Source organism: Botryllus schlosseri, chromosome 10, assembly GCF_051294905.1.
Source record: "Botryllus schlosseri isolate E-star chromosome 10, Bs_hap1, whole genome shotgun sequence".
NCBI lineage: Eukaryota > Metazoa > Chordata > Ascidiacea > Stolidobranchia > Styelidae > Botryllus > Botryllus schlosseri.
The window spans coordinates 13,464,747-13,536,835 of record NC_137245.1 but is presented as its reverse complement, the minus strand read 5'-3'; the positions used below and the strand labels follow the sequence as shown (position 1 = coordinate 13,536,835).

Below are 72,089 nucleotides of genomic sequence, written 5' to 3'. Positions count from 1 at the left end.
ACCGTTCGGTAGCTTGCTCGTAACGCCGTTATAATGTAGGCGAGTAGCGCAACCGGGGCCCGAGTGCAACGTTATATTACCGCCGTGGCATTTGAGAACTGAGTGATAAAGTTAACCAAATGACATGGTCCGCGCCGATGAAGTTTTTCCATTGCTTGAATCAAATGATTGAACAGCGCGTCACTGTCAGTAGAGACATTGAGGTATGGCTATCCTCGCGCGTGATGCATAGATGTCTTGGGGAGCCGTATTACTGAATAATATACTCTTAATTCGCACGTTTACTGCTGTCTATGATTGATTGATTTGCTTTAAAATTCACATCTTAATTGCCTTAACTTTCACAAAATATCATAATGATGGCTCTAACGCAGTGGTTCTGAAACTGGGGGCAGGGGTGCCCTTTGGATCTGAGAAATGAGGATTTAAATCGAAGTGGCTTAAAACGGGACCGCGCCGTTGGTTTTTGATTTCGCTTATGGTCAGGTATACGCTTGAGCCAAGCCCAGGTGAGAAAATAAAAGGTATTAAACGCCAATCGCTAAAATATGTATATGCTAGGTGCTACCATTGAACATGAATATTTTTCACAAATTATTCCACTGAAATTTTTTTTGCTCCGCTCGATGTACCTCCTGCTGATAATCATTGCTATATGTATAGTCCGAATTTCATATTTGAGAGGTGTCTCAACAGGCATCACCTTAAAAATGCCATCAGACTATGCGTTGGCATTGCAAACAATCTTGTTGCTCTTCCTGATAGTTTTTTTTTTCATATGGCGATAAGGGGGCGCTAAATTTTCCACCACCATCAAAGGGGGCTTCTCCACATAAGTTTGAGAACCACTGCTCTAACGGACAGAAAATTAAAAATATGTAGCTCACAAAAGGTTTCCGAACCCTGTGGATAGGCTACAGGGTCACATGCTCAAATGTCCTGTTTCACTGTGTCGGTTGCTGAAATGTTACGCAACCTGCTTGATTAGTGGGGGCCCTATCGTAACATCTCTTCATCGTTTACGCAGACAATATGGCGCACACGACGAATCCCATGTATAATTAACTTTGATTTCGTGCCTCAGTGACGGCACCGATCTTATATTGTGATGGAATAGTTGTCATCGATGTGTGGCTCTTTGGGAATTACAATTCGAAATTTAGGGTCAATATGGCTCTATAATATTAATTAGAAGCTGAGTTGATGTTGATTATCCCCGTAATATGTGCGAATTCACTTGATAAGTGAAGGAAGCGCATTTCTGACAGATGTAAACAAAACATTACTGGGTGCATTCTCGAAATGATTATCACTTTCAACAAAATGAACGAATTATAGTCATGTGATGATATTGTCGTTTTCTGTTACTCAATCTATTATACCAATCAATATTGTGAGATAAGAATATTAAAAAAGAAAATGAAAACATTACTGGGCGCACCCTCTCGATTCTCGATTCTCGATTTCAGCAAAATTATTATTTTATTATATTATTATTATATTATTATATTATTATTTTGCCGATTCCATTCCATCTTCAATATTTCTATTCTCCATGAAATTGAATCCAAACTTATAGAGATGATGGCTACCATAAAATATCAGACTATGTATTATAGAGGCACATATTCATTGTTCAATTTATTGTCGGTACTTCCGACTCGAAAAGTAGCACTAGTAGAGGTATAGATATACAATACATGCATTGGCCGGGAATCGAGCCCTATAGCTCCCGTGTGGCAGGCGAACATTGTACCACTGAACCACAAATGCGACATGAACAAAAGCATAGAGTTTGGTTTCACTAACTGTGATGGTAGGCCTACACCACGGATTCGATTCTCGTACAGTGCATTTTTATTTGAGTACCTCGACATAATAAAGTCACTTGGGCAGGAAGTTTTTCTTTCATCAGGACAATTCTCTTCTAGAAGATCTGTAATTAACATCGATACAACTCAAGCAACGTGAGAATATAGTGTCGCACGATTTGCATATTCGTACGAATTATAATCCTACGGATTTTGTTAGCATCGCCGATTTTCCAATCGTCAATTGATTGCCAATACCCAGGATCATATCAAATAGAAGCCAGATACCTGGCATGAACATGCTCCACCCGCCACCAAACAGTCGAGACTCAATCGGTACTTGATTGCTCTCAAACTACGCCAAAAGCGTATTAGTTAAGCAATTACGCACTCAGAATACCCTCTCAATATTTATTTCAAGCCGTTCATTCTTATGATACTGTAGACCGAGGTATAGTATATTATATAATTCACATATTGGATAGTATATAGTTGTCATGATTTGCACTGCCTCACGATATCCATTGTCATTTCTACACCGGGCGCATAATAATGTTGATGAAACCTCATCACCCTAATTTTATCACTTCGTACTATGACAGTGGTTCTCAACCTTTTATTTTTGCGGACCCCCTTTTGACCTTCAAGTACCCTCTTTGCCCCCCCCCCACCTTTTAATTTAAAATGTTGCTCAATTATGGTGCCAACAGTCATCTGTCTTGTGCAAACATTAATTATAAAACGTCCCAGTCATTTCTATCAAGCAGCTCATCTTGAAGGTGTCATGGAATAAAAGTTATTGATTATCACAGGAGAATATGGATTTTGCAAACAAATCTTTTCCGAAATCCGATCAAGACATCTCTAGACAGCATTATGTTTTAGCAGTTATGACGCGAAACTGCTTTGTAATTTCTCTAATTAAAAAAATACAAATTAAGTTATCAACCGTTTTGAAATTTTGAAGGTTTCGCGGACTCCCAGTTGAGAACCGCTGTACTATGAGTTCCTAGGTTAGCAGCTCTGATGGGAACGAGACTTGAGTAAGACGAATATTCGCGGGTAGTGGCAGGCTACATTAATTTGGTTGTATCTATACTTGGTGCACGCAACTGCAAAATACATGAATGAATGAGGACCGACTGACTATGGGATAAAAAGGCGATGAAACGTCATCTGAAATTGTTGAAAATCTATCTGACAAATTAAACGGAATCTGGTTAGAGACAAAAATGCTCCCCGTCGGGGAATCGAACCCCGGTCTCCCGCGTGACAGGCGGGGATACTCACCACTATACTAACGAGGATGACGTCGGTTTCGTAACCACTAATTATACCAATCATATGTTACAATATCAATATAGTCGCCATTATTTATGTTAGGAAAGGACGTAATTTATTTTTGTCCTTGATGTTTTGGGGCTTATGCGCCGATAAACCATTGAATAAAGTAATTACCCGTGGTGCCAGTCCATCGAATGAGCTTGTTTATATATTCCGATCTCGCAGTTCAAGATATTTGTCTCATGTCAGTGTCAGCCGAATAGAATAACTTGTTCATATATTTACATCTCGCAGTACAAACTGAAAGAATTAAACGAATGAAAATATGAAAGGAGAATATAATTTTATCCTTTAGAGGGCCAGATTTCGTTAAAATAAAGTTTTTTCTAGTAAAAATTTGTCATTTTTGAAGTCAAAAACGTTTTTTCGGGCCACACTTCTTCGTTCCAACCAGAAATGGAGATAAGTAGTACAATTTTAACAATATGTTCAAAAACACCTAATTTGCATACGTGAGGTCAAAATTAAGTTTCTAATGTAAAAAATGTAAAAATTTTGATATTTTTTAGGTCAAAATCTTCCATTTTAGGTAAAAAAAAATCGCCCTAGTCATAAGACTTTAAACGACATGAAAAGTTCAAATATGTATGTATCCCTTTATGCGACCACAAACAATGTAATGCCAGTTCTACATCGCAGTAAAGATTATTCGGTATTATTTTGGATACGCATATTTCATTGCATCTTGTGACAATGCTGTGAGTTGAACACGACTTCACAGATATATCATTTTCATGTACTACATGTTTCGCATTCAGCGATACGACTTATCGGGGATTCGAAGCTGAAACTATAATTAACTCTAGTGGCAAAGAGCGTGTCGTTCTATTGTTCGAAAATATCATCTCCCACTACTTGAATCGAATCATTAGAATTAATACTCGATTCAGATTCGAGTACTCGCCACAGTATACCGACCTCTAGTGACCGGGTGTCGCTGTTGCCAGACGTTTTCGTGCGAGGCATTGTATTCGTAGTATACGTCTGGTGGCAGTGGGATATGCCCAAGGAAGCACGACAAACTGTTTGGTCCGACTATGACGCACTTCTTCTCTCGATATTGCCGAAGAGAAGAACATTATTTGAGTTGGCATTGTCGTTTTATCCACGTCCACGGCCCTCGGCGTGGAATACTGTGATCGAGTATCGAAGGTAGCACGCTTATCTGTGCAAGGTAATGTTACTTTCACTCTGCAGTCACACTCACTACTAGGGATGGTGTGAACCTCTGAAAAGTTCAGGTTCGTGAGAACGCAAACCTCATGACGTCACGTTACGTCATATTGCTAATTCCGACCCTAAATTTCAGTGAAGTGATAGCCTATATTAATGTACCCGATACCTACCGACGACTCGGGCCACATAATGCCACAATGCTGAAGTACATATTGACGTTTTTAAACGTCGCCAAATGTATCAACTGGGACAATCCAATGATATCATAATCCCAAAAAATCAATATCTTTCGTCACTTTGCCAACAATTTCGACGAGGAATTACAAGGGATTATAAGCTTACGTCTCAACGGTCTACGCTAGACCGGACAACGTATTCGGCGTATGAGTATTGCTACGTTGATTTTGAGCAGAGTGCAGTGGCGGCTCGTGACAATATCGGGTGGTGGGGCAAGGGCAAGCCCCGAACTACTGCCATCTCCAGCTAAGCAAATTTGCGTGGTCACCATCTTACAGATGCATTGTGGGTAGTAGGCTGGACGACTTAGTACAGGCGCTTATGGAAAAACGTCCAGTGTTAAAATATATTTGATTCGTAATGAGTTTGTAGTATTTTATACGAATGGAGCTTTGAATGAATAATCATCGTAACATTCAGGATTTGTTTCAGCCCAATATCTCGTGTTTATATCTGTGTTATCTGTGTATTTCGACATGTCGAAGACATCTCGTTTTGGTGGTAGTGTTTGTTGCGCCTATGGGTGCAGTAAAAGGCGGAAAAAGATATCCACGGAGTCATATATGAGAAGTAATAGCGATGGTAGTAGCGATGAAGAGTCTTTGGTAAAGCGTCGGCATCCAAGAACATTTCACCGGTGAGTGAATGGCAGAGTAAGCCGGGCAGCAAGACTATCTTTGAAGAATCAGTTTCTATTTTTAATATCTCCTGACCATCACAGTCAATCAATGTCCAGATAAGCCACAGCATTAATGAACAGGCCATGTTAAAGTGTCATTATACCAGAACATTTTGTCACAAGTATATGGGTGTTGGTATGATCAGAGCAGACTATATCAGCAGTCCCAGCACCATGTCAGTTCATCAGTATACCTGTAATAGCATGACCAGCCAGGTCACTGTTTGTATTCTGTATGGGCAGTTCAGCCAATAACTAGTTTAGTACTCAATCCTTGCTTAAAATTGTCGTGAAGGTTGGAGGTAGGACTAGAAGGAAAGGTATAATTAACGGCCACACGGTTTTGCCCAGCATAGTTGAGTAATAATTCTATATTTCTGGTGCCAGATGCCCACACTACAGTTCAAATTGCTAATTCCCTGGTCGAGTTCATTATAGCTTCGTGCGTGCGAGACGTTCGATTTGTCTCGTGAGATGTTTTTTTTTTGGGTTTACCTTTGGCTTAAGATTTAAAAGGTTACCTAATAGTCTATCCTTCTGGGGTAGAAAGTAACAGATATATTTAAATCAAACAAGATAATTTCTATATGTTCCTGCTACTTTTATCATCGTTCATAACAAAGAATGGTCAATTTGGTGTGCTTTGTATCATAGAATTACTTGTGAACTGATACAATGTTCTGTACAACGCAGCTTTCCTACCAATGATTCCCTGAAAGAAAGATGGATAGAATGTATTAGAAGAAAAGACTGGGTGCCAGCAAGATCGTCGGTCATCTGCTCTGATCATTTTTCACAAAGTGATATTTACCGTGTTGGCGGGAGAATTCGTTTAAGGACGAATGCGGTGCCGACAAGATTACTGAATTTTCCAAAATATATGAGGCCAAAGGTACGGTAGACACTAGACAGTGACTATATATTTATAAAGTTTGAGTTCCAATTACTATACCTTTATTTTAGACCTAGTTAACGTAAAATTCACAAATTTCAGGCTTCGAACAACCGACGAGTGAGACCTTATGCAGTTCTAGATAACAAACGGCATTATGAAGCACAAACCGCTGAACCTGAAGTAGTTCTTCACGACCACAGCTACTGTGCGCATACGTCTCCTCGAAAAGTCGTTCAACAGCAACGCCGTAGGGTGGCAGAAATTAAAAAGAGGTTGCATGCAGCCAGAATGAGAACATACTGTCTGCAAAAAAAAGTGAAAACTCTGGATGAGGTCATTGCATCTCTTAAGAAGAACAATTTGATAAGCGATTCGTGTGTAGAGGTAATGTCACAAAAATTCAGTGGTCTACCAAGTGAGCTCTTGCAATGTATGAAGCTACAAGCCGGTGGAAGAGGAGTCAAATACTCTAAGGAACTGCAATCATTTGTAATGACGCTTCAGTATTATTCCGCTAAGGCATACAATTTTCAACTTGCTCTTCCCCATCCAAGTGTGATAAGACGCTGGTATGGAAAACTTCCCGCTGAGCCTGACTTTACTAGTATTGCCTTTTCCTGCTATCAGAAGAAAAGTAGAGGCATCAGCAAATCCTGTTCTAATTCTGTCTTTATTTTTTCATGTTCTTTTAATATCATCCAAAACCGTGCGTTTCTTATAACTAAAGCTGTTGTTTCTGAAAAGGAAAGTTCAGTATTTTGGTACGAGGCAGTACAGCGCGTTATTGCGTGTGATCACAGAAATGGTTGATCTAAAGCCAGGTTGGAGTGCTTCATCTAGTAGGGTAGGCAAGTATCGTATGCGTGTGAAATGTTCACATGTCCAGTTGGTTTTGAATCTAATCTAATTTCTGGTTTCATGAAAGTGCAAAACGAGCCAAGCTTCATGTACACACGTATATGGGTAGCTATAGGTGTAATTATGATCAAATACATGTGCGCCATCAAGATTGTATCTTGTGCCGTATTGATCCGATAAAATTAATATTTATTATAAACTCCCACAGTGCACAGATTGCTGTAACCAACATATCCTCAATTTCAGTGTGAATTAGGCAATTCTAGCTACATCTGAATAAGGACCCATGCATTTCTTGTTTCTCTCATTCAATGAGCTCATTCAGTCACTTCTGCAGAAATCACTACCCCATCGCTACACATAGCAGACATATCTTTACTTTCTCTTTTTTGGATTTATTTAAATACGCAGAAACAATGGATACGTAGAATAACCACAATGGCATTCAATTGATTTCAGCAGTGCCTTTTGATATGTCCCATGATGCTGAATTTTCTCCATCAGCAATATTCACAGCCACCACGTAGCTGGCAGTTACAGCATTCACATCAGCTCCATTGCAGTATGAAGATTTTGAATCCAGGATAGGTAATTCCGAGGCACGCTCCGATAATAACTTCGAGCTGGCAATCGTAGATGCTCTTACTTCCTATAGATACATATATCTGAAAGATAACTGAACTTGCATTATAGGCTACATCTTTTGACAGCTTGGTTATTTCTGTACACGTAAAATATGCCAGTTTGTTCCTATCCAACATTAGTAATAAAAGCGAACTGCAATGTTTATTTGTATCATTGCATATACGGTGACCTGAAACTGAAGGTAAGGAGTAAGAAGACAGCATCAGAAAACTCCCTCAGGATAAACGGTATCATACCCAAGTCAAATTGTTAATGCCATGGCAATCGCCCTATCCAAGTAATTGTGATAAAGGCACTCAGCGACCATAGAAATTTCTGAACATAAATACGTTTATTTAGCTGGATACAACGAGTAAAGCAATCTACATCAGGAATATAACCACAAATAAATACATACGATGACACTTAGACAACCTTATTTAACCACGAACAATCGAAACCACTTATATCTTCGACATGTCGAACTACACAGATAACACCGATATAAACACGAGATGTTGGGCTGAAACAAATCCTGAATGTTACGATGATTATTCATTCAAAGCTCCATTCGTATAAAATACTACAGACCCATTATGAATCAAATATATTTAAACACTGGATGCTTTTCCATAAGCTCCTGTACTAAATCGTCCAGCCTACTACCCACAATGCAACTGTTTCTAGTGACAACGTAAATATCGCGAGTAGCGCACTCCAGTGTTTATATAGCTCAGTGGGCAAGGGCTGCAAGCGACTTTTTATCAAGATGACGTCACAATGGCGTTTTCCAACGTAAACAAGTAACTTAATGATGTTACGGTAACATGAATTTCCCGACAACAGTGGTTTTAACGTATGTGCCACGAGAGGTCTGCCGGTGAGCTGTGATTTGAAGTGTGGTAACTGCGTAAACGGCGTACGGAACAAAGATTCAACGCGGTTCATGTTCGCACTAGACCTGACTAATTATCTGCAGAAATGGAAATGACTATAACTCGAGAGATTGCGTAAGCCTAATTGGAAAGGTCAACGAGTTCGGACACATACCCATACCCAATTGTTATCTCATGCATTGGGCCTGTCATATTGAATCCAAAACATCATTCTGAAGACAATAGCAGTCTCGGAAACTCGGTCTCGGTACAGCATAGGAGATTTTGGCCTTGAAACTGGAGACTGTAACACGACACATATGGTTTTATTACTGTCTATAGGTCTGCTGCGAAATCGCCTTTGGAAAATATATTACCGAATATATACGACGTGGATGAAAGCCGTAAACAAACTTAGTACACTGTTACACGACATGATCAAGAAGTAGCCTCATGGCCCTTTTCGGTATGGCACACTGTCGAAATTAATGCGAACAGACCGAATTTTGCGTAAAATTTACTGAGGAATAGGCTGATCAAGTGATCAGCTGTTAGCCGACATCGAAAACGAAATAGCTATCGCGCTTGACAGGGGGTTATAAGCAAATGGCTTGAAGGCCACAATTTCACGGTGAAATTGACATTGTAGAATATAATATCAAAGTAAATATTTGAATGCAAATGAGAATGATATCATCATCTCGTCACCTATCTCAGTATGGAACACAGTTAACGTTACCACAGATACACCGGCTTTTGCGTGAAATCCGCAATGCGTTGTAGGCTAAAGTGTCAGATCTGAGCACATATCTACCATATTCGACCTTGATAATGAAATTACTGCCCTAATCATTGAGTGTCAACCTTGAGACTTGGCACAGCGTTCGATACTAAAATCAAAACACACCGTGCAAAAGCTCATGACAGATCTAGGCAAGGAGCATCGTTAAAATCAATAGAGACCAATACCGGCTTTGCGTAAAATCTGATAGCGATAAATGACGAGTCAGCTCTCACTCGACTTAGTAAACGAAATTACCACTAACATAGTTCAGTGACAAACTTAAAACATGGTACAGCGTTCGATACTAACATTAAGACTTACCGTGCCAAATATCATAACCGATCTCAGTATTGAACATCGTCAAAATCAATGGATACCAATACCGGCTTTCGAGTAAAATCTGTTTGCGATGCATGACGGATCAGCACACACTCAACTTCGGAAACGGAATTACTACCCTAAACTTTAAGTAGAAACCCTGAAACTTGGAGCAATGTTAAATACCACCATCACGACATGACATACCAAGTTTCAAGAGTTTTCATGGTGTGAAACACCATCAAAATCGACCTATACCAGCAAAAGTCGACTAAACGCATATGACGGTAACCGAGTTCAGCTATAGATACGATTGTTACATCACACCTTAGGGGCACAGACCTATTGAGCCCCGGTTGCTCGGTAATTTTATGAATAGGAGAGAGTAAATCACCGTTTCTTTATTGTGCGCGGCTTTGAGAGAATAGACAGTGAAAGCTTGTTATGAGCGCTACCGGGGCATGCCCCGGCTAGGCATTCGCAAAGCGAAAACACAGAAGAGAATTCGATTTTCGCAGAGACTTCGCTATATATGGGCATTTACAAGCGAAAGGACAAGAAGAATACGATTTTCGCTGTGATTTCGGTATATATAGATTGTTGTGCGTCTATAAATGGTAAAGAATTGTTATTGAACAGAATTTTAGGTGGGGCAATGCCCCAGTTGCCCTATAGGACGAGCCGCCACTGGCAGAGTGTAAAACGGTTTTCTATACTTACTAACGTTATTACCCATTTACAAGTTATACAGCAGTAGCCAACACCCCAATCGCACGGATTTGGTTTTGATGATCCAATAAACATATAAAATCAAGATTGACCCCGTACGCCTGCTAGATTTTTACATCAAACAACGATATCAATTTCATTGATTGGTTGAATAAGCGTCATTCGCTGACTAACCTATACAAGTACACATGCAGTGTATTTCGCTCTTGAGGTTGTGTGATTACGGGTCAAGCTCACAGCAGAGAGTCACTAAATATTCACAAACGGAAAGCAGGATATTTCGAGCAAACTTTTGTAACAAAGCAAGTAAAAATTTTGAGATTGTCAAAGCGCATGCCCGTTTAGTGTTGATTTCTATGCTGCCAGCGACATGCATAGAGTGGCCCGCAGTTGAAATGCAATAAATTCTAACCAATGATGTTATAATGAAGTGAAAATTGTAATGTATGAAAAAGGTTCACAATGCAGAACCTACCAAGGTTCGTTTATGAACGTGAACCTCTAAATTTCTGAGGTTCACACACAGAACGCGAACGTGAACCTCACGTTCACACCATCCTTGATCACTACCGTAAAATTACGTCAGGGGTGACCATTGACCAACCTTTTCTGCCAAAGGGCCACATGCAATTGACGAACCATTGCGAGGGCCACGTGCCGCGCGAAGCGCGAATACTTTTCATAGTTTGTAAACGAGCTAGGTCTATGATATTGTTGCTAGAGTATATTGCGGGTATGCTGTATATCGCTTGGCTCAGTTTGCAAGGACATGACGAATCGGCGCCTGGACATATCGATATCAAAAGCTTTGGCCAACACGCGTCATTGATTTTGTGCCTAGGTTTCATCATCGACGGTATTTCTGCGAGCGCAAACGCAATGTCGCATGTTGGTCGCACTTTTCTCTTTTAATTGCAAATATAGTTAGACTCAATCTGGTAAATTAGGCGTTTTGTTCATTTCCAGGAGGGGTACCAATATTAAAAGCAAGAAATCGAGTGACAACATATTGCGCGAAGCGTGACGAAAACTTCTACTTTGGATAAATCTACCGCAAAATATTCAACGTTATTGTAATGCACGAATATCTACCAAAAATGTGACTGCCCCATTGATCTTCCAATCCGCCGGAACAGATATTTTAGTCATTAACATCCCAAGTGTTGCGGCCAGACTAATCAAATTTTTGGTTGGCCTTGCAAGTTCACAATCTGGGCAATCCATTTTTGATAATATAACCAATTTCGAAAATTACCTCGCGAGCTACTCAAAGCCTTCTCGCAGGTCACGGGTTGGCCGCCACTGAATTACGTGAACACCATCATGCATGAACATATTCAATTACGATGAAAACCTTTAAAATTTCGCTCTCTGGTGCCATATACTTGAACACGGATGGTTGCATGCTTTACATTTCGACTTCATTTCGATTTTTGAAGATCCACCGGTTCGCAACATATTTTTCGAAATTTTACCGGTCCGTGAGCGGGTTGGTTCATTTGAAATATTTATTTCCAAGATTGCCGCTAAGGTAGGTAATTTCAGGTCAGTAAGGAGATCATTCAGTTTATCATGATGAGATCGAGATTGATAGCCGCGGATATTTGTATGGGGCCGACTAATATGTTTGCCTTTCGGAGAGTGGAGAAGTTTCTTTGGTAGAGATTAGAGATACACCTTTTAATAAGCGGGAAGCCATTGTTGTTTTTATTCCGAGTTGGCCCAGATGAGCATGTGAGCGAGTTATCAGCTAATTATGCAGTTGCGTTATGCTTTCCGATTCACGCAAATCTGAGTTGTTAGGGAGCGCTTACAATAGCTAGCGATTAGAAGCATCATGGGTCGAAGAATTAGCATCAACCTTCAGATGCAAATATCAGATAGACGTCAGATCCAAATTGCTTATCCAATTCGCTAGTTGTCTTTTAAAGATTTTCGGCTTCAACGCTGGTGTATCAATTCAGTTGGCGAAATTCTATCTATCTATCTATCCATCCATCCATCCATCCATCCATCGATCCATCCATCCATCCATCCATCCATCCATCCATCCATCCATCCATCCATCCATCCATCCATCCATCCATCCATCCATCCATCCATCCATCCATCCATCCATCCATCCATCCATCCATCCATCCATCCATCCATCCATCCATCCATCCATCCATCCATCCATCCATCCATCCATCCATCCATCCATCCATCCATCCATCCATCCATCCATCCATCCATCCATCCATCCATCCATCCATCCATCCATCCATCCATCCATCCATCCATCCATCCATCCATCCATCCATCCATCCATCCATCCATCCATCCATCCATCCATCCATCCATCCATCCATCCATCCATCCATCCATCCATCCATCCATCCATCCATCCATCCATCCATCCATCCATCCATCCATCCATCCATCCATCCATCCATCCATCCATCCATCCATCCATCCATCCATCCATCCATCCATCCATCCATCCATCCATCCATCCATCCATCCATCCATCCATCCATCCATCCATCCATCCATCCATCCATCCATCCATCCATCCATCCATCCATCCATCCATCCATCCATCCATCCATCCATCCATCCATCCATCCATCCATCCATCCATCCATCCATCCATCCATCCATCCATCCATCCATCCATCCATCCATCCATCCATCCATCCATCCATCCATCCATCCATCCATCCATCCATCCATCCATCCATCCATCCATCCATCCATCCATCCATCCATCCATCCATCCATCCATCCATCCATCCATCCATCCATCCATCCATCCATCCATCCATCCATCCATCCATCCATCCATCCATCCATCCATCCATCCATCCATCCATCCATCCATCCATCCATCCATCCATCCATCCATCCATCCATCCATCCATCCATCCATCCATCCATCCATCCATCCATCCATCCATCCATCCATCCATCCATCCATCCATCCATCCATCCATCCATCCATCCATCCATCCATCCATCCATCCATCCATCCAAATATTTATTTTTGTACTGGATTGATCAATATTGTAGCGACGTGTTGGTAAATTTTTATCACGGCCAGAATATTTATTCTCGTGGCAGTATAAACAATAAACATGTCTTTGAGAGGTAAAGACAATGCCGTCTTCAGGTTTAGGGGCTCGGACCCCCTCTTTTCAAAATCTTAAAATTTAACTTACTATCACGCCGGCGGCCAATATCACTCGCCAATTCTATGTACCTGCCTCGAAATCTTGAATTGTGCGATACGTTGATTAATCAAAGAGCAGCAGACATGGCGACGCCCATTTCAAAACGCAGTTTTCAAATACGCATTCTCTTTCTATCTACGGCGCAAAATGAACTGTTGTAGATGTGACATTCACAATTACAAACTCGAATAACAAACAACGTCATAGCTATCCACGTTCTTGATTGGTAAGCATAGCTCTGTGTAGTACCGGTGATAAAATGTAGGCGTGTATAGCGCAACCTTATGTTACCGCCGAATACTTTGAGGATTGAGAAGTCGATAAGTATTTAGATTTTCGGAATTAGTGTGACTATCGCATGTGGCAGTTACATTCGATAGTGTGACAGTCACAATCGATTAATATCAGTTATCAGAAATTCTAAGCTACTTACGATGAATTGCGTTATCAATGGTGAGGCTAGGCCGGGTCTGTGACTTACCTCTCGTTTCGAGCTTTATTTTCGAACAATAAATAACAGTTTTTACACAGAAAATATCGCGCATACGAGAAATCCCATGTAGTGAGTTCGGATTAGTGCTACCATGACGTCACGAATTTTCAATTGTGACGTAGCAGTTGATTGACATGTATGGCTCTTTGGGAGTTGAGATGGAAAAAATAGGGCCAATATGGCTCTTCGGACAAAAATGGTTCCCGACCACTGATCTATTTAATGAATCAACCTCTTGTCTTCGGAATTTGGTAACCTAGTGCTGGTCAGCTAAGAGACGTGAGGGGCTAAATGGCGGAGCAATGAGGTCCTAATATATTGGGAAAATATATTGTTTCCCCACGAGGAAATATGTTAATTGCCGTCGGTGAATTCATATTTCGGAAAACGAAAGTGTCGAAAGGCATTTCGTACTGGATTCGCACTCATTACGACAAAAGTAAATGTCGGTGTTCCTTGAAAGTCATTGATGGGTCGGATCCACCAGTTATTCAGCAGCAATCCCAAGAACATAATCACTGTGCTAGTTTTGGCACAGTTTAGAGGCCAAAGAAATGGTTCAAAGGCATGCTTTTTTATAGTTTTGTAGTGTTTAGTGTGCTTTAACAGATATCGTTCTCTATCGTGATGAACTTTCATATTCAGACTTGGATTGGTCGGGATTTGTAATCCGAATCGATTACGTCACTATCAAGTAATCGTAATCACAATCTATTACATTCGAAAAAAATCAAATGTAACCATGATCGATTATTTCACGTATCTAATCGATTTCTTTACAATATGCCTCTACGACTAACGGCAGCTCGCAATATCTGTAAGTGAAAGCTACACGTATTGTTAAATCAACCTATAAATTAGTGTTATCCAGCAATGACATTTTCTTTGGGATCAACCAGCAGTCTGTATTGCTCCAGAATAAAAATTCGAAGCTGTCAAAGCAACGAACCACCATCGCAAATATATGCGTCCGCTATGGCATCAGCCCAATTAAGTCCCTTAGGGGCGATTGCGATGGGGAGGAAAGAGACAGTAATGCGGACGATCAGTCGTACTCGAATCAAATATAATCACGTGGTACTGCATCGATATAGTTTGGGCTCTTTGTGAAAATGAAATATTTTACACTTTTATTTGTTTCAGCCCTCATTACCAAGGTCCTTACAATACTTGGAAATTCGTCCTTTGATAACGGATGGAGGGGTAAATTTGATGCCCTTTCAAAGTGGACGATCAGTCACTAATAGGAGAGTTGTCGTCTTTCCAAACGATGAATCCCTGGACAACATGGAAAAGTAAGGATTTAAATCGCCTTTTATATATGCGAGAATAAAAAACTTTGTAGCAGACGTGTCTAAGTAGCGGTATTAGGCTAAATATATCGTGAGAGGATATTTTTGGCGTATCCGGGAGACTTCTAATCGTCTGATTGTAGGGCCGGGCACAATGATTCGAGTACTCGAATCTGAATCGAGCATTAATTTTAATGATTCCAGTCGAGCAGTGAAAGACGACTTTTTCGATTAGTGAAATTATGCGCTCCTCGCCACCGAAAGTTAATTTATCAACGAGAAGTATAGTTGTGATACTATTTTCCACTGAGGAAGCCTTGAAACCTTGATTGGCGTATCGCAGCATTCGAAATATATAGTACAAAGCTACGAACGTTACTGGAAATAACAAATTTCCGAAGTCCTGATCATCTCATAACATTGTTACGAAGTGCAACGAAATCATTACGCTCGAAAAAATACCAAAGTATATTTAATATAATGCATAACAGGCATTATATTCTTTTGGGGGGCACAAAAGATACATATTTGAGCTTGGACATATTATATCCGCTATGACGTCATATTGAGTGATACTCGAATACTCGACTCGAAGGATAATACCTTATAAGTGATTCAGAGTCGAATCAGTCAGGTACTCGATTTTGCCCAGCCCCGATCATAACTGCTAATCGTGGCGCATAAAGTAGGGTATTATTTCGCCCACGAATTATCCCGAGTCGTCTGGTGAAACTTTTAATCCACCGGGATAGGGTTGCCTGTTTTTAATCAGAGGATTTTCGTTCTCCAGTATGGCGAGGAGGAGCCTAGATAAACCTCCAACACTTATGTAGGACTTACGGAATCGACCTCGGTCGGAATCGAACTCGTAATCCATCAATGTTGCAGCTGTGGAAAGTACCACTACGCTATCTAGCCACTACCCATCCAAGTGTTATTTTCGTGTTTCCGTGTATATCATAATAGAATAGAATAATACAGATGCTCGCAAAGCACCACAATGAAGTCTGCGACGAGGTTTAACGCAGCCCTCGACACCGTCTCCGCTGAGTCTGTCATGAGTGATTCGCAATGTGATCGGCATTCGAGCTCTACAACAAGTAAGAGTGTAGCCTACATCTGACATGGCACGATTAGTACATGAATTTCATCAATTACTATTGCGATTAGCCCACTCCTGAAACGCGCAATTACAATTACAAAAGGGTGCCTTTATTTTGTACATGCAAGCTAATGAAAAGCTAATGGAGCTAATTAAGCTAATGAAAAGCTAATTAAGCTGATGTAAAGCTAATGAAGCTAATGAAAAGCTAATGAAAAGCTAATTAAGCTAATGAAAAGCTAATGAAACGCTAATGAAGCTAATGAAAAGCTAATGAAGCTAATGAAAAGCTAATTAGGCTAATGAAAAAGTAAGCTAATGAAAAGTAAGCTAATGAAAAGCTAATGAAGTTAATAACTATACTGTAGCACGGGAGCCTTTCAACCCGCCTGGCGGGAGCAGACATTTTAACGTGGTCCATTCATTTCAAAGGGGAGTTTGGACTTTGAAAAATTTCGAGCTCGTCTATATTTTAACGTGAGCGACATAACTGCCGCAACTTTATCGCGCGTCGCCTACCCCCAAACACGCGGCCCTATGGCAAATCACCTATACTTGCTCGGATCGGTCCCAGATTTCGCGTGAGCCTAGTCGTGGGGGTGTTTGGCTGCGAAATTTTTTAGAAATTTTCCCAAAATTTTTTCGGACTTCAACTTTTTTTCAATTTCGTCCCCTGGTTAAAGGATAGAGAAGTTGGACTTGGTCGATTTTTCAGACATTTTATGATTTTACAATTTTTTCGAATCCCGATTTTCTGCTATCGGTCGAAGTGGCGCACGCAGTAAAACGCGACGATACCTCTTTTGTCTCGATCGGACCACGGGGAGGGAAGTTATGGCCCGAAAACCAAAGTTAGGACTTAAATTTTTTTTCGATTTCGTCCCCATGTTGAAGGATAGGAAAGTTGGGCTTGGTCGTTTTTTCGAAAAAATAATTTTTAATTTTTTTTTCGATTCCTTCTTTTCGGGTATCGTTCGACGCAGCTCACGGCGTAGAACGCGACGACACCCTCGGCGTGGCTCTAGGAGGTCGCAGAAAGATTTTAGATTTTTATCCTCGTTCTGTTATCAGGAGCTTGAATCGACTATCCGCTTAGCTCTACGACGGAAAGGAGCCGAGATACGACAATTCGTGTTATAGCTCGGCTCCTGTGAGGCGTAGCCCCAAGCCCGACTCCTCGTTGGAAGCGCCGTCGCGAGACGAATACGGAGAAAAAAAATTATCCGGATCGGGTTATCCGTAGCCGAGATATGTCCGGTCAAAGGGCGGAAAAAAGCGACCTTCGATCGCCTCTGGAGACCACACCGTTTGTCAGATCCGGATAATTTCTTCACAGGGCGTCTAGTTATCTAGAAAGGAACGCGACTAGGGGTGTTTGGACGAAAAATTTTTTAAACTTTCACTTTCTTTCGATTTTTACCCTATTTTAAAAGTATAGGGAAGTTGGACTTGATCGTTATTACGAGATTTTTCAAAACTTTCAACTAAGTTATCGTAGGCCCCGCTTTCGATCGGCTCTGGAGACCCCGCCGTGTGCCCGATCGGTGCGATTTCTTCACAGGACTCAATTAATTTTGTTGTGAGTCCATCATCTGGATATTCGATCCAAATAGGGATTTCTGAATCTTGATTACAATAGTCCCTATTCAGATTCAGACCGGCCAGTGGTTGTCAAAATTTTCAACCTCGCGGCACCCTCTGAAATTGAAGACAAGTTGATGTCTGAAAATATTTTCGGATAAATTTCTAAAAAAATTTCTCGGCCAAACAACCCTCACGACTAAGCTCACACGAAATCTGGGACCGATCCTAGCAGGTATAGGCGGTTTGTTATAGGGTCGCGCGTTTTGGGGTAGGCGACGTGCGGCAAAGTTGCGGCAGTTATGTCACCCACGTTAAAGTATAGGCGAGCTCGAAAATTTTCAAAGTCCAATCTCCCTTTAAAAATGCATGTGCCACGTTAAAAGATCTGCTCCCGCCAGGCGGGTCGAAAGGCCTCCGTGCTACATCATAGTTATTAGCTTCATTAGCTTTTCATTAGCTTTTCATTGGCTTTTCATTAGCATACGCGTACGTTTCATTAGCTTACTTTTTCATTAGCTTAATTAGCTTTTCATTAGCTTCATTAGCTTCTCATTAGCTTGCTTTTCATTAGCTTACTTTTTCATTAGCTTAATTAGCTTTTCATTAGCTTAATTAGCTTTTCATTAGCTTTTCATTAGCTTCATTAGCTTTTCATTAGCTTGCATGTACAAAATAAACGCACCCTATTTATTTTGCTTTCTTGAGCGCGAACCTTGATCTGTGATCGCCAGGCTTGTTTATTTTTGGATAATGGGTTTTATTTTTGGAGATTCTCCAAAAATAAGATTTGAAAACATCCAAAAATAAGATTTTTTTGGATGATGTTTTCTCAAGTTTTTCAGTAAAATAAACAATTCAGAGCGATGTAAACGACCAGAAAATTCATGAAACACACAAAAACACCATGTATGTGAGGGAGGGGTCACCGAAACGCTAAAACTACTTCCACTCAATCCACTTCACGTTTCTGCTGACCTTGCCCTCCCGCCCCTCCACCTTTGTACTCCTAGTTTCACAGTGCGACACGTATAGAAGACGGGAAGGCAGCTTGAGTGAGGCAAAGGGGACGGCGAAATCATAACCACCACCTCTGTCACGATCACTTCGTCCACACGATGACGGGACTGATCTGCTGATGCTTCAAACGGCAGCACAACTTGATCCAGTAGATGGAAAGTGCGCGCCCCAAGTTTGTTGTCGCTCGTTTATTGTCAATGAAGTGGGTGGCCTCTTGGTTGACTGGAAGCCGTACCAAACTCCTTTAGGTTATGGACGAGAACAGTCCGGAGTGTGCACCTTCGCTGCAGTGGTGAATCCAGCTGATTGCTCTCGATCGCATGGTCACGGTCTCACAGAGCTGAGCACCACCGTCGCGAAGCTTCATGGTCTTGACGTTCTGATCATGGAGCAGCAGGAGCTCATGCATCTTATCGAACGCCTTTGGGCTCTGTGTCCAGGCGAGTACTGGGACAAAGAGGACCGCCACAAGGAAGGTTTTCTGGTCAGATGGTGTTGGGCTGTCAAGTTCAATGAGGCACGCAACTTCGTGGGGGATCAGAGGTTTCAAGCGCATTACTGACGAGCGCTTGTCAGGAGCAAAGGCTTGGAAGATTGGAGAATTTGAAAAATTATACATTCCTTCATTTGTGGGCCCCTTAACCTCGATGTTTCCCACAATTGCGACGTTCGAGGCCGATATCTCGAAAATCAAGTGGGATGAGGGTCTCGGCGGGGCGTCTCGCAATGATTGATATTCTTTAGAAGGCATTCTTCAGGTCAAAGACTAAATTTGTGAAGAATGTATTGGAAAGTTAGATCAAGATCACTGATGATATCTATGTGTTGGAGGACTTGAATACATGATAATAACATACTTTTGGTGGAGTTTTTTAGTAGTAATAGGGCTCAAAACACCTTCATTTCTTATTTTTGGAGATTCTCCAAAAATAAAATTTGAAAACATCCAAAACTAAGCTATTTTTGTTATTTTTGGAGAAATCCAAAAATAAACAGGCCTGGTGATCGCATATTCGAAGACTATTTCCATAACAATCGAGATGAGACTGAATCATGAGAAACATATTTATGGCTATTATGTGACGTCGTTTGTCTGTTACGGCAAGATTGCACGACTGGTACGTTTGCAGGTGTGGATAATTTGTTACGAAGCCATTGATTAGCATTGAGCCTAACTGATACTATAGATTGTAATAATGACCAGTGCGATTCACAAATTGGAAGCTGCTACTTGATATTTGGCGCCATTGCTTCTCAAATATTCAGTTCCTGTTTATGGTATACATGTCTTGCAAAACAAAAAACTTCAGTAATCGTCCATTTACAAAGAAATATATTATATAGGCCAAATATTCGAGTACGATTACTTCGAATTTTGTGCAATGTTATCGAAAACGACCAGTCAAAGATGCTGTAATCGTTGTAATCGATTGCGATTACTAATTGCGATCACACTATGTTGTTGTCATTGTTTTGACTCGTTGTGTTTCGATTACTATGGCCACTTACACCCTATTATGATTCCTGAACTGCCGACTTATAGTAAGGTTCACATTTGTTAGAGAACGCTTACGCGGATCAACCTCGTCGGCAGACTTGTACAAACTACTCATTAAATTGGTCGATGGTCAACTAACTAACGGTTTTTTGAGTAGTTCTAGATCTGGTTCTAGTTGCTGATTTTGAAAATTGAGTAGTTATAGTTTAGGGTTACCATATTTTTTTAATTCAAATTCCGGACGCTCTTGAGCGCCCATTAGCGGATTTCAAAATGAGGTGGATCAATATGACGTCACACCAGCAAAGCTTTGTCTATCGACTAGAGGTGGTCACGATCCGGTTCAGAAATATGTGGTTGTGTGTTGTAAGTTGTAATCAGGGTTGAAGCCTCCTCGCCACATCATCCGCGTCAGCGGTGTCTTACAAAAGCCTAGAGGTGGGCCGTGCTATAAGTCGGCAGTTACGGAAAATAAAAAGAATATCGGCCTGGTGTAAATGACCATAGTAGTCGACAAACACCATGAATACCACAAACCAACCAACCAGGGCTGAAGCCACATTTTTTCAGCCCTCTACCGCCCAAATAAACACTGATCTTGAGCCCACCGTAGGGTAATCGATGCACTTCTGGGGGCTTAGTATATGCATCTGGTTTCTATATGCATCTGGTCGCTAAATTATTTCAATGAATTATGTCGATAATATTAATTCTTCCATATATTATTATATAATTTGATCCTCTCTCCGCCCCCGTGATCAGAGTCAGCGGTAGATCTGGTGGAGGATGATGATTTCGGAAATACAAGGAGCGTAATTGTACATCGTTAGGTCATGACCAAACGGCCTAAACCGACTCTATGAATATACGGTTATTTTGTAATTGCGATAACAACGAGACTTATTTCTGTAACTGAATGTTGTTTTTATTTATTTTTGATCGCAGTTTGCGAGGGAAGTAGTCCCCATATTAAAACCAATAAAACCTACTAAATCGATAATACGAATTAGTGAATTGGCATTTCAAAAGGACGGGATTTCTAGATATAATTGACGCGACCTTATCAATAGAAATACATATCCAAAAGGTTTGAAATTCGATCCGCAATAAGGTTGCGCTCGATAGAGTCCGCCCAGCAATAAAATTCATTGGGACATAGAAGGTTCCCGTTCAAACTAATCGAATAAATTCAGAATTTGCGCCACCGAGAATCTCGTGTTGCCTCAATTTTGACAACGTAATTCAACGCCGTGCACTGCACAATGCGCAGTATACATATCAAATCAAACACGGACAAATGACACCGAGGGAATACGAGGGTATAAAGCAGACAAGAATTAGTAGCCTACAGATCATGGCAAACGAGAAAGCGCGCATCTAATCGGTAATTCCTCAACTAGCGTACAGCACAATCGGGTTCCAATTCTGACATCGCGACAATTGTTTGCTCATTATAACGACGTATGAGCTGCGTTGTTGCATTCCCCGATAAAAGTTGGCATAGCCCTGTTAGAGTAATGAATATTCGCACTTTGCGCAGGAATGACTTTCAATTCGCCATCATATACAAACACACTGTCCTATTTCGCGATCCAAGCCTCCAATTAAAGAAACTATCACGTAATTACCTCAAGAATTACTTTGCGAACGATTATGGGCGCAAATACAATTTAATTAAGAGTAAGGGGAACGTGAATTCGCTCGTCTGTTCGAGAGAGAAAATGGTGTTTCTCAGCCCAATCGTGTCGAAATCGACGTTGTAAACGAGGTTGCTTCGCTTGTCTGATTACTAATCGCGGATTACAATTTATTGGGGCGTTTTAAGCACTAGTTCGTCGTCGCCAACGAAGCTGCGTATTCAATTATTCGCGCCCGTATCGTTAATGGTAAATAATTGGCCTTTATGCGCTATCATGGACTCGCTAATTGACAGCGCTGATGATTTGAAATCGCAGACGGCGGGCGTTTGATCTTATTGTATAGGGTGGCCGCCGCCGCCCCGCCGTCCTGTAACTCGGCGCCTATGAATGTGATACTAAATCGCGCGCAGCGCGAAGAAAAATTTCATGTGGCATAACTGTGCCCAAAAAGAATATTATTTCTGTTGATTTAGGTAAAAATTATGAGCTTACTCAAAATTCCGGACATTTAGGCATATTTTAGAAATTCCTCCCGGACGCAGTTTTAACAGTGAAATTCCGGACATGTCCGGGAAATTCCGGACGTATGGCAACCCTATTGTAGTTGTAGTTCTAGCTGCGCATTTTGAAAATTGAGTAGTTCTAGTTGTATTTACACATTAAAAAAATATTGGTTGCCGAACAACTAGAAACACGTCTCGTCGTTTTGAGCGAATTGAGATGCCGGTGTTCTGTTGAATGATGTTTGTGCACTACAGCCATTGCTCGCTCAGACAAATCGCTGCTAACAGTGGCGTAGCCAGTGTTGACTAGGAGAATGAACGCTAGTTCTGTACGGTTTTTAACCTTTAATGACTTGGGAACCCGTACGTCACAGATTAGAACTCCTACGTCACAGATGGGAAACTATTTTTCTGAGAATGACAGGCAGGATATGCGTTGGCGAGCTCAGTCAAAAGTTTGCACTATATTCTGCGGTGTATTAGTTTCTAATAATTTATAAATTAAGAGCAATGAATTACGTGGTTAACACGAGCTTCTGGCTTAGGCAATTAAGAATTTAGATTTAAAGTACAAAAATAAATTTATCCCACGTAATTATTCAAAACAATGGTAAACAAGAAATTTTGTTAACTCTTTTTAATCCCTTCAATCCCTAGACAGTAGACACGTCCTTCTATTAAGACACCAAAATGTATAGGATGATACAGCTTGGTCACTATCCCGAGCGGTGTGTAGCTTGGTAAAATCGTCCTGTTGTTTTGGTAATCACGCTGGCAGGTTTTCCGAATCCGTCTTCTCGCAGCCTCATCCGAATGATTGCGCGCTTATGTCATAACCCCGACTTGAATTAATCCATGTTATATAGACTTTATTTTAAAAATAGATTACGCCAGGCATCGGCTACCCTTGGCACGCGTGCGTGCCAAAAGTGGCTCGCAAGATGATTTTTCATGGCACGTTAAATGATTTGATGTGCATTATTATAACCATGTTAATATAACAAAAGTTTTCAAAATGGAAATATCATCTTGCGTGCCACTTTTGGCACGCGTGCCAAGGGTAGCCGATCCCTGGCGTAATCTATATTTAAAATAAAGTCGATATAACATGGATTAATTCTAGTCGTGATTATGACATAAGCGCGCAGTCATTCGGCTGAGGCTGCAAGATGACGGATTCGGGAAACCTGCCAGTGAAATTACCAAAACAGCAGGACGATTTTACCAAGCTACACACCGCTCGGGATAGTGACCAAGCTGTAACACCCTATACATTTTGGTGTCTTAATAGAAGGACGTGTTTGGTGTAGGCCTACAGCACTCTGTACAGTACAATTTTCCGTCTGTACAGGCAATAATACGTCCAAAAAACCTACAGTTTTCGATCGAATGGAAGAGAATGAGGACCAGCTGACCAACTCTTCAGCCAAACGTTCTGATGGCGGGGGACATGTCGAGGCTACAAGGCCGACGAGGGCAACGACGCGACAGGACATGCGATTAAAGAGACGTAGCACTAGCAAGCGTAAGACCATATTTTAGGTGCTTGCGAGAACTTTGTATCCATGTCAGATTTTTGGATAATTTATACAGATGATCGCCGGGACAATATTTGAACTATTCCCTTTCGGACGAAAAAACATTCGTAATGTAATAAATTCGTAGACGCAGGTCATAATGACACCGTGAATTACGGTTATAATACATAATTTATTTTCATTGGTGTTGTGGTTGTTGTTGTTTGTGGTATTCATGGTTTTTATCGACTACCATGGTCATTTACACCAGGCCGATAGTCCTTATTTTTGATTCCGTATCTGCCGACTTGTAGCACGGCCCACTTCTAGGCTTTTTACAAGACACCGCTTACGCAGATGGGATGGCGAGGAGGAGCCTAGATAAACCTCCAACACTTGGTAGGAATTCTGGAGTCGACTTCGGTCTGACTCGAACCCACAACCCATAGGTGTTGTAGCTGTGGATTATACCACTACGCTATCTCGCCACTTTTTCATTAGTGTCGTCGACATCCATTTATAGTTTGGTCAATGGGCGAGGAAAATATCTTGCATCAGTAAGCAGTATAGTTATCTGTGATATAATTTTATACTTACATAGTCATTAGTAGCTACAGTCATTAGTCAGATAGTCATAGGCACCAATACGTAATTTTGTGTGGGCACTGGGTATTCGTCGTGTTATTACATCAGTACCACCCATGTTGGGTCAGTGGTGGAGTGAACAGGAGTGAATGTAAGATTGTATAATATACAGGTAAATTCTAAGAAAACAGGTATTCTTTACGGGAGATCTGCCTGTAGCCTAACCAATTAGCCATGAGAGCATATGAAATCATTCCAGTCTGAAAGGCAAGGCAACGCAGACTACATTATAGCAGTCAGTAGCGAACTACCACCTGTAAGAGTTAATCGCCTATAATAGCAGCAGTGCCACATCTGTTTGTACATCGAAAACGTATATTGTTTATTTCAATTTCGTAGCTGTATTTCAAAGAGCATTTGAACATACTTCCAGAAAAAAAAACAGCCATAAGGAGCATACGTTCGGAAATAACTGGTTGCCTACATGATAGTTCGGATATGAACAATTTGGGAAATCCGTTACAATTCAAAAGTGGAATTCCTCCCAAATATTGAAAAATTCTCCTAAGCGGGGAATTCCTCCCCGGTTGGGAACCACTGCATGAAGACAAAAGAAAACCATACCGGATGCACCACTCTAATTTAATTGATTGTGGATTTCAGCAAAATGGACTTAGCCTATTATTATTATTGCCATCAGCTGCGTTGCTGTTGTTATCTGGCACTTTGTAATCTGGCAATCTAATTTGTGAGGCATGAATAGCATGTTGGTATCCAATCGCAACCATAATAGAAAAGTCGGGAAATTTCAACGAAATAAAAATCCATTAAAAAGAGATAACTCGGGCTGAATTTAAAATCATCAAAATCGATTAGCAATATTGTCATAATGCAATACAACATGTTGTTGCTGTTGTTGTTAAACAGAAACTTTGGTGCTTGTCACTTGCTGTTATTTTGCACCACCATCAAAAAGTACTATACAAAGAAATGCACCTGGCACAGTAAATACCATTGGGGGCCGTGCTATTTGTCGGCAGATAAGGAAATATCGGCCTGGTGCAAATGACCATTGACCATAGCAGTCGAAACACCATGCAAACCGAAACAGAAACAGCAACAATCACAGTTATTGTTGTGGTGGCATGTCATGTGCAGCCCCTACGCAGGGGGTGAATCGGGTTGATTCCAGGCATTTTTAGGGTCTATTATTTTTTAAACTTCCATATATAGATTCTCCATGGAGAACAATCCAATATTTTAGTGATTATGTCCATCATACCATACCAGACAAAAATACACAGTGATCAATATATTTTTGATACATCTGTACATAGTCGTTGGTAATAGGTATACATGCATTGGCCGGGAATCGAACCCGGGCATCCCGCGTGGCAGGCGAAAATTCTACCACTGACCACCAATGCGACAGGGGCATAAGCGATACCTTGACGCTAGACCCCAAAGCTTCAGAATTCACTTCCCGCACAAATTGATTTTCATTTGCGTACCTTGACACCACAAAGTAACAAGGGCAAGAAGTTTTTTTCCATTACGCCAATCACTTCTTGCAGATCAGTAATCGATACATATCAGGCACATTTCGGATATCGTCTCATGAACTCAATGATCCGGATTTGCGTATTTGTACGAATTGTCATGTTCTACTGGTGAGAGGGATAAATTAGAACTATAAGCGAAAGTGATGACATTTTAAAACGCTCTTTAAATATGCTTCGGAAAAATGGAATATAATGTGATGAGAAACGTTCCCTTAAATTTTTGACGAGCATGCGCGCGCTCACCAGCTCACTGCGCGGTCGCTTGGACAACAGTGCGTAACGACTAAAGAAAAGGTCATCACTTCTGATTTTTTGTGTCAGCACTGCGCAACTGCAACTTGAAGGGGACATTGGTTATGAGGGACAAAACTCCTCCCCGTCGGGGAATCGAACCCCGGTCTCCCGCGTGACAGGCGGGGATACTCACCACTATACTAACGAGGAGTCGTGATGTGCTCAAGACACTTGACCAATAATTATAGCAATGATGATACCACTTCAACATACTCACCATTATTTTGATACCGATTTATACAGTACAAACAATTGTTCCTATATCGGTCCCATCGATTGGGCTTGTTTAAATATTTTCATCACTCAGTATTCTCAGTAATTGAAAACCATAGCGTTGAACGAAACAATATAAGAATGAAGAATGTAGATATTTTTCCCTATACTTTCGGTATTATCTCCAATCGACATACAATGTCTGTGTCGTCATATATTACCTAGTGGTATTTTTTTGCTGTCGTGACATACGGAAATGGAAATAAAATGCAGTGGGATAGCAATATATGCGAATGTGCAAAGAGAGCTCTTTATTGCTACTTCAAACCGAAAAGCTAATCGCACTAGCCTACGAAAATAATAGAAATGAAACTAAACCATGTAGTAGGCTACCGTGATTCTCAAACTGTGTTCCGCCAAAGATTCTCACGTGTGTTATATGCGAGTCTTTTTGTAAATCTTTTTTCAAAAAGTTTCAAAATGAGGAATGTAGGCTAGCACATGTAGCGAGCTCTTCATTGGTTCTTCAAACCGAAAGTAAATCTCATATTGAAAATGAATCTTAACCATGTGGTTGGATAAAGTGGGATGGATATGACTTTATAGGTAATGGCAGCTGGTGCATTATGCGCTGCATTAAAAACTTACGAATATAATTTAGAAACGAGGTGGTGTTCGGTTGGGGTGAGGGTAATTTAACTCAGCGTAATACAAGCTGTGTAAATTTGGGATGGAAGATTGGCAAAGCGTAATGGGTCTGCAAGATATCGTATGGGTGTTTGCATAGAGTTCCTAATTATAGGAGCAATTCGGAATCAATCAGTTTACGATACTATATGCTAAAATTGTAATCGGATAATGTTTACCGACCGGTATGGTTGTTGAGGTCTGAGAAAACTGCATTGGCCGGGAATCGAACCCGGGCCTCCCGCGTGGCAGGCGAGAATTCTACCACTGAACCACCAATGCGCTGATATCTTTCCGCAATACATTTTAAAGTAACCCAAACACTTAAACTGGCTTTGTTTGATATTCTCGTGTTCAGGTTTATTTTCCAGACACATCACAACTGAGAAAGTTCAAAATATATTCCAATTGTAGTATAGGCTGCTGTACATTGCAAAATTGCATCACTTGGTTAATAAGTCAATGACTTTTTGTAACGGAACCGGCTTAATAGAAAATTGACTTTAGTCATTGAATTCGCTTACAAAAATTTGAATCCCACCCCCATGGATGTATCCCTCTCTCTTTCATCAGCCTCTTTCACACAGCCATTTTGTGAGCAATCATTCAAGTAGCTCTTACTCTAACTAATTGGTTCACATACTTTTCCAAGAAAAATCGCTAAACATCCCTTGGCAATTTCTGAAATGACTCACGGTCCTTAACAAAATGAACACAAAAATAAACGTTTGATTTTATGGTGTCAATGATACAGCTGGTGTTGCCGATATTTTGTGACTTTTTAATTGTGACTTTGTGACTTTCTGTGACTCGGCTTTGTTTAATTGCGTTTTTGTGAACGCAACTCTGATATCGTCGAAAATAGGAAGGGGTAATGGGGTCTAATGACTGCAAGTTATAATTCTGAAGTAACCAAATATTTTTGCAGAATCATACGTCGTATGCCGTTTAAACGGGACTGAACTCGAACTGAAGTACATTTGATGTAGACTGATGGTACTTCGGCAGGTCGTATTAATGTAAAACAAAAATATTCATAATCGCAATTTAATATCAATTAATAATAATTACACTCAATACATTGATGCATCCAAGAGATAATGCATCTCAGATTTGGGTTTAGAATTCTTCCATTATCTTCAACCGAGAATTTTCCAACAGGAGTGAATGTATAATTGTGTAATATGTAAGTACATTCTATAAAAACAGTTGTTCTTCACGGGAGATCTGCCTAGTCTAACCAATTAGCCATAAGAGCATATACAATCGTTTTAGTCTGAAAAGGTAACGCAACGCAGGCTACATTATAGCAGTCAGTAGCGAACTACCAACGCGTTAGTCGCCTATATAATAGCAGCAGTGCCACCTCTGTTTGTACATCGAAAACGTATATTGTATATTTCAATCTCGTAGCAATTAAACAGGCGAAAGAATCATACGAAACAAGATGTGAAAGTACATATTAAGTAGGGCTGGGCATAATGATTCGAGTACTCGAATCTGAATCGAGTATTAATTTTAATGATTCGAGTCGAGTATAGTAAAAGACGATTTTTTCGAGTACTGAAATTATACGCTTCTCTCCACTGAAAGTTAATTTATCAACGAGAATTATAGTTGCGATACTATTTTTCACTGTTGAGGCCTTTAAACCTTGGTTGACGGTATTGTAGCATACGAAACATATAGTACAAAGCTACGAAGGTTACTGGACGTCGCACATTTCCAAAGTCATGATTATCCCGCAACATTGTCACTAAGTGGAATGAAATCGGTATGGTCCAAAAATACCATAGTATCATTTATGAGATTGATAACAGGCATTATATTCTTTGTGGTGGCATAAACAGTACATATTTGAAGTTTGACGTATTACATTGTGTTATGACATCATAATGGGTGATACTCGATACTCGACTCGACTCGAAGCATATTACGTGATTCAGAATCGAATCACCCAGGTACTCGATTTTGCCCAGCCCTAATATTAAGTCTCCGATTGCCATCATAGCCATGCACTTATATAAAATGAAACAGAACCATTTATAGTCCTGTCATAGGGCCCGATGCGAAGTCTGAATGTTGTGATACTATTTCGCAACAGAAGAAATAGGAGCACCAACGGCGCCAATTATGATGGGTTTGTGCAGCCTGTATGCAGGGGGTGGGTCGGGTTGATTCAAAGGCGGAACCCCGGCATTTTTAGTGTCGAATATATCTTCCATATATGGATTCTCCATGGAGAACAATCCAATACTTTAGTGATGGTGTCAATCATACCATATCATACAATGTAATACAATGCAAAAATACGTAGTGATCAATTTGATTTAGGTATACATCCGACCGCAATCCATATATACATTGGCCGGGGCCCGGGCCTCCCGCGTGGCAGGCGAGAATTCTACCACTGAACCACCAATGCGACATGCGCTAAGCGATTGCTTGATTCAGGGTAACTGCGATGGTACGTCCCGACGCTTCAGGACTAGGATTCGATTCCCGGACAAATGCATTTTTATTCGGGTATCTTGACTCAAGGACAAGAAGCGTTCTTTTTCATCAGGCCATCACTTCTTGGAGATCTGTAATTGATTCAAATCAATAAAATTGCGGATATATCGTCTCAGGAACTCAATGATACGGATTTGCATATTCCTGCGAATTGTAATGTTTTACTGGTGAGGGCGATAAATTATAACTATAGGCGAAAGTGATGAAATTTCAAAATGTTCTATAAATCAGTTCAGGATGACGATCGTTCGGAAAAATTTAATATAATATGATTAACGACAAAACTCCTCCCCGTCGGGGAATCGAACCCCGGTCTCCCGCGTGACAGGCGGGGATACTCACCACTATACTAACGAGGAGTCGCACTAAGTTCAAGACGCTTGACCAATAATTATAGGAATGATGATACCACTTCAACATACTCACCATCATTGTCGTGTACCGATTTATACACTATCATCATCATCATCATTGGTTTATTAGCAATTTTATCAGTTCAATACACCACAAATAATGCGATACAATGAAAAGACAGGAAGATGTCGAAGCGACAAGCAGTAGTCTATGGAATCGGACACCCACCTTGGCCTAGGCCCTAGGCGATGTAAAGAGGAGGCATGCACACTGAATGAAAGTAAAGAAGATAGAATAGAAAAAGAATGCGACAAGAAATAGGGCGGCATGTCATGGGAAGCGAGATCGATAGGTCAGTCGTGGTCCGGTAATCTTGAGGATGGACTGTATTTATTTAGTAGTAATTGTTTGTATTTCGACTTGAATGTGGACATGCTCGTCGACTGTCTGATGGCCGGCGGGATACTGTTCCACACATCAGGTCCGGCATATTTGATGGAGCGATGATCTTTTCGGTCGATCATATGATACTTGGACGACGTGGACGCGCGTGTGTTGTACTTGTGCGCTTTTGATTCAGAGGTAAAGAAGTCATTGAAATATTCGGGGCAACGACCACAGTGAAACTGATACATAAACTTGGCGATTTCTAGTTTCCGCATATCTTCTATGTTTAGGACGCCAAATCTCTTCAGCAGCGACTTATTGGATGGGCAGCCAGGCCCTTTTGGAGCCCTAGCTATGATTCGGAGTACTTTATGCTGTAGTTTCTGCAGTGGCTTGAGTGCAGTTTTACTGGCAGTCCCCCAACAGAGGATGCCATAATGTAACTTCGATTGGATTAAGGATTTAAAGAGTATCAGAAGAACCCATGCTGGCATGAAGCGCCCAAGGCTGTAGAACAATTACACTACAAACACTACAAACAATTATTCCAATGTCAGACGCATCGATTGAGCTTGTTTAAATATTTTCATCACTCAGTAAATGAATCAATAGAGTTGAACGTGACAAGTAAAGAAAGAGGAATGTAAATACATTATCGACTATCGTTATCTCCAATCGACATGCAGTGGCTGTCTCGTCACATATTAACGAGTGGTATTTTTTGTTGTAATGACATCCGGAAATGGCTACAAAATCCAGAGCGATAGCAATATATACGAATATGCAGAGAGCCCTTCATTGATTCTTCAAACCGAAAAGCAAATCACATTAGCCTACGAAAATAATGAAATTGAAGCGGTGCGTGTAGGTAGGATAATGTGGGATCGATATGGTAACGGCAACTGGTGCATTATGCTCTGCATTAAAAACTTTCGAATTTTATTTAGAAATGAGGCGTTGCTCGGTTGGGGTAAGATCGTAATTTAACTTAGCGTAATGCAAACAATGAAAATTTGGGATGGAAGAAGGGGCAAGCGTACGCGTAAATGGAAGAGAAGGTGACGGAAGATCCCGTATGGGTGTTTGCAGAGTTCCTAATTATAGGAGCAAGTCTCAGTTTACCAGGCCATTTGTTAGATATAGTCGCGTTGCTAAAATTGTAATATGTAATGTTTACTGATCTTCACGGTAGTGGTGAGGTCTGAAATAAAATTGCATTGGCCGGGAATCGAACCCGGGCCTCCCGCGTGGCAGGCGAGAATTCTACCACTGAACCACCAATGCGTTGATGCAGAGCGTAATAGCATTTTAGACTATCCGAAACACTGAAACTGGGTTTGATTCATATTCTCATGTTCGGGTTTATTTTTCCAAACACATCAGAAATGAGAAAGTTCGAAATATATTCCGATTGTAATAGGCTGCTGTGCATTTCAAATTTGCATCACTTGGTTAATGTCAATGACTTTTTGTAACGGAACCGGCTTAACAGAAAATTGACTTTTGTCATTGAATTCGCTTACAAAAATTTTGATTCCCGCCACTATGGACTCTCTTTCAACCTCTTACACACAGCTATTTTGTGAGCAACGTTTAAGTGGCTCTTAATTTAACCCAGTGGTTTTTAAACCCTTCAAAACAAATTCGCCAAACGGTCCCTTGGCAATTTCTTAAATGACTCACGGTCCTTACCAAAATCAACACAAAACAAAACGTTTGATTTTATGGTGTTAATGTTACAGGTTTTGCCGACTTTATTTTGTGGCCAGCTCGTCTTTGTCTGATTGCGTTTATGTGAACGAAACTCTCATATCGTATTCAACCCCCGAAAACGGTGATCTTGGCCCTCATAGGACAATCGGCCTAATCTGTCGAGGACGAGTAATTCAGACCCCTCTTACACAGCTAAATGCAATTTCATCACTACACTTTATACATCCGATTCACAAACGGTGTGAATCACGAACGAACGAGACGAAGTATAGCTAACGGCAAACGCAAGACTTATTAATTTGTTTCTATCGGCATAGTATAAGCACCAACCAGTGTTATGAAAATAGGTGTGTAGTTATTTTCTTGTCGCGTGAAGCGAGAAATGTTTTAGCGTTAATGAATCAATTTTGTCAATATTAATAATTGCTTTGTTGAATCATGTTGTTATTTCGCGAACTCAGTTAAATATTGTGACTACTCAAAATGTATTGGAATCGCTTACACGTATCAGACTAAGTAGAGGAAAAATCCCTTTTCAATCGGATTTCAACACGGGGAACATTATTTTCATCCGCGGGTAGCATTTGTACCGCGCAGGGTTACATTAGGACTATTCCGTGCTTGAACATATAAATATCGGAAGGTTCCGGCGGTGATAACTTCGGGGCACGGCTTTATCGCCAGTGATCTTTGGGCAGCGCACTTCTCGTGAAGTGGCATGTTGGTTTAACCTTATGTCTTGATGTATCCTGGCGCCAAAATACTCAGCGCCGAAAGGCCGATGACGCACCCGCACTGCCGCAGGTTCCGCACCCCAAGACAAAATAGTTCAACGGCCTCAAGTGATGCTCTCATAACTACAAATACAGGTAGACTTATTTCTGTAAAATTATTCATATTTTGTTCTAGAGTTGGTATACGCACTATAACATCAAGAAATGCATAGTGACACTAAACCACGCGAGGCGGGAATCAAATCAAAATTTGATAATTCTGAATCAAAATACTCTACTTTGTGTTGATTATATCGATATAATGGCAGGCCAGAACTATCGATTTTGGTTTAAAAATAACTTGCCTGAAATTTCTATGATCTAAAGATTTTTTTATGGATTGTTGTAATTTTTTCAAACGTACCTCGCAGTCCTAAAAAATCGTCCAAAGGACCACCGACCCAAGTTTGAGAATCACTGCTCTAACCGTACGCCGTCTTATATAGCCATACCATATATTGTTGCTCCGGCTGTAACGAAGAACTTTTCGAAGTAGCCTATACTCAAGTATAATTTGCCTACTTGCACCACTTGCACAAGCGGTTATGTTTTGGACAACGTCCACTTCTATTTCAACAGTTTGGTGGGTCAAACTACTTACTCTCAGGAATTGGGATTTTGAAAAGTATGGAGATAGTTTTGGCGTAAGTTTGCGAAATTATGTTATGTGTAAAAATCGTTTCTACTCAACCTTTCCAGCAGTCTATTTAAGGCAGGGGCGGGCAACATACGGCCCGCGACCCGCACATAGTTTCCGGTCTAACGTGATAATGTGCCCCGAGGTCGGAGAAAAGTGGACATGACACTAATTGTGATGTTCGGGTCTATACATACATTTGCGAGCAAACATTTTCGACCATGAAATTGAATAGATGAAGCTGGGCTCCAATCTAACTGATGCTCACGTGCAGTCTTTACCGAAGGTTTCTACGTCTGATGTGCAGCCAGAGTTCAAATAACTTGTCGACAACTTTGATCGACCACAAATCTTTTTGAATTTAACAGCTATCGAATTATATTACGTTAATAAATTCATTAAATACTGTTTTTGGCCTCTATGCTTTCAATTTAAAATTCACATTAAATACGATTTATCCCTTGTATAAATACACGATTACTTCTTTGACCAAGGAATCCGGCCCCCAAAGTACTTCATTTTCCTGTAACCGGCCTGCCAATTGGAGAAGTTGCCCGCCCCTAATTTCAGGCACAAGTAAACATTGCATGAGACATCTTCGAACTCAGTGGTTCCCAACGTGGGCGACATCACCCACTCACCCCCCCCCCCCTCAGTGGGTGATTTTGAGAAACCATTGTTCTAGATATGTTTGTTATAAATTGATTTTTGTTTACCGGACGACGGCTTGACCTACCGATCTTGTCTTCCATGACATGTCACCCCATTTTTGTCTCTTGCTTATTTTATTCTATCTTCTTTTACTTTTCCTTCAGTGTGCATGCCTCCTTTTACATCGCCTAGGCCAAGGTAGGTGTCTGATTCCATAGACTACTCCAAGTCGCTTCGACACCTTCCTATTAGGGATGGTGTGAACGTGAGGTTCACGTTCGCGTTCTGGGTGTGAACCTCCGAAATTTAGAGGTTCACGTTCACAAACGAACCTTGGTAGGTTCTGCACTGTGAACCTTTTTTCATATATTACAATTTTCACTTCACTATAACATCTTTGGTTGAAATTTATTGCATTTTAACTGCGGGCCATTCTATGCATGGAGTTGGCAACATTAAAAAATCAACACTATACGAGCAAGCACCATGACAATCTGAGAAATTTTACTTGCTTTGTTACAAAAGTTGGCTCGAAATATACGGGATCAATCTTGATTTCATTATGTTTATTGTATCATAAAACCCAAATCCATTCGATTGCGGTGTTGGCTACTGCTGTATAACTTGTTAATGGGGTATTATCGGTAGCGAGTATAGAAACCCGTTTTACACTCCGCTCAATATCAACGTCGCCGGGGCCTGCGATATTCGTATGCTCCGATGTAGCAGTACTCAGACGCCTAATACATTGTCCGGTCTGGTTTATACACCGTTAAGGCGTAAGCTTATATTCCGTTGCAAATCCTCGTCGGAATTGTTGGCAAAGCAACGGAAGATCTTTATTTTAAGGGATTATTATATCATGTGATTTCCCCAGTTGATACATTTGACGACTTTTAAAGCGTCAATATGTACTTCAGCATTCTGGCATTATGCGGGACGAGTCGTGGGTTGGTATCGTGACTATCACTTCACTGAAATGTAGGGTTGGAATTAGCAATATGACGTCACGTGACGTCATGAGGTTCACGTTCGCGTTCACACAGAACCTTTCAAAAAGGTTCGCGTTCACACGAACCTGAACCTTTCAGAGGTTCACACCATCCCTACTTCCTATCTTTTCATTCTATCGCATTTTTGTGGTGTCTTGAACTGATAAACATTGCTAATAAACCAACGATGATGATGATTTTAAATGCAACCCTATAGTAGTCATATGCTCCACAGCTGCGACACCAATGTATTGCGGTATCCGATACATAGCTTATCTGTCTGTAGTGCTCTTCGTCTTAACTACGGGCCTTAAAATACTAGGGAGGGCACTATTCCAAATCCGTGACACTTTCTGTAACGAGGCGCTGGGGTGAACAGTAGTCGAGAACCACTGTTCCATGACAAAAATATCATTTGCATCCTAAGCTCCAGTGGAGTTTTTATGTTGTGAACCTCTTGGGATGTAGTAGCACCCAGCTCTCTGCACCTTCCACATAGCTAAGCTTCCAGCTTTTAACAGCGTAGTTATGGCAACTTTCAAAACCACTTTCTTACTTTAGTAGATTCCAAGACAGTAAAACCAACACCTACTTGAAGTTATTTGGAGTTGCTTTTATAACAACTTCTTCTCCTCTTACTTGAGTAGTAGATTTTTGCGTCGGTGCTACTATACTTCTACCGTTCTTGACTATACTTCAACCACCGCTGGTGACGACGAACTGGAATAAAACTGCATTGTCCGGGAATCGAACTCGGGCCTCCCGCGTGGCAGGCGAGAATTCTACCACTGAACCACCAATGCTCCACGAGTCCGCTCCACGAGTCCACTCTACGACCATTTACTTCGTGTAAATCAAAAATGTTCTTTGTCCACTTTATACCCCTCAACTATGTCAGCTAATAAGCATATGTTTTCGTAAATCAAAGGAGCAGAAAGCATGTCGTGGGAACAATCTGACCTCGTCAAATCATTCCATCTCCATCACTGCAACTGACTTTATGAGAAACCGAAGGATCGCATCGCTACGTTAATTATTGTGTACGCATTTTTCATACATATTGTGAATATTTTGATTATAAAATATGTATTTCTTTCCGTCTGATTGTACCTGTGTCTGTCTGTCTGTCAGTCAGTCAGTCTGTCTATGTCCATATGCATATAGAAAGGGACGTGGGTGTGCGTGTGGTGCCGACAGGAGTTAGGAATGCGGACATGCTCGCAAATTACGTAGTGATTATATCCTGTGGTTCTACCGACTATCTTTACGTCAGTTATATTGATAAAGATTAAATGACTGCGTGCAGAGATCAGAGTTTCCATATAATACATTCTGATAATTTTATTTAGCACACTTTGACTTACTGATTAGTTACTGGGTTGTGGAAATGTGGCAACATATATCGTGTATATACCCGTATTGTGATTTTATGGCGGATTGTCGTCGCCCTCTGGTCTGTAACAAAGTGGCAGATTGTAAAGTGGACGTTTTTGATTTCTGTTAAGTGAAATTGGAGAGGATCCTGTGATTCCTGTAGCATTGGCATTTCCGTGGTGGAATTTTCACTTGCCACGCTCAAGGCTAAATTTCCATTCCCTGCCAATATGCAGAATCATATCTTCTACCAGCCAAACATAGGTGCCAGGTATCAGTCATATCCATATCCCGATCTATTTTTAGATCAGGCTCGCGGGCTACTCATATGGTCCCCATGGGCTACCTGGGGCCCGCGGTCACCGCGTTGGTGACCCCTGATTTAGAGCAAATGGTTGTTTAAAACATTTTGTTTAAAACATGCTGTTTTTTAAACAGTATATTAAACAAAGGCCGTATAAAAATGTGTTTTTAACCTGTATAATTATGCCATAAGTGTGTAAATACTTTCCAAAAACATGTTCTATGAGCCTACGGACGATTACCACCTCATATAGCCAACGTATACGATATGGGATGGTTGGAACCCGCGAAATAGTCGGTTCAACAGCTATAGTACGTATAATAGATCATTGGTACAGAATGCATGTTCTGATGACGATGACCGCCGACCGTAAAAATGCTGCTTGGCGATGTAGGCCTGGCCATGGTTAAAGATATTTTTGGTCCGTATATGACTGGAGTTGGAAGTCTCTTTCGTCAAAGGAGATATATTTACCCGATATTTTCAATTGCCAATGCCAATCCACTATATGACGTCACTCTTGAATATTCGTGACGCCATTACCTAATCAAAACATGTTTTAAACAAGGGCCTTGTTTTAAACATATTTGTTTTAAATTGATATTTGTTTTTAAATACAACCCTAGTCGCTAACCAATTACGGAACCGTGAACAGGGCACACCGAAATTTATACTTAACGCCTGAACCATTTTGCCGGCGCACACACTTGCCTGGGCATCGCAAGATCATGAGAGCGCTTTCCGAGATTGGGAGCAAAATCATATAAATCGAAATTGCAACACTTTTCCTGGTTCCTTCGTAGATACAGATGGATATAGAAATTATTGCGATCTGTTACTGTTCCAAGTCATGTGATCGCCAATATGGATTATAATCCATCACTCTTGCAAATAACCGTGACAGTTGACATAACGTCGCTAAAAGATGATATTTCTACTTACAGGCTTTTTAGGAAACAATATCTGCATCTTGAATGGTATATATGGTATGCGATGGCGACACATTATAAGGCGATGATGTGCCTGGTCAGACAAAATTGTTTAAGCAATATAGTCATAGTCATATATACTCTATAAAACTACGATCATGTTAAGTTTAGCCTAGTCGCAATGGCCGAACTCTGGTTTGATCGATTGAATTACTTTGCCATGTAAAAGAATTCTTCCAATGCAAGCGTTATTTTACGCAACTCGCTCATTCATCTTGCGAGATTAGCAAATAGGCCTACCGACAATATAGCGCTGCGTCTATGTTCACTGTTCAGTTCATGTGTTGCAAAATATGCTACATTATAATCGCATGTAATCCTGAACAAGTAAATGACATCATACGTGTGTCTATGATGCAATTATCAGACAGTTATTGATATGGATGAAGCAGTCAGATGTTATAAGTTTAGATGTGTCTATAATATTTTACCCTATCTCAGATAGAGCATTTGACAGTCTATGCGCGTTCGTTCGTTGTGACTATCTCGCGAATTAATTGTTGGTTGCTCTGCCAACAAGGTGCCACTGAAACTATTACGTCTAATTACTGCAGGCAGTTACATGTCAATACTATATTTAAGACGATACGATGTTGGTGTATTCTACACCATTTGATAGGCAATCGAGGAAACATATCCGTATCAATTCTAGTCTACAAGACGTGCAGAAGATTCATGACATCGCTCGACACCTAGAAGACAGCTTCAAAACGGAATTTCCTTTCTATTGATCTCCATTAGCTCAGGCATTTCTCGGTATACGTTTTACCTATAAGCGGGCGTGGGCTGCTTAGGATGTTTTGATAATAAGAAACTGTTGTTCGAAAACCATGCAATAAATGAGTAAAGATCGTACGGTTATTCGCCCAAGCAAAATAAGCGCAGTGTTCATATAGCGGGCGCATTCATTCTATCGAAAGGCGGAGAATGTCACTAAACTCGTGAATCGCAAGACTAGAGATTTGTATCACTCATAGGTATATTATCAAGGCGACTGCGATTTCTATCGCAACAAGAACAATAGCGCTTTAACGTATTATTATGACTCTTCTTATTGTATATTAAGCCATTCCTCGACTTAGCCTAGCTTCATTGAAGATGTTGCTGTATGAGCAAATAACGATAGCGTTATCTATGTTCTGGTAAATTAGATTCGACGTAAGCCCGCCTCGCTCGGTTAAACATTCATTGTTTCATTCCGCCATGTTTTGAACTTAGATTCTCCCCCGCTTTGAAATAGATATCTTTCGGGATTTTCAGAGGTTTGGACGAGGATTTTTCACTTTTATCGAGGTTATACTGGAAATCAAAACTGAAGCTGAACAAAATAGAATAACGTCAGGGTCTCTTGTGGCGTTTCGAAGACTTTCTCTTCCAAATTGACGGATTCGATAATTCGCAAAATGAGTCATTCCGAATCAAATCCAAAGAAGTCTATCAGAAAAGGAATCAAGCTGTTTTCGCAAGTAGATTTACCAGGTGAGTAAAACTCCAATATTTACATGCAGGTGGGCAGATTTTGAGCTCGTCTTCGAATATATGATATTCGCTTAAGAGGCGTGGGGCTTTGTTCGAGTGATCCTTTACCATGTTTCACGTACAAGTCGTTTATTACGCGCTACCCCCAGCCAACTAAATCGTTGAACATAGTATTGTACTACTTTGTAATTTTGAAATTTTATACGTAACCCGTATAAAGGTTATGTGCTTTTTGATATTATAGGAATAGTGAGCTGTCGAAAGTACCGTAATCCGTTAACGGGTTATGAATCAAGACGCATATTTAAACCAAGACATAGCTAAATTTTGAACACTGGCCGTAAACGGCGTGAATTTGCTTAACTCCATCGCATAACAGGTGTGAAAGTAGTGAACTAAATATAGGTCGCATTTACTACACGGCTGAGCGATTACAGACGTTAGACTTTGTTTTGCCGCGGGCATGTTACCCTGTAAATATTCGAAATATGTCTTTGTCAGATAATTCTTTATGTAGATAGATGTATAATGTATGTTCTTCAGGTCCCGTGAATGCATATTTTTATGTTCTTACCGAAGATAGTGATTTTATCCGACCCATCACTGGTATTATTCGCATAAACTGGAAGCGCACCATATAAATTTAGAAGTGCTCGAGATGAGGGCGTAGTCAAGCGGCTTCACTGAGCGTATCGCGTTGAGCATATTTTTACATCTATTTATAGAAAAATTGATATCGTGCCCGTATAAATTTTGGTGATTATCACTTCTCATAACTGTTGTTTCGCATTGCTGGCCGGGATTTCGCTATTTACCATACATTTGTATAGATTGCAAATATGGCAGGTACGTGTTTTGTTGCTAGTCCATATTTACGAATGTACCATGCATTAGGAACTCGTTTATTTCTTGAAATATGAAATGTTGCAAATATCGACTTTTTCATGGTTTGACCGAATTTTTGTCTTTTGCATGTGCCGTTCGAATTCTCAGAGCAAAAGGTAAGAATTTTTATACTTTGCTGAATGAGACATTTACATGGTTTGCCTGGCATATCATTAGAAACCTCGATCATATGGACATGTTGACATGCATCTTGCACCACACATTTTTAGCTATAAGAGGCTTGCATGATGTTTCCGTTTCACAACATCTTCCCGTTATCTGTGCTGCTTCAAGCATTTTTTCTACTTGTCTGCATGCTATGGCGCATCAATTGCTTGAGAATGAGATCTATTTTGGCCAGCTGGGGCTAAAGTCACTTGTGGAAATCGGTGGACGCTGCACAGTGTCGGTGTCGACTGCATGCAACTGCACAAATTTAACTCAAATCCTGTTAGTGAACTGGAAGAAGCAATAAATTACATGGTCACCACAAGATTGAATGTTATGGTAATGGTACCCACTTGTTTTGTGAAAAACATGAAATTCCATGCTGATAATGTGTGGTAGCCGCCTACTCGGTAATCATGGTAATCAGTAAACTAAGTAGCTTAAACTAGAAAGAATTTTTCAAATTTGATATTATCCTTCTTCAGTAAGGACCGAATCACTGGTTGAGCAAAATTGGGTAGCTTATTATCACTCTACATGATTTTATGTAGAGTATGAACAACTGGGGAAGATCAAATGAGTATGTACCCATTATTCAATCACAGAAAACATCATCTAGCCTACACTACTATAAAAAGAATTATGATATTCTTGACCTATTTCATATTGCTTAGTGATAATTCTGTGGGTCGATCACTAATTTTAAGAAATGTCTCCGAAGAAGATGCCTATGCGTGTACGGTATCGGACTCTATTTCTGCATGAGTTACCGTACTTCATCGTTTTGTTCAAATGGTCGTTATAGTCATTACATTGCCTGAGACCTCATGTTGCTGATGATGAGAGTTTATCGTCACTTGTAAACCAAACAGTTTTCGACTTTGACCATATTAATTGGACCTAAACCAGTTTTGTTTTCAATTTGCCTTGAAAATTCAAGTTCATAATTATGTTCACTTCACTAGAAATTCCTGCTATTTAAGAACTCGGAGCCCGGTTAAAACGAAAGATATATGTCCAATTGATGGAAGAAAATAATTCAAAAATACACAAAGTGGACATAACACAGTTTGGTTTTTCAGCGACATTATGCTCTTGTCCTTACCACAAAATAAAACTGTAGCATGATGCAAACATGTCATTCGTTATTAAAAAGAATTCCAACTGGTCCTTGAAATATTGTTAAATCGCTAAAGATGCCTCGGCGGAGACCAGAGGGGCAATGATATTACGGTGCACAATTTATTGTGAAATAAGAAGGAATCACCAAAATGGTTGAGCAATTTAACTCAATGATGGACGTGTTAAACTCTGAAGTGTCTAAATTAAACAAGCATCCACATATACTAAGCTGATTACCAAGTTTAAAACTAACCAAGCTCATGTCTTACCAAAACTCAATCAAACACATAATTTTAGATTCCGCATGTTGTATCATTCCTTTTTGCAATGTATAAAATGGTATTGTCAAAGCAGTTTGTGGCAATACAGTAGCTAATCATTATGCTAATCAACAAACCACTTATTGCAAATTCCGCATTGCAAGAGATCTTATCCTATTCACATTATGATATAACGTAAATTACTGCTAGCTGCTTGGTACCTGAAAGCTACAGTTTCGAGTTGTAATTATCTACATCAGCAGGCTAGTGTTTGTCGTTAATGTTGTACCACTATATCATTTGACAGACTGTTTTCTCATCATGCACGATGCAATGTATGTTCTGAAGACTAATGCCATGCACTTTTGGCCCCATGTCTGCCTGCTCAAAATTATTCATCTTGTGGTTTGGAAAAAATGATCGTCACCCATCCCTGCTTGAGAAGTAATCAAACAAGCTCAGAGTACAGCGGAGCAGTAATCTCATGGTGCATGGCTTGGTATCAAATGTACCAGCTTGATTATGTTAGCTATCAAATATATGGGCTCGGGGCGTATTTGCTTTTAATAATTTGAACATTTTTATGGTTCATAGTACAATGCCTCTGAAATCCGAAGGAAATATGAGGGCATTTCGAAAGAATCTAGAGAGGAACCGTCTAAGTTCAAGGTTTGTTGTGTGTAATAATGGATGATGAAAGACAGACAGTGTGATGTTAAGCCATTATAGGCCTTGGTAATGAATATTCTTGTAATTATGTAGGGACTGCGAATGGTTCAGTGTTTTTCTGCCTCATGAGGGCATGGGATAAATGAATATATTGTAATTTAATTTCTGGTGATTGGAATGTGTGTTGTGGTCTTTTAATACACAGTTTGGGGGGTGCTTACTGCATGATTTTTCTCCTACCATTTTATACACTATTCGAATATCTGCAATACATATCGCTTTAATGCGTAGCGTTTCAATCATTGAAATGGCAATTTCAAGAGTCGAGATGTCTATTGCCTTGAAATGCATAACTTTTCAAGGTAAATTTGATCTGCCTGTAGTGCTTTCAGAAAACCTTTATCTATTGACGTAGTTGCTGATGGCAGATAATAATAATGCTTCTGCATGGGGCATAGTAATTGGTGACTACACTGACTTGTTTTGATAAAGGCAATTCTTTTTCTGACGTATCTCGTTCTCTGGTGTTCATCACTTGTTGGACTACCTGCAACAATACTGGTATGCTATTCTGCAGTTTACAAATCCGGAGACCGCCGGTTATGTGGGTTTCGCAAACCTCCCCAATCAAGTCCATAGGAAATCTGTGAAAAAGGGCTTTGAATTCACCTTGATGGTTGTGGGTAAGATGATTGGAGTGATGCCGTGCCATACTGTATGATATCAAGTTTCGAGTTTCAATGACTTTCTTTTGTGAGCTAGTCAGCTAGGGCAATGGTTCTTAACCTCTTCCCTTGTTCACACCCCTTCGAAATCACCTACTAGTGCCAGTGCGCTCTCCAATATGACTTGCAACTGTGGTGTTGTGAATATACATTAAGAGAAACAAAATATTTTACGGATAAAGTGAAGTCTTGTTACTAATGTTAGAAGATGACATCAAAGTCCCGAAGTGGAAAACCGCGGGGCAATAGCACGTTTTATTCCCCAGTTACACCGCTGTTCATTTGTAAATAACGAAAGCGTTACCTTCCTCTCACTTTCAATTACCATAACCGATCCTCAGAATCGGCCTTTGGGGGCACGAGCACCCCCTTGGTCAAGAACCATTGTGCTTGTTCAATTACTGGGGCACAAGAAACACTTTTTCATCTCATACTTTACTTGGACAATATTGTGACAATGATATCATAACCTGCTGAATATTTTGGTTATATGTCTCCACTTGGCACACAATTATGCCTTCAGGGCTACAATCATTGCAGTGTACCTTGCAGACTTTTCGTGTGCCCCTTATTGGATGTTGAAGGCGCATTAACAATTAATAACAGATTCAAATGAAAACTAATTTGACCCAGGATGACGTAACAGTGTAATTTTTACTTGCCAGCTCCAACGGTAACTATGCATTAATTGGAAAATGATACTGCAATGAATTGGGTCCTGATTGCAGTATTCAAGTTTTGAACCGACGTTCAAGTGTTTGACACTTTGTAAACAGTACCTGATTTGTGTACGACACCGTTTGCAGGAGAATCCGGCCTCGGAAAGTCCACCCTTGTCAACAGTCTGTTTTTGACCGACCTCTACCCCGAGAGGGTTATACCGCCTGCTGCCGAAAAGATTAATCAAACCGTGAAGATAGACGCCAGCACCGTCGAAATTGAAGAGAGGGGTGTCAAACTGAGGTTGACCGTGGTCGACACTCCGGGTTACGGGGACGCCCTGAATTGCTCAGACTGGTAACTACGAGTAATCACTGCGTGTGTCTATAGTGTGTTTAACGACACATTTTTAACAGTTTCAAGCCAATCATCCAGTACATCGATGACCAGTTTGAGCGATACCTACATGATGAAAGTGGCCTCAACAGACGTCATATCATTGACAACCGCGTGCATTGCTGTTTTTACTTCATTTCACCAGCGGGCCATGGGTATACGTCTGTTTGTATTCTGACAACACTTCTTAACAATATTTTATGATTAGCCGAGCATAGACTTGCACGAACTATATTTTTCGAAATCCGCAACTAGAACTATAGTTTAATTAGTTGACCGTCATCCAACTAAATGGGTAGTTTGTGCAAGTCTTGCATGGTTTTCATTTACCATTAGGGCTGGGCACGTTGAATTATAGCTTCACTACTTTAGCCGTTTCAGCTTTTTCGGAGTAGGCCTACTTATTTAATTTTTGCCTACTTGTAATGCCTACTGGAGTAGTTGTTTAGTTTGTATACTACTAAAAATGCTAATTTCAAATACGATAACTTCGGCCATCGTCGCTGTATTACCCAACGGAAGTGTCGTGTGCCGGAGTTGCATGTTGTGCCTTGTTTCGCAGGTTAAAGCCGTTGGACGTCGAGTTTATGAAAGCTCTCCACAACCGCGTCAACATTGTGCCCGTCATCGCCAAAGCGGACACGCTCACCCTCCACGAGATTAAGAGAATAAAGAAACGCATCCTGGAAGAGATAGCCGGCCACGGAATACAGATCTACCAACTTCCCGACGCCGACGAAGACGAGGACGAAGAATTCAAGGAGCAGACCAGGCTCTTACGGGTGAATAGATATTTCAAAAATATATCTCATGGTTCACAATGAAGCGTCTGTGAATTTAGTTGTCACACGTGGCGTCAGGTTGCGATGCAGCTGACAAGCCTTTTCGAGTCTAACACACGCTGTAACCGCAGAGGTGGTCACTAATAAAGTCTCACTTTTTCAGAGTGGTCTGGTAGTCTTAGCCTACTTCGACCTAATGTGCAGTGCATTTTGTGATAAACGTCAAATATTTGGTGAAATTCCCCACGAATAGAAAATGACAGCTCGGTGGTGGCTGCCTCCGAACTAATCAAACAAATTTCTGGTTCATTGTTCTCTACAATGCAGGGTTGTAATGACTCGAGTCACGATTTTCTGACGTCTCGACTCAAGAATATGTGTATTGACTCGACTTGGACTCGATTCATTGCGCATGACTCAAACCAAGTCATATGACACAAGACTGAGACGGCCAAGACCGTCATTTCATTGGAATTTCGAAGAATAGTAAAGTAACCACACTATTGGGATTTCATCTAATGGTACTGGTACTTGAAAATGCAACCACAAACGGCTAAAAGTGAGGAAATTAGTATAAAATCAATGCGAACCATTCGATATCACCAAACAAAGTTATAAAAAGTGGGTTTAACAAGACTTTAACTTGAGACTGAGCAGTCAACACAATGACTTGGGCTCAGACTCGAGTCATAATACCATGACTCAGACCCGACCCTGTACTCGCTGACTCTGGTCAAAACTATAAAATTGAGATTGACTTGTGATTTGGTTACAACCCGGCTACGATGTTTTGAGGCTGAGTACATGCGGTATGCATGCGCCTTGTTAAGCTCTCCAAGATATAAATTTCTTTCGTGTAATTTTGAAAGCTCCCTAAAGACCACCCCAGTAAGCAATGTGAATGTTACCGTTTCGCTAGTATGCCGCTGTAGCCGTTGTTATTCTATATGTCGCTGATCTTTTCCTAATTTGAAATCCATGCAATCATTTTATACTACGCAGTACGTAAAGATTGATCAAACTACTTTTCTAACGGTGACTTCGTTCTACTGCAGGAAAGCATACCGTTTGCGGTTGTCGGATCCACGCAATTGATCGAAGTGAAAGGCAAGAAAGTGAGGGGAAGATTGTACCCATGGGGCGTTGTCGAAGTCGAGAATCCAGAACATTGTGACTTTCTCAAGCTTCGTACCATGCTCATGTAAGATCTTGGTGGCCCTGTCCGCAGCAATAACTGCTTCCGCTACCTGACCGTTTTTGATAAGCCGGATGATTTTACATATGCCATGCATTTATGCTTTTCTGACAACCATACTTATTTAAAGTCCCTTGCGATGTTGCGATCAAAGTTAATATTGACTAAAAACTATTGGCACACAGCATCCACTACATAACCCTGGATCACTTATTGGGCTTTTACCAGACTTGCCGACGAAAGTTGTTTGACAAAATTATCTTTGTACATGACACTGGGTAAAAATTGATTTTGATTTTTAAAACTACTTGAAAAACTATTTATAAAAAGGTGGAGAACCACTGCTGTAATTATTCCCTACTCCATACAGGCCGACCCAATACTAATCCATCAGACTAAATACCAATAGCAAATATCTGGTAACTCGCCATTTGATTATCCGGCCAATTTTCATCCTCGCGTCGTCAACTGAAAAATTCAATTTACACTGTTCAATCGCGACATATCTGATTTCACAGAACGCACATGCAAGACCTCCAGGAGGTCACGCACGACTTGCACTACGAGAACTTCCGTGCTCAGAGGCTCAAGGGTAGCAAAGACTCCGGCGGAGACGAGTGAGTGTCATTGCCCTTTTCGATTGAAATCTCCTTCTCTAAAGCTGATCCGGCTTTTCAGGGTTGAAGATCCAAACTTGTCCGAAAAAGATAAAATGCTCCTCCAGAAAGAAGCGGAGGTAAGGGCTTTTTGCTTTAGATTTGTGTTCACCAATGTACTGATTTATAATTATGTACTGTGTAAATATATAAATAGGTGTGATGTTCTTGTTGTTGTCACTGTCGATGCGGTATGATAGGATATGATGGGATATTCAGAGTTGGTTGTTATGGACAAAATACTTTCAGAATGCTCGAGCAATTTTTCCTGCTTGCACTACACACTCAAGTGGCTAGGATTTTAGAATGCAAACTACTCACTTTTCTCACTTTGGAGTTTTGGGATAAGTTTGCATTACTTCTATGAGTAAACTTTCTCGAGAATAACGCGAAATAGCTACTTTATCTCGAAATGAAGTCATCTTGCGTTAGCCACAAAGATGCATGTAAAGTAGCCATCTCCAAATACCTAGTAGAAGTATGCGATTCCTCCGACAAAGTTATATTTTGAAACTACATACTTGAGTACTTGCTAACCCTTTCATTTTTTACTCCTTTGTGTAATTGAGTAGAAGTGCATGGCGTGACTTCTACTCAAGTAAAACCGCGGACTACCGAGTGATATACCAAATCACTATATGGGTTAATGCATGGTGTACTTTATACTGGGATTTAGCAGCCAGTTCTCTTTCCATAATCACTCCAATTCTATTCTCCAGCTTCGGCACATGCAACAAATGATTGCCCGCATGCAGGCGCAGATGAAATCCCAGCAAAAGGACGCAGGCAGCCCGGGGAAAGTGACTTCGCACCAAGTGTAGATTAAAATAGAATTCCCGCTCGCTTCATGCCAGGAGCAAGCAAATCCTTGTTTACCAGCCGTGCTACTGCCAAGCAATATGGAGATGAGAGATGTTGGACGTTTCTCATTCTGTGACCGTACCAGCTGTATTTGTTATTGGACGCCCGCGACTGTCTCTTGCCTTTAGTTTTCCTGGTGATTCGTTACTGAGTCTAATATTGTACATGTCGTTTCCTATGCTTTGTTTGTGTCCCGTCAAAGCCTGGTTACTACTTATTGCAGTCAAAATGCTTTCGTTTCTTTGCGTCATTTGTAATCAGTAATATTCCGACATATATTGTCATATGCGTCACGATATCTTTGTGTTGGGCCATGTTTCCATTATTGTATTAACACATCTATGAATATAGTATTACTGTATTTGCATACGCGGAAATGTGTGGTGAGACTTGTATCGACTCGACAAGCGGAAACACTTGAAGTCTAGTGTCAATCGGACTAAAGAGCTGGCGAGGACGGGTTATGTATTTCAACGAGATTCCTCTTTAGATGGATCGAAGTGTTTACAAGCGCTATTATGGCGTAGTATCGATCGGAAAGTATAGTTCGGTGATCACTAAACTATTGGATGCGTGGTAGTGGTCTAATAGTGCGGTTGCTGTGTTTCGTCTTGAAACTATGTTCTCCTGGTTGGGGACAAGTTCTAGTGAAAACTCCATTGACGGAGAAGATCATGCAGGGTTGGAAGGTCTTAAATTGCTCATGAAGACACTGTCGCTGCAAAGTTTGTCTCAGGTAATATCGCAGTCGTTGCTAGTCATGTAGACCTATGTAGACTAGCTGTTTAAGTGATCTCGTTATTGCAGAGTCTTGCAATGCTGTTCCTACGCTCGTGACTCGTAGCAAATTTGAGTGGCCAATATATTGGTGTCGATCCTTCGATGTGATTCACTGTTGACTTTCCGTAATATCGAAACAATGCTCGGAATCCATCGAATCTCGGTTGTATTATAATGAGCCGCATTCTATTCCAAATAATCAAAAATTATTTCGGTTTGCTTGTCCAAAGTCCCTTCATGTTACCTAAATGTAATGCCTAATTGTTTATATAGATCGGAAACCGAAAAGTCATTATGTTAGACGCAGAATGCGCTGATCTATCCCACTAAAAATCCTGTCACTCACATATTTATGACTATAAAGGATTAATTACAGTTTTCTAATATCCCTCAAAATTTTGTAGGCCTTGCGTGTTTCGTAATCAGTTTTCCGAAGCTGAGTTCGGATACGTCACAACATAAACCGGAGTTTGCTAGCAGTCGCGTATAAGAACTTTAGAAGGCTGCAAATTGAGGCGATACATGCATATTACATCAGGTCTTGTCGTGCGTTGTATGTTTGGGTTTCTTCTGGTGGACATTCGACTGTCGTTAATACCTATGTGCAACATACTTAAGACGCCGTGCTAATGATTTGAGAGTTCAATCAACCGTTTTGATTAACTTTATAAAGCGACCAACAAAGGATTTTTGGCAAATTCACTTTGGTAACACTAATTTTTGAGAACGGTACGCCGCTCATCTGCAATGGAGTTTGCTGATTATATACCGGTGAGATATGTATCATTACTTTTATGCGTCATGGAAGCGCTAGTTTAATCAGATTAACCTATATTCCTGAGCTAAGCTAAGCAACGTAATCTCATTTGGAAATCTGGAAATGTTATCTTTATTCAACAGACGCGCCGAGTTGACGAAGTATGGTGTTCCGATAATCACAGTAAATCAACGACAGCCGGTACTTTATGCCTCACAGGCCATAATATGATACTTTACGCGAATGATACAAAGAAAGAGGTATGGATCTCTTACAGAAATATCGACTCTGTCGAAAGAAGGTAAATCTATCGCTGACAGTTCTTACAGTTAGACATGCTTGATTCTCAAAGTGTATTTCAGGATTGGATTGGACAAAGGTACTATCGTTATTAAATGTAAAGATTTGAAGCAGTTCAGCCTTACTATTCCGGGAGTGGATGAGGCATCGAACGTGGCATACTCCGCAGAAGTAGGACCTTGGATTATTTTTGTTATTTGGGTGGATAAAACGTAATGTATTTCAGACACTTTCAAATGTTTTGGACCCTCACCTTCAATATCCCTACTTCTATCGACCAAAGTTTGAATTTTCAGAAGATGGTTGGGAATTATTCAGGATAGACAAAAGAATTGCCAAATTGAATATGACGGTAAGCCTTTGAATTTTGTGGTAATGGTTAGTCACGGAGCATATTTCCAAATTATTTGCTTGCTGGCAAAACCTAGTGCAAGCATTGTAAGATAACTGAAATGTATTATGATTTTTCCATTCATTGTTGACAATTTTATTTCCACGAACGGCTTACACTGCCGTATAAGTCAGTAATTCCGCACGACTTGGTGTAAAAATCTCAAATCACATTTTGGATGCAGGCCTGTTTGTTCACGCTATCTGCCAACAGCCATATGTTCAAAATGCTTTGATATTTGTATATATCATATCAACCCGGTCTTTTGTAGTAAGGTAATATGGAGTGTGATTGATCGAAGAGATGATATGAGTATTAGTATAATCATCTGCGCTTTCAACTACACCATTTGCTTCATACATTCCTAGATATCTCTTGGATGAGTAGTAGCCTACCTTATTGTAGGATTCTATGTTATTGCAATGTGAAAGTCTGTTATTTACTGATACAATATTTTACAGTCAGAAAGGTGGCGTATATCGGACATAAATTTCAATTTTGAATGTTGCCGCTCCTACCCAACTCATATTATTGTGCCAAATGATATCAAAGACGACGTTTTGATGAAAGCAGCGAAATTCCGACAAGGAGGCCGATTTCCGGTGATGAGTTACTGTCACAGAAACACAGCGGTCAGTATTCAAATGTTCTTTTTCATCATGATAAAATTATTGAAACGGTATTTATTTCAAGTTGCATCTGCAATCTTGTATACTAATACAAAGTTCTACTACAAGTGTGAAGGACATTTTCATATAATATGGAAGATATTGTAACCTTAATCAGTAGGATTCTCTATGACAAATTGTCAGCCTCCTGACTAATTACAATAACTGTTTTCCATACTCCAAAATTCATTGGCTTGTCAAGATTCTTGTCCTTCTGTATTTGCAGGTTTAGGTGCCTGTATACTTCGTGCTTATATTTCACTTTCTGAGTGTGAACTAGACTCGTCTTGGTAGTCACAGTTTCAAATTGACGTTGTGGACGATTAGCCTATTTCATGGTTAATATCCTCTGGAACAGTATATATTTTGATGAAATGATGTAAATTTTGATATTCAAGTAAATAGTCATCAATGATATCTGAATGTAGGCCTATTATTGTAATTTGTAATGATACATGGATTGCTGTTGCTTGATAGTCTCTGAAAGCCGATAATGCCAGCAGTTGATCAGAGATATTCAAGGGTAATACTTGACATGTGTAAATGCTCCAGTAACTCAGCGTCCAGTCACACAGGGTTTTTTCTACCCAATATCTTCAAGAATTCAGGATTGAAATTGTCAGTGGTAGCTATTGCTTTCAGCACGTTGCAGCTGCACGAATTGTGTTAGCGAGGATCGGTCGCAAAATGATTCTCTTTGCTATCAATGCTAACATTATATGACTCATTTTAATCATGGACATTGTACACTGTCTAGTTTCCTCGACTGTCTTGACTCAATGGCACGCCACTTTTTGGTAAGATTTGTCTTGTAAAATACCGAAAATCTTCACAGACCATTATAAGATCCAGTCAACCACTTGTTGGGTCCAGCAATCGACGGTGCAAGGAAGATGAAAAACTGCTCAACGCCATGCTGGGGCCTTCTCACAAAGGATATATTTTTGACATCAGGTAGATAGCAGCTTGGATGTTATCTGCCGTCGGCTGTTCTGTATTTTCCTTCGTTCTGCGTTATGGGTGTGCAGTAGGGTTGTCCAAAATTTGAAAAATTTCGAAAATGCTGCGTTGTAATGTCTTATTCTATAGATTATTGATTAAAAACATCAACAAGCCTGAAAGAAGCTCTCAGGAACGTCGTTAAGATTTCTTACAAAGCTTTTGAAAGTAGCTGCCAAAGAGTGGGCGGGCCACCGACGGCGAAATTGCAACTAGGCGGGCAATGACGAAACCACGATTCTTGATTGGGTAATCGGTTATGCTTCAATGATGACGGCGGCTGTCAGCTCTGATTTGGGTGCTTCACCGTGTTTGACAGAAGGAGTAGGTTTTGCTGCTGCTGAGTCTGTTGGTGACGGCTGTAATACTGTAAAAGCGTGTTGTGGTTTGATGAGTCAATAGTAGTAATGTAACAGTGGTTCTTCGAATGTATCAGTTGTAGCAGTAGTTTCTGTTTTGCGGAGGTCGAGTCTGTTAGTAGAGACGGGAATTTGTAAAGCGCATTGTGGGTTGATGCATCAATAGTTGTAATGCAACACTTGTTCCTTGCTCAATGTTTTAGTTGCAGCAGCATTTTCTGTTCTGATGAGGTCGATTTTGTTAGTAGTGGTTGTGGTTATGTACAAGGGCATTGTGGGTTGGTGAGTTAATAGTCGTAATGTAACACTTGTTACTTAAATGTTTTAGGCGTAGCTGTAATTTATGATAGAAGGCAAAAATATTACTGTCATGGCAGAGGCAAAACGGCGGAAGACTGTGCACTTGCCACAGAGAAGAACAAGATCTCGATCTGAGCATTACTTGGTCGGATATGCTTGCGATTACATCTGTGGCTCGAGATTACCAACCTTGCGAGAAGTAATGAGTTACTTTCTGCATCTGAAAGACCATTGCCCTCAGTCAACCCCTACTCGTGAGCTATGTAATGTGGTGGTTCATGATGTCATGACAGTGTGGCAAATGGCGAGAATTGCCACAATACTTAAAGGAAATGCGGTGAAATTACTTGAAAAACTGAACAAAAAATATATTTTTCTGAAGGCGACCATGAAACGGGAAAGTGATCCCAAGGGTAAGAGGAAAAAATTCACGGAAGATTTGGACAAGTTGTGGGATATTGGAAGTACAGATGCGATAGCAATAATACAAAATGACATTTATCTATCACATGATAGAAAGCTCGAAGACATTGCATTCTATGAAGATCAACAGCAATCTCGCAAATGCATAATGTTGGGAAGAGACAAGATTCTCGCTAAAGACATCGAAAAGAAAATAGCAACCATGGCGGATAGAACTGTTAAAAACATTCAACATGACTCAAGTGATGACTATGTTGTTTTAGCATCTTCTTCATCTTCAAAAGAGGGTGATAGTTTGAGTTCAAGTTCTGATTATGATGCTGATGTTGGTCTTGGCACCTCGACAGCCATTAAGCTGATGGCACCTAAAAATATTATGAATAATACCCATGTGTCCCAAGCTCTGGATCGATTGCAAATAACAGACAACAAGGCAACAATGCTGATCGGAGCATTTATTACGGCTTGTGGCGGTGACATAGCAATGTTCTCTCTGTCAAGATCTTCGACAAAGAGAGCCAGGGAAACAAATCGTCTTGAAATTTCCAAGGATATTTCAGAAAAATTTGCAGAAAATAAACCTCAACATGTTGCTATTCATTGGGATGGAAAGCTCACAGAGGATAGATTAGGAAATCAGTATGAGGCTCTGTCAATTGTCCTATCTTGTCATCCTCAATACTCAGAAGGAAAACTACTTGGCATTCAAAAGATGCAAAATGCTGCAGGTCAGACGCAAGCAGAAACCACTTTCAACATAATTGAAAGTTGGAATATAAAAGATGCTGTAACAGCTTTGGTTTTTGACACTACAGCAAGCAACAGCGGCTGGAAGAAGGGTGCGGCAAAGATTCTTGAAGACCTTCTAGGAAGGAAGGTGTTCTACCATGCATGTCGGCACCATGTGTATGAGCTGGTAGTGAAAGACGTTTGGAAATCTTTATTTGGAAAGGCCACAACTGGACCAGAGAATGCATGGTTTGCCCACCTTAAAAGGAACTGGAGCAGTCTTGACAGGGAACAGCAATTCAAGACTCTGACTATTCCTCTATGTTTTGCTGAACGAGCTGCAATGATAGTTGATAAGTTCAAGCTACTGTTGAACAGAAAAGATTTTTTCACACGGGATGACTACAAGCAATGTGTGACTAATGCTCTTGCTCTTCTCGGTGCAGATGAAGATATACGTCATCACAAACCTGGTGCAGCACACCATGCGAGATGGATGGGTACAATTCTGTATGCTCAAAAGATGTTCATGTGGGCCGACCAATTAGATTACAAATCTGAAGAAGTTGAACTGCTGCGCCGCTTCAATTTATTTTTGGTTCTCTTTTATATCCCTGCGTGGGTGGATTCAAGCATTGGTCGTGATGCAGCTGGTAATGACTTGAGATTCGTTCAGCACATGTTGAGTTATAAGGAATATGATGAGCAAGTTTCCACAGCTGCTTCACGAAAGCTTTTGAAGCACGACTGGTATATTGTTGAGGAAACCGCTGTATACGCCTTGTTTTCACCGACGGAGAGCAAGGAAACCCGGGAAAATATGGCAAAGGCGCTCCTGCAAGTAGAGCGAACTTCCAGTTTCAGAAGGGGCCCACCCTCATTGATTGCAACTATACAGATCAACAAGGACAGTACGTTGTCTGACCTTATTGGGCCCCAGTCGTGGTACATATTTGAAGTTTTTGAATGCTCTGGGGATTGGCTGCGTCAACCGGTTGATGATTGGCACTTTTCAGATTCATTCAATAAAATGAATTGCTACGTTAGTTCTGTCAAAGTCGTTAATGATGCCGCAGAAAGAGGTGTCAAGCTAAGCACAGACTATGCTGCAATCTTGACTGACAATGAACAGCAAAGAGACAGTTTGCTTCAAGCTGTGGAACAGCATAGGAAGATTTTTGGAGACAGCAGGAAGTCTACTCTTATCAAAGGCCAGTGATCTGCAACACTGACCCTGCGATATACTTTTTAATGATGCCTTTTGTAAATAGCATTTTTGCCTTTGTTAAATCTTGAATAAAAAGTGTAATATGCGTTCGTTTTAGAGAGAGACGTCGACTTACCATAACAAGCCATAAGGAGAAATTGACTACTGGTTTGCAATTTGAGTTACAGTCGTTGTCAACTGGTATGTTTTAGAAGGCTCGAAGGTAGCACGATGCATGCATCTAGTTCATTCTTATCTTAATTGGCCAAGCTCCTGTGCAAGAAGTAACAAAACTGTTATACACAGTGTTCAGGTAGAAAATATATTACTGGATCGTTATGCTGTTGTCGATGGCAGCATTAACAACGTCAATTTACCATATCGCCAATGCCACGAACAGAAATGGCTGCAAACCAACACAACAGAGTAGAACGAAATCGTGACCAGCAATGATCACAAAATCAGTATTTCAGCCAATCAGTAGCTTATTATTACAGGTTCCAACCAATCAAAATTCTAGGTTCGTGATTGCCCGCCCACTTCATCGATTCCCCGCCCACATGCAGACGGCTACTTTCAAACGCTTTGTAAGAAATCTTAACGACGTTCCTGAGAGCTTCTTTCAGGCTTGTTGATGTTTTTAATCAATAATCTATAGAATAAGACATTACAACGCAGCATTTTCGAAATTTTTCAAATTTTGGACAACCCTAGTGTGCAGGATGGAGATAAATTTGGATTTTATGTTTATGAATCGGGAACAAATTTAGAGTACGGTAACAAATTTGTAAAAGTATCATACCTGGTCTTGGTCCGAATATTGAGCTCCCAATGATATTGCATTTCCATAACTAATTAAATGTTTCAGTTATTTCTGATTAGCACTTGGATTTAGCCTGGATATTCGCTCAAATGGCTGTTTCTGTTTCAAAATAGTCAATTCATTGATATAATCCGGTACAGGATTAGGGTCTTCTGAATGCAACTTCCTGTTTTGCTTGCTATGAAAAGGCCCAGTTTACTTTGGCAAAGCGAGTAACTGTGACACATATTCACAACATTCCAATTTGAACTTGTTTCCATTTCAATGGCATGATGGTACATAAATGTTCTAATCTACTACCTAATCAGTGGGTGTAAACCTACTCAAAAAGGAACGTAATATGATTTTATGATGCCACGTCTGATTATACTATTAATGAGTGGCAGCGTAAAATGACATTACACCGTATCGCAGAAATGCAGGTACTATATAGTGTTAAGTCGTTGGATATTTATGGGCGAGAATTTTATTATCTTTCTTTTTCATATTGGCTTCAAATCAAGTTTTACTTTCAGATCGGAACACGGTGCAACTCAAGCGAAGACTAAAGGAGGCGGTTTTGAAAGCCAACTTCATTATTCTAGATGGAAAAGAATGCATACCAATCTTAAAAAGTTAGTACATGCATTGCATATAACTGTAAAGCTTTGACCACACTGAAAATAGCAGGAATCTTTCACAGCCTGCAGATGACCAGGTGTATATATGTAGATTTAAGAATGTAGATGCATAGTTTATAGGCCTATCCTTCTGTGGTCACCGATACAGTATTTACTATTGTTCGTGGCCAAGTCAACAAATTTAAGCAGTTTACTGAGCTATTGAATATCATTTGCCTTCGCCGTCATACCTTGTATTAATGAACCGTAAATTATCAATAATATTAAGATGGATAGCAATGTTACTAGATTTTTGTGGTACAAACGACCACATCATTGCTAATATGAGTGGGGACAAGACAATATTCGGGGTTTCATTCATAGCTACCAAATCTTCGTTACTGTCGTAACCGCGATTATTTTGAAGAAATCGACACTTCGAGCTTGTATTTTGTGAAAAGCGGAATATAGAGCCAAGTTTATGATGTCGTTCAAATAAAGTCTACGTTTCCCTTGCAGTTATTTTGTGCAACAAGAAAGCTTGATAAAGATTGTCGAAGCCAGCAACGACAAGTCGGGGAATATGGACCGGTGGCTGAGCAAGATGGAGTCGAGCAACTGGATGGAATACATCAAGAGATCGCTGGACGCGGCGTGCCTTGTCGCTCAATGCGTGGATTGGTGAGGAATTTGTCAGATTTTATTTTGATGTGGTGTACTACAAAATGGAAGCATAATACTGCTATAGCTTGCCCCAAAGAATGTAGAAGGACAAGAAGTGCGAGGTCATTGTGTCGTCATTTCATTGTTACGTATGGCGTCCGCCATTTTGGTCTCAAAAGCTGCAGCGATCTGCCTTCGGTTTGCCTACAGACGTGCTTGCCAGTTCTATTAAAATTTATTTTTTGAATAATTTCACCTATGACTGATTAATTTATACACCAATTAATCATCACTAAGAAACTGGAACGAGCCTTAACCCGAGAATATATTAAAAAATTCAGAAAAATGTTCGTGGTATCAGAGCATTTACTCAGATATCTACACTATCGAATGTAAACATTCGATATAGAAACACTGTTGGAGCTCAAAAACTACCCATTCTTTCCAGATAAAAACCTGATTTTCAGTACTGACATAATTGTATCACCGGACCATCAGCATCCAGAGGCCTGTCCTTTTTTCAAAGCTTGAATCTGATCCTTGTTAACAAAACTTCCTATCCTCCTCCATCTGTCCCGTGTTATCCGAGCTTACATGCAACTACCAAAACGATCATAAATTGTACAATTCCGCTATTTTTCACATTTGGGTATCTTGTATGGTTCTCATTGTGTATTTGTATCGTCAAAATGCTACAATTAATTTCACAAGGATTTCGCATTACCAGCGATTTCAACGGCGCAATTTCTCCATCTTTCTCCCTGAATTTGTTTGCACTGTATTCCGTGGCACACAAAACCTGAACAGGTGATAAGGGTGACTCTAAACTTTTAATAATAATAATAATAATAACGCACAATTTCTTCATCTTTCTCCCGACACCGGCCTTGTAGCTGCAAATTGTAAGATTGGTGACTTTATATCGTAGTGGGTGGTCTATGCTGTTACAGTATCTATGCGGAAAGTTCCTATCGGCAATATTGAATCTTACTAGCTCCATCTCCTGCTTCAACAGGATACAATTCTCACAAGAAGCCTTTTGGTTGAGATTCTAAATAAAGGGATTAATTCGCCAAATCATGAAGAAGCAATGTAGGATTGTACGCCTACCGGGATTCGCCGGTGATTTGTTTTTCATCAACATATACAGTTATACACGCCATCATTGCAATCCAAACGACCAGCAGACAACGAAAATACATAAATTCACCTTGGTTTCTATGTCCAATATTCCAGTTGCGAGCGTAATCCCATAAATATCACTGCCAATATGACCGAAAACTACAGCCGCACGCATAGGTTCAGGCTGTCTTTGTGGTCTTTTGAGACCAAAATGGATGCCGCTGCGTAACAGTGGCATGACGCAACAATGACCTCGCACTTCTTGTCCTTCTACATTCTTTGGCTTGCCCGACATTTCAGTACGGTGACGCAATGAAAAACGACAGTTGAGCCCAAATCAACCCTTGTTCTAGCCCAGGGGTGGGCAAACTTTTGAGCTTGCGGACCGCATTCCACATGTAAATCCATTCGCGGGCCGCACTATATAACATTGAGATTATAAACCAAAACGCAATATTGGTATTTGATTATATAGTGAGGACATGGAGATAATATATGTGCTTATTTAAAACAAAACAAACATTGCTTTGATGATATCGTGCACACGTCAGAAACATAGTGGCGAGATTTCATAGGCTGGTCGGCCTCAATAACCAATTTCTCAAAACTATAGAGATGAAAGTCAGTTGTCCTGATTCTTAGACCAGGATTGAAATTTCAATCTGTGGGCAGCGATCTGTTCATAGAGTTACTATTTCCGCTTTTGGTTCAGTTTTATGACACGCAATGCTGACAGCATCATTCCTAACCATGTTAGCTTCAAACACGCTTCTACGTGGGCCGTAGTTTGCCCACCCCTGTTGTAGCCCAAACCTTAACTTCGACCCACATGCTCAAATGTTGCGTGCCATTGCTCCGAATGTGGTACGAATGTGTTTTCCAAATCAGAAGCCCTTTCTGGCTAACACTAAGACTGATTGTCAACTGGCTGTTCTTTTTGGCGAAATCAAGATTAGATGGTGGTGGTGACCTCGCTGAGAACTTCTAATGCAAACGAAGGCGGGACAGCCTAGAATGAACATCTGAACGAGCGTAGAGCTATTTGAAAATTTTGGGGTGGCATAAATTTTTTACTCATGACTGTAATGTCACAATCGAAAAACGCTTCTGTCCTGACTTTGCTATGCAACTGGGTGTAAGCATTTCATTCGAAAAGGCCTATCACATCAGTGCTACGGTGTGAGCTCTGTGGAAGGGATGAATATGCAATTAATCTCGATTCATAATAAGCTTTCACCTGCGGAAACCATGAATGGTCTTTTTTTCTGAATTCAAATACGTATCAGGCAGGGCTCGACCTGTTTGAAACCTGTTCTTGAATTTTTCATGCCTCACACCTGATTTTTATGGCTTTGTACGTTGTCATTTTAACATGCTTTTCAGGGATGGATGGTCAGTTCTGGTCCATGGCTCTGAAGGCTTCGACTCTACCCTCACTGTGACGTCGCTGGCTCAAGTCATTCTCGATCCGGAGTGCAGGACGATCCGCGGATTTCTAACGCTGATTGACCAGGAATGGCTGCGGGCCGGTCATCCGTTTGGCGAGAGAATGTCGCGCGGCCCGTACAGGTGAGGGTCAGGCTTAAGAGGCAGAGATAAGCATTGATTTGGATTTGAAATGACAAAATTTTAAGATTTTGGCTGGATTAGGAGCGGATTAGGATTTGAATTTGGACGTAAGATCTCCATTAATTTACTGATTTTGTTGCACTTTCGAAAAAAAATTCTGTCATTAGGGGGATACGAACTTCGACATGATGATAGTGAGTGAATTCTGGATTTAGATTTGGGCTCTTATTTTAATGTCAATTCTGGACCGCTGTCTCGTCGTTGGAATTCGAGACTATGCCGTAAATTCTACTCAATTACGAGTACAAACTGTGATTTTCATTATATGGCGAAAGTGCCGGAAGTAGAAAACGAAGTGTATGAGAATTACTGGGCGGTTTGGAGAAGTGAATGGGGCAAGGGCTCACGTACCTTTGTTGGTGCTCGCTTTGACAATCGTAAGATGTGTCTTTGCGACTAACGAAGGTTGACTAATTTATGATGCTACTTCTACTTCAGTTCGATGGCTACTTTGACCGAGTTTGCATACGGCTACATCGCACAGTTGTTACGATAATTTCACTTTTAAATGCAAATCTATCGGAACTGACATGGTACTAGGCGAAAACGGAAGTAGTCTATAAATGCAACCTACTCAAATAAGGAAGTTGAAAAAAACTAAAGGTATTCTGCCATCGACTACCGGCTGAGTGCGTTTTTTTGGCAGCAATAACAAGCAGCGGAGCGAGGGGCCGATTTTCCCGATATTTCTGGAGTGCGTGTTTCAAGTGCTACAGCAGTTTCCGTTGTCGTTTGAGTTTACGTCGAGGCTGCTCTTGGATTTGCGCCACCACTGCTATTCGTCACAGTTCGGGACGTTTCTCTTCAACAGCGTGCAGGAAAGGTACGTCGCCCGGTTTTATTTTGGTGCACGTTTGCTTTGCGGATTGTGTTGAATCGTGTCTGGAGTAGAGCTCTACCGATATATCGGTTGATATGAATTCAATTGCTTAACAATTCAGTTTTATCATTCGCTAGTAACCTGCTATAAAAGTCGCAAATTCTTTGTAGGTTGCGAGCGAAGCTACAGAGCAAGACGGTCTCGCTATGGAGCTTTATTCTTTCGCCATCCGAATTCGGCAAATATGTGAATCCGCTATATAGGAAAAATAATAGCGTTATCTGGCCGTCTGTAGCACCGCAGAGTTTGGAATTTTGGGAAGGTAAGTGTGCTGTAGTCATGCAAATCGGTTTTACAATACTTCCCACGTCAATTTTCTAGCAATAATGCATCTTGTCTCGATATGATAACGTAGCATATGCCAACGCTACAATCGTAAGTGAGGCGTGCAACTGGTTGGGCAGTGGCAAATACCAATGTATGTTTGAGTGATATCCCTAAAGGGACTTTTGGATAATTTGCACCTTCACAAAATAAGATTTTTTTTATCCAAGCCACGATGTGGTCGGTAAATTTCTGTGTCCAGGAACTGTTAGATTAACAGACAAGGGAATATGTTTAATTTAATTAATAATAATACATAACTCCCACTATGAGCATACGTATCTAAGTCATGCCAGTGCCGAGGTTTAGCCAATTGCAACGTCATTGAAATTTTTGTTTACTTGCACAACGAATATGCATTCTAGTTGCTTCGTATATAAAATATTATCGCCGTAAATATTCTTTGATGCAAGGCCCTTATCGCTTGAAACTGTGTCGCAATTGGGCAAACGAATGAAATACTATTTATACTTTAGACTGTGCGGTTCCCTATGCATTGAAAAATAGTATCATGTCATTATACTGACAGGAAATGTTTTGTTTTCGGAAGGAAATGCTGTATCTTCTACCTTATCACAATTACTAATTGTAATTCTTGTTCGAATTCTGTTCTCTTCGGGGCATTCCATCATCATCTTATAACTGTATTCTCAGAGTACTACATCCCCGATCTGAATCCGCCGAACCCAACTCTGGACAGGGTGCGAACACTCCAGAATCACAGAATGGAACTTGAACTTTTACGAGCGCAAGTGTCTCAAACAGCCGACACGAGCGGTGACAACGGGCTCGGGAACATCCAGAGCTTGGTAGATGTGAACCAAGCTAAATCGGAGGAAAAATCCGGCGCAATACCACGGCGTCCGAGTCCGTCGCTTGTACTTAAGGAGGCGCCTCAATCTACTTCAGAGACACCGATGGCAACGCCTGACACAGAATCCCAGAGCTGTTTCTACGTCCCGATTGCCGGCGACACTTCATATAACAAGTCGTCGGACAGTTTCTCTGTAAATTCTCAACCTGATTTGTTGGAGGATCTGTTGTCTTTTGTAAATAACGGAGATCACGGTAGCGGCTCGACCGCAGACGCCCAAAATCTACCCGATTTGGACGATCTCGCTATAGACAGCCCTGAATCGGGCAGCCCCGAAGCTGTGTCGCCAACGCCTAGTTGAGCGAGTAATTTAGTGGTAATATTTATGCTGTGTCGAGAAATTTTAATGCATTCTATATTGTGATTTCGTATCTACCAATAACAACGTGCACTTTACCGGCGGTGGCGGTGTAAATCTCGTGGACAATGTGGTATACACAATGGATATTCTGGTTACGTCGAATCTTGAAGTCTTGTTCCGGGTTGCAAAATTAAACATTTTCTCTGTTCTTCAAGTGCTTGAAAATGTTGCCTGGAAATGAACCGCCTATAAAATTTTTGCTGAATCTTTTGAACTGTAAGAATTGCGTTCCTGCGATGCCTGCTCTGAATGTCGTACGTGCAATAGAAAATTCGAAAAGTGACTGTATCGTTTGTGCGGTTGCATATAGATATCCTTATCGAGCATTGCGTGTTTTTGGATCGGATATGACCAGGGAAACGATTATGTCTGTCCTGTCGAGGCTTTTGTGTGATATACTGTCGTCAAGGACTTGAGGCGTAAGCAGGGGTCGGATTCATCAAGTACTATAGAATTTCCTCACGAGGTCCTGTGAGATCAGCGAACCGGCGATCATTGCTGGTTACTGTCGATCACGTTTTGTGACAGAACCGGCTTGAAAATTTGAATCTCACTACTGGGCGCAGGGATATGTATGCTAATGCCTCGGATCATTGAACAACCAAGCGTGCGAGCTAAGTAGCGGAGTTCTCATGCATCGTCGTTAGCGCTCGCTGCCTGCTGTTGACTATTGAAAACCGGAAGTGGCAGTAGGTTGCAGTGCAAGGATACATCGAAGCAGATTCATTACTGCAAACCAAGCACTCGCTATCCCATTCATTTTCATTGCTCCCGAAGAATAGATGTTTCGATTGCATTTTATCAGCACAGCTGAACAACCAAACTTCTAAATCAATAAGTAGACCGAAAGCGTCCAGTCGAGTTCAAGTTTATCATAAAATTTCACCACTTCAAAACATCACAAGACTGCAATACAATGAATGATAGGAAGATACCGACACCACTAGGAGTAGTCTTAAGATCAGACACCCACCTGGGCCTAGGCGATGTAAAGAGGAGGCATGCACACTGAATGAAAGTAAAAGAAAATAATACAAATTGGCCGCGATAAAATCAGGTGGCAAGTGACGGAAGGCGAGATCGATATGTCAGGTAAATGGTGATGGCTGACCAGTATTCATTCAGCAGAAATTGCTAGTATTTCGACAACAACAACAACAATCATTGGGTTATAATTTTCATCTGAACAAGTTACACACATTGTACAATGCGATAAGACACAATGCGATGTAATGAACAGATAGGAGGATGTCGAAAGGCGCGCATCAGTAGCGATCCTTTACTCTAACATCCACCTCGGCCTAGAGTGCCCGATATCACAGTTCTTTTCGATGTTGATCTTCTTTATTTTTGAAGCCGCGGTCCTTTCTACTAGTTCTTTCCATTCCCTGTGAGTGCTTTCTTTCTTCGGGTCTTTTTTCTGGGCTTTTTTGTCGCCGTAAGAACGGCGACAGCGGGGGAAGAGGAGCCCAGATGAACCTCCGATGGGAATCGAACCCGGTCCACCGCCTTAGTAGGCGCTTATCGTTACCACTACGCTATCTCCCCGCCGACTTGAATGTCAATGCGGAATAAACCGAACAGCGCTCTCCCTCTCATACCAAAAATATACGTGCAAATCTTGGAAGTATGTCTTCTGATGGCGCCGAAAACCTCAGCATTCGTGATGGAGATCAATTCCGTGTCAAGTCGTGAATCGCGGAAAAGCGGACAGCCGTCACTGAATTCACAGACTGGACCTGCGCAATCGAAATAAAGTAATCGACAAAATCCTGAATTTGATTGACTTGCTAATGATACATCAAGGTCCATTGCATAAATGCACATTGATTGAAACTATTGAAAGTATAGCCTACCCTACCACTATATTCGTGGTTGGCGTTCCTATTTTCAATTCAAGATGCTCGACGTCCGTCCGTTTTTTTTTCACGTTCAGTGTGGAATTGTGCAAGGTTAAGAACCACTGATCTAGGCCATTTCACAACACTACAAAACTGCGATACAATGAAAGGGCCTATTTTACATATCTCATCGATTTCTTTGTAAAAGCGCGATTAGGCCTACTTAACATTTTACTTTATTTACAGCGACTGTGAGAGGAACTGAACATTTGGAGACGAGGACTGGTGCGTTGTCTCAATTCATTGGCAGTAGCATGGCGCGCGGTGTCTTCGTTGGCGTGTTCCCTTCCCTCATGTCCGCGGACTCCAAATCAATAAAGTTAACACATTCGGAAAACGTCTATGTAAAAACAACCGCGATGCTCGTAACACGAATCCTCAAAGCAGAGCATAGCGGAAAAGTCAAGAATACGAGTTTCATGTAGTAAATTTGGCGGAAGATTGCCCATGCCCATCGATTACATGGCTTACTTTGATAAGATGATAATAGGCGGGTACCAGAATCCACTAAGCGGATAGTGGAAAAGTCAACCGCTATTGGATCGACTTTAATGTGTGCTATTCGCTTTTCACGTGTGCATGTTATCCGGCGTGCCGTCATCGCGTCCTTTGTTCGGCTATCCTGCGTCATGAAGCTGATTTGGCGTCGCACCAGCGCTATTATGACTAAAACCAGGCACGACTTTGTTCCACGCCGATTTCTTAGGTCACAGACCATAATCCTAACGAATTGCCACATCTCCGACAGAAAATCGCATTATAGATTCATCATATCTCATATATTCTCAGATCGCCCCGAAAAATAATTTCCCCATCGTTGTCGATTAATGAGATGGGGAATTGACTTTTAAAACTCTACCAATCAATCAGGTTTATCAATATTTTCATCGTTTCAAAACATCACAAGACTGCGTTACAATGAAAAGATTACAATACACACACATATACGAGAATTCCGATGACTCCGTATGCTGCGGAAACGGAGCGTAACGTAAGATATGTTTTATATTGCAATACACGCATCTCGCGGAGTCAATTTATTGCGGTATTCCGACTTATTTACTGTCACTGCAGAATAATCTTATAGCCAGTACCAGTCCCAAGCCCGCGAAATTAGGCAGGGTAAAACGCTCTAAAGTCTAAATTGAGTTCGTCTGCAACTTCAGACAAACGTTGAATATGACAGCGCTCTTCATATAGGCTTACTACTCGAGAGGCAAAAGACAGCACAACTCCAGGCAGATATAATTCTGTGACAGCAGTACAGTATCTCTAAATTGAATCTCGAGCATGCTACAATTGAGCATGACCAGTGACCACACTTCATCTTGGGACACCTTAGCACTAGGGCTGGGCAAAATCGAGTACCTGGGTGATTCGATTCTGAATCACGTAATATGCTTCGAGTCGAGTCGAGTATCGAGTATCACCCATTATGATGTCATAACACAATGTAATACGTCAAACTTCAAATATGTACTGTTTATGCCACCACAAAGAATATAATGCCTGTTATCAATCTCATAAATGATACTATGGTATTTTTGGACCATACCGATTTCATTCCACTTAGTGACAATGTTGCGGGATAATCATGACTTTGGAAATGTGCGACGTCCAGTAACCTTCGTAGCTTTGTACTATATGTTTCGTATGCTACAATACCGTCAACCAAGGTTTAAAGGCCTCAACAGTGAAAAATAGTATCGCAACTATAATTCTCGTTGATAAATTAACTTTCAGTGGAGAGAAGCGTATAATTTCAGTACTCGAAAAAATCGTCTTTTACTATACTCGACTCGAATCATTAAAATTAATACTCGATTCAGATTCGAGTACTCGAATCATTATGCCCAGCCCTACTTAGCACGCGACAATTGACCATTACGACACTTCCGCACACAAAATTTGAGCATGTAAACAATTTTCCTTTTACTTCGGACACAGGCTCGCAATTCCTATCGTTAGATTGTGATATAATAAACTGCATTATTATTGCAGTATTGGCGATGCGTTGTTTGCCTTTACCCATGACCTTAACCATGAAAGAAACGAACAAGTGATTTTCCGCTTCATTCGTACAAAGCCTTTTCTTCGGTCAAGAGGGAGCGGAATCAAAGTTTCCGAATTGAGTGGAATCGACAGAAATTGGTTTAATAAGTTCAATATAGTTGATTATTATCAATGAGTGTACGTACCCGTACAGTTCATAAATATCCATGTCACTGATTCGTTAGACCTATTATATACGGTCGGGTTTTGCGTTCTAATACACGCATGACTGGTGATCCAATTCGTCTGAATAACAGCCTTCCTGCCTTTAAAATCTTCGCTCTTCGTTATCATAAAGTCACTTGTTATACATGTTAACAGTATGAGTTTGGGTAGCCGTACTCGAGTTACACATTATTATAGCTTAGAGCTGTATGTGCTACCGATAAAAAGGTGTTTTGGTAGAGTGTCCGGCTTCTATATATCTTAATGAAGGGTGTAAATACACGCAACAGTGGTTGATTCAATTCGTCATATTAACAACCTTGTTGTATTTAATCCTCGCTCTTCGATACCATCAAATCAATAGCTATACAGTAGATACATCTTTATAGTGTTAGTTTGGGTAGCTCGATGAGAGTTAACTTAAAGCTGTTAGTGGACCGATGACACGGCGTAGGCTATTGGTAGAGCGTCCGGGTTCTAGATATGGATCAAGAATGTGGTTTTAGGCAAAAGCATTCCAATAAAGCATGGCGATGTGTCCCCACCCCACGCAGATGTGGCCAAGTGCTCAAGCGCCACATGCTGAAATATCGCATGCTTATCTGCCGTGCTCTCTCGTCACCCTGTTCTGTGTTCAGTTCACCTGTCACCCCTCAGCATGCTGATTGCTGATGTGTCGACTTGGTGAAATATGGCATGCTATGTGTAGCAGGCTCAAATGTCACCATGCTGATGTGTACGCACTCCCCGTGCACATTTGACCACCCTGCTCTACCTTTTATCATGACTGTAAATATTATCATCGTTTCATTTTCGTAACATCGGCATATAATTTGTAAAAGATATTTCGTTAATGAAGCGACATGTGTGAGCAAATAAGGAGAGGATCCAGCTAAGCAGATGTGGCATGTTAAGGCCAGGTAAAACACCCCGATATTGAGATCATAGCAAGAAGTTACGGAGTTCGCATTAGCCATTGGTGCAAACACGTTGGATTTGGATTTCGATTTCGATTTCAGCATTATGACCGTATTAAAGTCCGCCATGTTATCGATGGGAAATCTGCCGTCGAATTGTTCTTGTAATCGCTTGGTTGACTTTTCCGCTAATCTCCGCTATCCGCTCATGTAGATTCTGGTCTCAGCTTATTAACCCACGGGCCGCGTGTTGGTGACCCCGGCGTTGCGTTAAGGGGACCAGCGGTCCGCCACAACATTTAGCGGACCGGCAGGAAACTTGCCACGGGCCGATGGTTTAGAACAGTGGTTCCCAACGTGGGCGATATCGCCCCCCGGGGGCGATTTGGCTGCCTATAGGGGGGCGAAAATGACGAAGGGGGCGATATGGGGGGCGAAAATGGACAAAGGGGGCGACAGGGGGCGAAAATAGCGAAGGGGGCGATAGGAGGGCGATGACGCGTCAAAACGGCTATATAGGAGCAGGGCCGTAACAGCACTTCGCCAGCCCCCCCAAAAAAACTTTGGTCTTGGGCCCCCCCATATGATGATAAACCTAACTTATGGGGGGCTTCACCCCCCAGACCCCCCTCAGGCTGTATCCTGTACGCCGTTAGCCGCTATACTTATCATCTGACATGGGGCTCCGTTTACTGAGTCAGCTTTTCTCGCCTAAACGCGCCAAGCGCGAAAAAATTCGATAATTCGTGATTGAATCGGTAAATATGATTGGGAATTGCATACGTATTGCTATCAATTTTTACCCTCTCTCTGCTCACCTAATCAGATTTACAGGTAGAGCTGAGTGAGGCGTGTTTGAATAGGTAGGACCCCTCAATAATAATTAAACATCTTCGGGCGAATACCCATTGGCAGGAACGAAACAGCACTTCGTCAGGCCCCTAAAAAATCTTGGGTCTTGGGCTCCCATAGGGTGATAAACCTACCCCCAATCACGTTCGCTTTGCCACGAAATTAGTCGTACTGTTTAGTGAGCCAGCGCCAAGCGCGAAAATTTTCGATAATTCATGATAAAATCGGTCAATAAGATCGGGAATTGCATATATATTGCTATCAATTTCTTGTCCTCTCTGCTCACGTAATCAGATTTACCGGCAGAGCTGAGTGAGGTGTCTTGGAAACTGTAGGGCCCGTTGGTATGACTCCGTAACATAATGTTATTTCGTGACCTCCTGTCTGCTGTATCAAAAAATATAGAATCGCCCAAACGTATAGGCTACTAAACTAAAAGTCACACACGATTTTAAATTGGTATTTCTTCACTGGTATATAATTTTCCCCTGCGGGATGGTATTTTGTCTTGTGAGGTTCAGATTGCCAAGACAGGAACATTCGGCGCCAGTCATTTAGGCGCCTTTGGACAATTAAACCTGTATGCATTTTGTATATATAACGAAGTTTTCGGTCAGCATAAGGGCGGTCCTTTTCGGCAAGGTTTTCTCACTGCCGATCGTTCTAGCACATTTCTTGGAGTCGCATGTTACATGGCCTAAAACTTTATATATCTTGGTACACCGTGGCGCGATGATGACCAACGCCGATATGCCCATTTCCATAAATCTTTGCTTATTTGGGGGGGGGGGCAAGAGTACCCCAAAATCAAGATATGTGGCAACTTGAAATCGCGCCCAGCGCGAAAAATTTTTGAAAAAGTTGCATAAATTTTCAAAAAATACTCTATAATTTATGCTAATGCACGAAATGATTTTGGGCCCCCTTCGAGCTCGCCCCCCCCCCAATTGGGGAGTTTGGGGTGCGGCAGTTACGGTGCTGTATAGGAGTCTACACAGAGAACTAACCTTTTTTTTAGTCAACCCACGGAAATTTAGTTGCAAAAGTGTAAAATTGGACTCAACCCGCCGATGTTTACAGATTGTATAACGATTTTTCGGTTCACAAAATCTGGGGGGCGATGATCGGCGTTGAGCTTGAAAAGAGGGCGATGAGTCGAAAAAGGTTGGGAACCACTGGTTTAGAACCACTGATCTAGGCTACATCACAAGTATTATAGCTGTGCTCTTCATTGCGTCGTAAAACGTTGTCGATAGACATTGGATTGGATGTGTTAAGTGTTAACTTAATACAATTCAAAAAACCATCTCCATTGCATAGGCCTATATGTCTGGTCAGCGTCTTTTTTATCAAACCAATACACACTGGATATAAGAAAGGATAGCATAAAGGAAGCGACAAAAATGAATGCTGCATCTGTCGGTAGGCGAGGTCGACTTTTCAGATTATGGTCCAGTAATCTTCAGGGCTGACTAGTATTGATCACCAGATACCGCGAACCCACGTAAGGAGGATGGTGATAATAATCATCACTCAGCTTAAATTGAAATACCATCTCAATTGCGATGCTAGGTGCTTGGTTAAGAGTTATGCTTGTTAGGTAAACGCAGTTTGAACATTGTTGCTAAATGAGGAGTATATGTATACAATACCAGACACATACCAGATTAAAGACATGAAATTTATACCCGCCAGATAAAACATGACGATTTCCATAACAGTTCATTAGTCAGCGGCAGCTGATATAAATCATTACCGGACTCGGACTGGTCTTTGGCGTTAGTCGTAAAGGAGGCTCGCAGTATTGTAGGTATACGTGTGGAGTGCACTCTGCACTGTGCATGTGTTGAACTACGACAAGCATTATTCGTTATGACTAGGGCAAGTTTTTGCAACTTTTTTTACAAATTTTAACTGTTTATTGAAGGAATATTGCAACTTTTTGCAACTTCTCTTCATTTTTTCAAGTAAATTTTCCAACTTTTTCGATTTTTCATGCAACTTTTTGCAATTGTTTTTGACTTTTCATGCAACTTTTCGAAAGGTTTTGCGATTTTTTATGCAACTAAATTTTTACTGGTAATATATTTGGCACTATATGTAAATAAATAGATCGCTTGATTATTTCACTGTTGTTTAAATTTGAGGTCCTTTCTGATTTGACGTACATTCAGGCTAGAGCGCCAAAAATTATATTTTCCCTGGGTCAATATTTTTCAGGCTATTGATTTTGTTGAAGTCGCCAACATTGAGTTTTGCTACAGTGCCTTGGATACGCACCCTAATAATTTCGAAAAACTTGTCCATAAATGCAACTTTTTAGTGCAAATGTTGTTAAAACTACATGCAACTTTCTACTGCAACTTTTGCGAAAAATAACTGCAATTTTCCACGGATTTGACTGCAACAAAAACTTGTTCTGACAAAATGTTGGGCAATGGATATATGATGATGGTGACGTAACACGCAAATCGTTATACTGTCTTCGAATATGTGTTCAGTTCAAGGCTCGGGTTCAAGGAGTTGATATATATGTAATCATGATTTCCATGTAATGGTAATCAACTAGAACTACTGCGAGATTTTGCTGTAATCGTGAATGAAATTCAAATTTGCCAGAATTCCGAAATTTGGCGCTAAATGTGCCAATTGACAACATCACAATACGGAATGTAGTCTATTCAGCCGCCGTATTGAGTCTTTGAGTGTAGGCATATATTATATCTTGTAGAGACGCCATACTGCCTGAAACTCTCTTGCGAAAGGTTTTCAATATTATGCTGTAAGAAGCAATATCATTCCTGAAGTATAATAAAATCTGTTTGAGGCCTTTGAAATATCCAAGCAGCGTTTCAGTGGTCTCATTTTCATGTAATTTCACGCAGCCCGTAACGTTTATTGTATTGATGGAATATGTTGGTGAATTAGCATCTTGAGTGCTATGGGTTGAAAGAAAGGACATTACCGCGGATCTTGTATAATGTATAGCCTACAGAAGTGCAGGAAAGTTATGAAAGAGGCTTAAGTGGAAGCTGAAAAAAAGTTGAGACGCCCAGTTATAAGAATGCGGAATGTAATAATTTTATAGGAATTATGGTACTTCCCTATTTATTTCAGTAGAAGTCGATAGTCTCTTGAGTGTTGTGCCAATTCGCTTTATGGCGGTAAGTTATCACCACCGCAGCCTGTGAATATCGTAGGCCCCGACACACGCAATTGTATTCTGTGATTTTATGTAATTGGCTACCGCTAGTTTTTTATGCAGTAGCCTACTTACAAGTACTAAATCCTGCTTAGAAATAATGCGTGATTAGACTGTGAAATCTTATGGGGAATCGGATAATTGCTAGCTTTCCCGTAGTAGTTGTACGACGTCGATGTTTAGTATTTGTTTGCCGGAGTCTACACTTGCTAAGAATTTCAATAGGCCTCTACAAGTGAATAGTGTATTCATATTGAAATAAGACCGAATATTTTCGGCTGCCACTCTGCTGGAGTAATAGTCAGCAACCGGTAGAGAATTGGAAAGAACATTATGTATTTAGTGACGATCGTTCGTTGCTAAAACGGGGTGTTCGAGTCAGGGATATATAGAACTATAGTTCTATATATCCCTGGTTCGAGTAAACCAAGGATTAGTATCGCATTTGTATATCATCAATACGATCATTTACATCCCATGATGTGGACGAATGCTTATTCTGTTGCAATTTGATACCTCCCGGGACGCATCAATACGAATCAAGCTCTCTGCACCTTCGCAAAGCTTAATTTGCAGCTTTTTACTGTCCATGCGAACGAATTACGGCCATTTTCCCAACTACTTACTTATTTGAGTAGATTTAAAGTCAGTCAAATCTGCTTCTACTTCAAGTAGTGTTAGGCTGCTTTTTAAAGTACTACTTCTACTCGTACTTGGATAGATTTTTGCGTCGCTAC

General features: G+C 40.8%; 2 protein-coding genes, 1 long non-coding RNA gene and 6 other non-coding genes across 12 annotated transcripts; 2 read left to right on the top strand and 7 right to left on the bottom strand.

The window, feature by feature from the left end:
- Positions 1 to 3,046: 3,046 nt before the first annotated feature.
- Trnad-guc (transfer RNA aspartic acid (anticodon GUC)) lies at positions 3,047 to 3,118 on the bottom strand. The gene has a single exon. It is a non-coding gene; the product is annotated as a tRNA-Asp (tRNA).
- Positions 3,119 to 26,707: 23,589 nt separating this feature from the next.
- On the bottom strand, positions 26,708 to 26,779 carry Trnad-guc (transfer RNA aspartic acid (anticodon GUC)). Its single transcript has one exon. It is a non-coding gene; the product is annotated as a tRNA-Asp (tRNA).
- A 961-nt stretch (positions 26,780 to 27,740) lies between these two features.
- Positions 27,741 to 27,811, bottom strand: Trnag-gcc (transfer RNA glycine (anticodon GCC)). Its single transcript has one exon. It is a non-coding gene; the product is annotated as a tRNA-Gly (tRNA).
- A 2,519-nt stretch (positions 27,812 to 30,330) lies between these two features.
- On the bottom strand, positions 30,331 to 30,402 carry Trnad-guc (transfer RNA aspartic acid (anticodon GUC)). The gene has a single exon. It is a non-coding gene; the product is annotated as a tRNA-Asp (tRNA).
- Positions 30,403 to 31,997: 1,595 nt separating this feature from the next.
- On the bottom strand, positions 31,998 to 32,068 carry Trnag-gcc (transfer RNA glycine (anticodon GCC)). Its single transcript has one exon. It is a non-coding gene; the product is annotated as a tRNA-Gly (tRNA).
- A 4,214-nt stretch (positions 32,069 to 36,282) lies between these two features.
- On the bottom strand, positions 36,283 to 36,353 carry Trnag-gcc (transfer RNA glycine (anticodon GCC)). Its single transcript has one exon. It is a non-coding gene; the product is annotated as a tRNA-Gly (tRNA).
- A 3,063-nt stretch (positions 36,354 to 39,416) lies between these two features.
- Positions 39,417 to 48,452, top strand: LOC145448276 (septin-2B-like). Of its 3 annotated transcripts, none has more exons than XM_080326638.1 (10): positions 39,417 to 39,696; positions 40,690 to 40,697; positions 43,378 to 43,483; positions 44,332 to 44,542; positions 44,602 to 44,736; positions 45,144 to 45,363; positions 46,419 to 46,564; positions 47,077 to 47,175; positions 47,237 to 47,294; positions 47,934 to 48,452. In XM_080326638.1, the coding sequence occupies exons 1-10, from the start codon at positions 39,621 to 39,623 to the stop codon at positions 48,033 to 48,035; spliced, it is 1,161 nt and encodes a 386-aa protein (XP_080182764.1). In that variant the 5' UTR covers positions 39,417 to 39,620; the 3' UTR covers positions 48,036 to 48,452. The 3 variants fall into 3 exon arrangements, with proteins under 3 accessions (XP_080182764.1, XP_080182765.1, XP_080182766.1); XM_080326639.1 differs by lacking the exon at positions 39,417 to 39,696 and adding an exon at positions 40,376 to 40,542; XM_080326640.1 differs by lacking the exons at positions 39,417 to 39,696; positions 40,690 to 40,697 and adding an exon at positions 42,274 to 42,800.
- An 87-nt stretch (positions 48,453 to 48,539) lies between these two features.
- LOC145448274 (myotubularin-related protein 9-like) lies at positions 48,540 to 62,546 on the top strand. 2 transcript variants are annotated; one of them, XM_080326635.1, is made up of 12 exons: positions 48,540 to 48,811; positions 49,756 to 49,913; positions 49,975 to 50,083; positions 50,139 to 50,264; positions 50,765 to 50,935; positions 51,807 to 51,925; positions 56,327 to 56,425; positions 56,930 to 57,091; positions 59,579 to 59,764; positions 60,471 to 60,647; positions 60,815 to 60,966; positions 61,683 to 62,546. In XM_080326635.1, the coding sequence occupies exons 1-12, from the start codon at positions 48,695 to 48,697 to the stop codon at positions 62,201 to 62,203; spliced, it is 2,097 nt and encodes a 698-aa protein (XP_080182761.1). In that variant the 5' UTR covers positions 48,540 to 48,694; the 3' UTR covers positions 62,204 to 62,546. The 2 variants fall into 2 exon arrangements, with proteins under 2 accessions (XP_080182761.1, XP_080182762.1); XM_080326636.1 differs by lacking the exon at positions 48,540 to 48,811 and adding an exon at positions 49,321 to 49,626.
- On the bottom strand, positions 57,726 to 58,414 carry LOC145448291 (uncharacterized). Its single transcript, XR_013917859.1, has 2 exons — positions 57,931 to 58,414; positions 57,726 to 57,900 (listed from the first exon to the last, which is right to left on the bottom strand). It is a non-coding gene; the product is annotated as an uncharacterized LOC145448291 (long non-coding RNA).
- Positions 62,547 to 72,089: the final 9,543 nt, after the last annotated feature.

Coding starts and splice junctions, on each gene's coding strand:
- LOC145448276 (XM_080326638.1), top strand. CDS start 39,621: ATGAGTCATTCCGAATCAAATCCAAAGAAGTCTATCAGAAAAGGAATC. Junction 45,364..46,418: donor AGCAGACCAGGCTCTTACGG/GTGAATAGATAT, acceptor GTTCTACTGCAG/GAAAGCATACCGTTTGCGGT. Junction 46,565..47,076: donor AAGCTTCGTACCATGCTCAT/GTAAGATCTTGG, acceptor CTGATTTCACAG/AACGCACATGCAAGACCTCC.
- LOC145448274 (XM_080326635.1), top strand. CDS start 48,695: ATGTTCTCCTGGTTGGGGACAAGTTCTAGTGAAAACTCCATTGACGGA. Junction 50,084..50,138: donor ACGTGGCATACTCCGCAGAA/GTAGGACCTTGG, acceptor AATGTATTTCAG/ACACTTTCAAATGTTTTGGA. Junction 50,936..51,806: donor ACTGTCACAGAAACACAGCG/GTCAGTATTCAA, acceptor AAATCTTCACAG/ACCATTATAAGATCCAGTCA.